Source organism: Lithobates pipiens, unplaced genomic scaffold (genome assembly GCF_037356315.1).
Source record: "Lithobates pipiens isolate NorthernLeopardFrog02 unplaced genomic scaffold, aLitPip1_a1.2 Scaffold_65, whole genome shotgun sequence".
Classification (NCBI taxonomy): Eukaryota; Metazoa; Chordata; class Amphibia; order Anura; family Ranidae; genus Lithobates; species Lithobates pipiens.
Window position 1 is genome coordinate 1,425,505 of NW_027507887.1, and position 64,264 is coordinate 1,489,768.

A 64,264-nucleotide genomic window follows, 5' to 3' on the forward strand; every position below is an offset into this window, starting at 1 on the left:
GACACTTCTATTTGAAAAGCTTGTGCGTTGCTCCTGGTTCAAGTTGAGGATCTAGAAATCCAACCGAACACGCAGGGTCCACGTTACACAGGGGCCCTGGTCACCTGATGCATGATACCTGAAGGGTCTGGTATGGATATTTAGGGGGAAACCCACGTAATTTTTTTTTTTTTAATTTGACACGGGGTTCCTCTTAATATCCATACCAGACCTGAAGGGCCTGGTAATTGAATTTGGGGGAACCCCACGCTTTTTTTTTATCAATGACTTTCAATGACTGTTCTCTGTATTACGGGAGCCGACAATTCATTATAGCTGCGAGTGATTTTAAATGACTTTTTTTCCTGCAGAAATTACACTTTGTGCAGGGACAGTTCTAAGCACGGGAAACATGCGCCCCTTTACAGGCATACTATACACACCCCCCAGGTACGAAATTTAAAGGAATATTACACTTTTATTGTTTCACTTTAAGCATTATTAAAATCAGTGCTCCCGAAAAAACGTCAGTTTTTAAAAAGTTTTTTTGCATTGATACATGTCCCCTGGGGCAGGACCCAGGTCCCCAAACACTTTTTAGGACAATAACTTGCATATTAGCCTTTAATATTAACACTTTAGTTTTTGAACATTCAAGTCCCATAGACTTTAATAGGGTTCACACGAAGTTTAGGTCTGTTCGCAGGTTCTGGTGCGAACCGAACCAGGGGGGTGTTCGGCTCATCCTTAGTGGCAACAGCTTCCCCTCTACCTCTGACCACGACTGGTTCCCTGGTCAGCAGAACCTTTATTTCTGGTTTGACTACAAGCCCGCAATCCCAGCCCTGCACTACTTCTGGATAAGCTCTCAGATTGCCTAGCAGCCAGATGTCCCGAAATAGGCCTTAGGTTTCTGGCCTAGCAGCCTGGGGCAATACAACACATGTCCACCCAGACAGCCGCCCAGGTGGCACAGAACCCCGATCACCTGACTCCTCCCAAATAAATAGGTTCTCCCAGCAGTCCAAGGGACCCAAGAAAATCCCTGCCCATTAGCTGAGACACTCCATTCATTCCTAATATGTCCTTGCAATGCCCTTGTCGTATCTAATGTCACCAGACACCTGGCCATCTAGCAACAGAAGAGAGAAGTGCAGCAATTCCAGAATTAGGGCAAAATCAACTGACCTCCTAACAATTGGTCAAGTCAAGTTTTACTTGGCAAATAAATGTAATAACAACTCTGCCTAAACATCAGAGTGCTACATCTGGTTGACAGTGTAGATAAAGGTTATGTTTTACAGTAATTAAATAACATATTTAACACATTTCAGGGCTTTCAAGGGGCCTTTATCAGGTCTATAAAGCAATAAATAAACACTTTCATAAAAACCTAAAAAAAAATCTTACATATCTAAACCTTTGAAGCTAGGTTCACACTATAACATGCAGTGGTTCACAGCAGGAGTCCAGTGTGGAGACACACTGTTTCAGGTCCGATTTCAGCCCGAATTTTTGGCTGAATTCACACCTGAAACAGACCAAAAGATGCACAGGACTCCTTTGCAAATTGCACTGGAGCCTCCGCGGAGATGTGTAAACCGGCTCCATATAGAGCCAGTCTCCTGCTTTACATAGGTGTGAACCCAGCCTAAAACCTTTTAGAACTCATAAAACAGCTTTTGATCTTCATAGTAGGCAAAAACATTTTGTCCAGAACTGACAGCAACCCAAATACAAACAACTATATAAAGGTCATGACAATACAGTTCTTGCACAGGAAGCAATATGCAATAGTGTATCTGATCATTTGAAACCCAAACCTGAGATCACCTTGCAAAGTGCTGAAGAAGCCACATGAAAGCAGAACTGTACAGGATAACTAATAAGTCTAACAGTATGGGACATGGAACTAATCAGCCTTGGCATGTTCTAGCACAGAGCAATTCAACCATCTGGATAGGGTATGTTTACACACATAGACAATTGCCTTGTCCCACATCTGAAAAAGAGTCCTGGACTTCCACCATTATGGCTGTCTTACCAACCAGACTCCAGCCTCAAAAATACTCCAACACCTTGACAGGTGAAGGATCTAACCCCCAGTCACTGTAGCCACCCAATAAACATAATATCTAACCCATCCAAATATCTCCATAAATGTCGTGACAAGATTTTGGAGCATATGGCCTTGACGGCCTTTTATTACCGCTTACCATAAAATTAAATAAATAACATTTTAAATAACTCTTAACCAACTTTTTATGTACTTTTTGGGGTCTTCAAAGGGAACACACACCACTGGTCACTGCGACAAACTTCTTTTAACTTTAGACCTCCAGTCACAAGCCCCCCCGGACTCAGAGATGGTACTCAACCTTTGCAGTGACCAACTTTTTACCCCTTCCTGGTAAACCCCTCATAACTGGAAGGTACCTGATAACCCCATACCACAGATGGGTACCAACCATGTTATATATACATATAACATCCATCTTCTTCTCCTCCAAAGACCCAACCACTGCACAGGCTGTCTTTAACGCCCCTATTATACTTAACCATAACTCGGGAGGGTGGGTGGGAATCTCTTCCTCCGCTGCTCTCTAGTGACATCACTCCCCCTTTCTTCCTCCTTGCCTGTTACCCGAGCGCCTCCTCTGCTCCGGCCACTCCCCCTTTTTTAAAGGGGACACATTTTTTTTCTACAGGCATGACTATGCGATCCACACCTGTCATGCTGTCCCTATGCTGATCCCCTTCTCTCCTCTGCTCCGGGACTCTCTATCTCAAGGATTCCTGCATGAAGAGAAGCCTTGCCGAACCTGCTGCAATTAATTTATGGAAATAAGAATACATTTCATATGTGTCATTGAAGGCAATTATTATGAGCAGGTATAGTTGTGTTGACTCACCGACTGCGGAATGTACACAGGACTTTTTTATTGTCAAAAATGTTTGAAAATTCTTTATTGTCAAAAATATTTGAAAAATGACATAATTATGTGACCTGGCACAGTATAGTACAACAAGTTGAAAACATACAAGTAGAAGAATACATAATAGACATTGACATGGATGACAGAATGGGGTTGATTTACTAAAGGCAAATAGATTGTGTACTTTGCAAAGTGCAGTTGCACTCTGCAAGAGCAGTTGTTCCAGAGCTTAGTAAATAAGTAGAAGCTCAGATGACTTCCATCATTCAATCATGTGCAAGCAAAAATGCTGTTTCTTTTTAAAATTTACCTTGCATGTGATTGGATATTCTTTATAAAGTGAAACTTTACCTAATTTACTAAGCTCTGGAGCAACTGCACTTTGGAAAGTGTACACTCTATTCAGGGGCGTATCCAGAATCTAATCTAGGGAGGGGCACTGCCAAAATGTATGCGTGCAATTTGTCGGGGCAATGGCTGATGTTGGCGCTTCAATCATCACCACACCATGGTTAATATGGTGTCAGGATGATTGAAGCGCATTATTTCTATTATTACATTGTAATATAAAATGAAATATTTCAACTCCCCATAATGCAGAATCAATAGGAGCCCTGAGCATGTCACTTGCCACCGGCGCATGCCACTAGATGCGGATTGTCACTTGCCAGTGGCCAGTGACAGTGTCCCTGTTGTCCCAGAGTGAAGGTGGGCAGTGAGAGGTGATGTCATGTCTCTGCTGCCTGTGCCTGCACAGTAATGTCTTTTTTAGATGCAGAAATGCGGCGATGCGGGGGAGGGGCGTTGAGAGACAGTGCCGTCTACAGCTTTCATATTTAGGGGGGCACATGGGGGGATAGGGACAAAAGTAGGGGGGCCAACTATAAAACACAATTGTATTATACACACACACACACACACACACGCACACACGTAAATACAGTGTCTTGAAAAAGTAACCATTATGCAAAAGGTGGGGAGGGGGGAATAATTCTCAGCCATGGTACCCCAAGGGAAAAACAGTGTTTGGTGGATACATTTAGATGTATATGAGGAGGTGAAATAGAAAGTGAGGGACTCTCAGACTAAGTTCACACATGTGTTGAATGTTAACACTGTTCCTAATGCACACTAATGCATCTATTGCGTTAATACAAAATCAAGTCGCATCAAGCAACGCTCCTCAAATGCCCCACTGTATATATATATATATATATATATATATATATATATATTTTTTTTTTTTCATCCTGAGCACTCCTAATGCTTTTCAACTACATATTAAACAACAGAAGTCTGAATTTGTCACTGATTTGCAAGCCACTATACATTTTTCAGGGACATACCTATCAACTTTTTACTGATCTATCTTAGCTCACCATCTCGAAGCGTCAGAGTTTGAAGCCACTTCTTCAAGTTCTACAGCGACATCAAATCACCTATCAATGCGGCTTTCCATTTTCAATTCGCTTCACCAACCAAGGATCTAAATATGTTTGCTGTTCTGTTGAAGAACTCCAATCTTCTTTACAAAACATCCAGCTTCTAGAATGCCCTCTCAACCAAAGCAATGCAAAAGTCGAATGTTTCTCCGTTGCCTGCAAAAATCAGCTGGTGCTGAAGGAAATAAAAGTCGCAAGGGGCAATCAAAACGTGGTTGTTTTTCTTCTTCTACGCCAACTCCTGAGGACTCTATGGACTGACTTTTTTCTTTTTGTTTGACTTGATGTCAGGTACTCTTATATCTTTAACTTCTAACTAACTAGATGTTTGGTAAACCCCACTTTTTTTATTTTTTATTACCAGTTTAGAACTCACTCAATGCAAATGTTTTTCTATTGTTAAAGTCCTTACTTTTATGCTGGTCTATATATATATATATATATATATATATATATATATATATATATATATATATATATATTTACTGACAGCAGCAAGTTGTTTGCTATATTTGTTTATTTCTTTCCGCCGACAGCTTCAAAACTGCTGCTCTGGGATGGCGGGTCTGCAACCCGCGATCTGGGCTTGCCAACCTGCCAGCTTAGAGCAGGAGGTCGAGGGCCACATTAGAGGGCTCCACGGGCCACATGTGGCCCCCGGGCCACTGGTTGAGCACCCCTGCATTACCCCATTCCTTCCATCTCTCTTCATATGCTTTCTCATAACACATGATGGGTATGCAACTTAAAGGGACAATGGTATCATTTCTATTTATGTATTACCTTTTATTGTTGGCAGCGTTCCCTTTGGTGGTGTTTATGCACAACCCATTTGCTACCCTCTGATTCCCATTATTATGTGGGCATCTGACGCTAGCTCTTTGGCCTCTGGTGGACCGATTTTCGCTCCTCCAGTACGCCATTCTGTTGAGCTATTAGCTTTCTTTATTATTTTACAAATCTTAGTAAAATCTGCTCGACGAGAGCCAATTACTTTCCTTTTCTTCCAGCCTATTCTTTTTCTTACCCCTATATTGAAATCTATGCGATCCTACTGACAGAACTTAACATTTTTATTATGCAACTCTTTAAATTACCAATATGGCCCCCTTAAACATGCACACTGGATGTTAAAATAACATTATAAAAACACCAGTAGCTTTGCAGTGAGTTTTTCAAAGTTTTTTAACATTTTTGTGATAGTAGTTTTTAGCGTTTATTAGCGCTTATCGGTTTCCACGTTAGCATTTTTAAAAAAAATTATTTTTTAATGGATTAAAAACTTTAAAAAACACTGGTAAACCGCGTTTTTGAGCGTTTATCTGCATTTATCAGCATTTTTTGACATTGGAGCATTTTTACAGCTGAAAAACTCCTCTCAGAACCCACTAGTTTTGGGCTTTTTTTTAAAGCCAAAAAAACGCCCAAGCCAACAACTACTAATAACAGCCTATGTGTGCATGGACACATAGGATAACATGATGGGGAGTTTATTGACTATAGAAAAAAAACGTCTGAAGCCAAAAACAGCTGCTGTAAAAATGTCAAAAACATCCAGTGTGCATGAGGCTTAAATGTCTTAGGTCTTAATCTACTACAAAAATGCACTAAAGCATTCTGTTCATTTGCCGCAGCTAAAATCCACATTCTTTGCCTGCAAGAGACCCATTTTACTGAACAATCTATTCCTACATTTTTCAGCTCCTCTTATCCACAGGTATATACAGCCTCGGCAGCTATGAAACAACGAAGGGTTCTTATAACTATTCACTGTAAAACCCCATTTGTACTTTCATCTGAAATTAAAGATCTTGGAGGTCGCTACCTCATTCTTATTGGGCACATTTCTGATGTTGCTGTAACATATTATGCTCCTAATAAACGTCCATTATCATTTAATTAACATCTTTTTCATGTAATTGATTCACACAAGTTAGGTACAGTGATATGTGGAGACTCGAACCAAGTCCTTTTTCCCTTCTTGGATAAATCTCCCACCTCCTGTTCCCCCTAAGCTTTTGTTTCAGGAATTTATCTCTAAGCATAACATGTTAGACTCTTGGCGTGAGCTCAATCCAGCTCATAAATGCTTTAATTCGAGGTACACTTATCCGGCAAGCATAATTTCTCAAACACGGGTCTAAGCTCCTTCACCAAAAATTTGAAAATTACTTCAATCTGTGTCATGATGCATTCCAAAATTCTCCCTCTCCTTCTACTAATGCTAAGCTTAATAGAACCTGTTTAGAATTCGACCTGTTTCTAACTGACTCTGCAGATAAATGAATATGTAAATCACAACACCTTTATTACCTCAAAGCTCGAACCTTACGGTCACTGCAAAAACTTATGACATCTGTGCGGCTCAAATTAAACCGTGATTCATACACATGTAAAAATTTTACATACATTCCACTCAAATCTTGCTAAACTATATTCGCTCAACCATAATTTTGACCATGCTGCTGCTGATTCCCTTTTTTCACAAATGACCCTTTCAACACTCACAAACTCACTGTGAACGACTCGAGTTTCCCATCTCTGCATCAGAAGTCATCGTGGCTATTATAGCTTTAAAACTTAATAAACGTCCTGGCCAAAATGGATTTTCTGCTTCCTACTACAAGAAATTTTATGATATATTATCTCCTATCCTAAATGAGGCCTGCAATACATTGTTGAGGGGACACTCTTTTCGTTCAGAATCCTAATGGCCATAATTTCCATGCTTCCAAAAACTAAATCCAATACAACCTCTTGGACAAATTGCTGTCCTATTTCGCTTCCTAATATTGACATTAAACTTTTAGCTAAAATTGTTGCAACCTGCTTCAATCAAGTATTAGACGAACTTGTTCATCAAGATCAAGTTGTGTTTATCTCCTCGCACCAAGCAAGTGATAATATTCGTAGAGCTTCTTGCCCCTGTCGCTAAATCCAGACGTCTATCTTCATGTTTTTTGTCGCTTGATATAAGAAAAGCATTTGACACTGTTTTATGGCCCGACTTAGAATATATTCTTCAAAAATTGGGGTTTGGACTGCATTTTTTTAAGTGGATTTCATCCTTATACGAAAAACTGAACACATTTATCAAATATATTGGTTTTAAATCTGACTCTTTCCTTATTGGGAGAGGCACCCGTCAAGGATGTCCTCTCCCCCCCCCCCCCTCCTATTTGCACTCCTCATTGTACCCTTGGCCCATTTAATTAGATCTGATCCAAACATAAAAAAGTATTGAACTAGCTGGATGTCATCATAAAGTATGTCTTTTTGCAGATGATATCTTACTCTTGATGTCATTACCCCATATCACAGCACCTAATCTCCTCTCTGTCCTAAACCATTTTGCACACATTTCAGGCTTAACAGTTAACTATAAAAAACCATCTGCGCTCAACATTTCTTTGCCTCCTTCAGACCTACCTTCAGTTTGCTAAATATTCACTTGCCTTCTCTTGGACACCTCATAGACTTCCATACCTGGGAATACAACTCACTCCTAAAATAACTGACATATACTCAGCTAACTTCCCTCTATTACTAAAATAGGCTACTGAATTACTATCACAATGGACCTCTAGCTCTCTATCCTGGATAGGCAAAATTAATGTAATTAAGATAGCTATATTGCCCAAGTTTTTATATCTCTTTAGCCCACCCCCGTTCCATCTCATTTTTTACGGCTTATACAGCACAGAATTATCTCTTTTATCTGGGGTAAAAAAAGAACCTTGAACCTCTAAATCCACTCTCTGTTTCCCACAATGCTGCAGAGGTTTAGGTCTCCCAAAAATGTCTGCTTACTATCATGCTGCACACCTTGCATATTTACCAAAATACCATGAGATCAAAGAAATTCCTTTATGGGTAACAATTGAGTCTTTGACCCTATTTCAGTATCTAACATGTTATGGTTAAGATTAAGACCAACTGATCGTACATTTATTCGCAATCCTATGAAAAAAAATAAAAAATTTCCGCCTGAGACAGATTCAAAACTTCTCTTGACCTTCAATCTGCTCATTTACCGCTCCTTTCTTTTGTTAAAATCCCTCTTTTTACCCTGCCTGGATCACTCCTAATTCTTTCAAAGCATGGAATAACAGCTAATTTATCTGTTTATATAATTTGATATCTGCCTCCTCCATATGTTATTTTCCTACTTTGTGTGATACATTTGGACTTCCTCAATTGGAACTGTTCTGATATTTGCAAATCAAAATTTTTTTCCAACCTTATCTCAATTCCAAGTCACAACTATCCCAGATGTCACGTTTGGAATGCATATGTATTTGTGACCCTCATGCTAGAGGACTTGTTTCCTTTCTCTAAAAGCAAATTTTAGGTAGTACTAGCACTGCCCCCCCCCCCCCCCCCCCCCTCATATGTCTCCAAATGGGAACTAGATCTTAAGACCTCATTTTTTTTTTTTTTTTTGCAAATCTGTTTATTGGAATTTAGACAGTGAACAAGCAACCAAAAGCAAAACAAAACAGACAAAGACAAAAACAAAAACACATACATTGGTCACGATTAGTGTTACAGGCGTGACGTGTAAAGAGTTGCAATATAAGACAGTGCGTTACATACAAAACATGTCGGAGAATTCAAGGCATCTCACCGGCCTCCATGTGCAGTAGGACGACTCGGGACTAAACCACGCTACTCAGATATATAACATTTCCACTGGTGCATATTCCTATTTATTAACAAACGAAAATGCGTTAAGTAGGCTGTGGGTCTGAGGCCGTGGAGGCATCCGCCAGCCAGCTGGACCAGACCTTGTTATATTTTTGCGGGCAACCTCTATTAACATAGCAGTCCTTGTAGAGAGGCAGGCTCTTAAGCCCTCATTTAATGCTACTGTTTTGTCTAGTATATGGTCCACCACTAAGTCTGCTTCTTCTAATGTTGTTGCTGTGGAAACTAAGTTTAAGGTGCTAACCCATTGGTATTTGGTACCCGTTAGAATATCGAAATATGCTTCTGATTACCCTGGAGCTTGTTTTCATGGCTGTTCAGAGTCTTGCACTCAACTTCATATTTGGTGGCACTGCCCAATTGGCCAAAAATTCTGGAAGACAGTTTTTGACTTGGCCTCCAAAGTCTTTGATACACCTATACAGCCCAATTCTGCTACAGCCCTATTAAACCTGATTACACAGAATCAATTTTGCCTTCTTTTACAGCTCCTAACAGCCGCAAAATAAACCATTGCTAAGGCATGGAAAACGTAATATTTATTTCTAGCTGAAACCATACACAGAACTATTAAAGCTCTTATTCATGGTAAAATGGAAGCAATCGAAAGAGATCGAATTGGTTAATTTGAAAAACTATGGCTTCCTTGGGTTAAGCATTGTTTACCTCCAGACTTTGATGACACACTATTATTTCCTTGGTACTTTTCTTTTATTTGCCTAGACTATACTTTCTATTCAATTGGGAGCGCATCACCACTTGGAACCCCCCCCCCCCCATTCCCTTCCCCCCTTTTTTCTACCCTCTTCTCTCGAGCTACTCCTATTTTTTGTTTTCTACCTTTCTTTTAATATTGTGTGGTACTAATAAACTCATTGTCTCTTCTGTTTTTAATATACAGGCATACCCCACTTTTAAGTACACAATGGAGTTTATTTACTCAAGCTAGAAAGCGCAAAATCAGGCTCACTTCTGCATAGAAAACAATGAACTTCCAGGTTTTATTACCAAAGTTTAATTGAACAAGCTGGGGTCAGAAGCTTATTGGTTTCTATGCAGAAGTGAGCCTGATTTTGTACTTTCCAGCTTTAGTAAATAAACCACATTGTGTACTTAAAAGTGGGATATGCCTGTATACTGTACCTATTGGATTGATCTCTTTATTACTGCTCTTGCAAAATGAACCAATAGTCAGTAGCTTACTCGTGTAATACTTTTTTGGTTTATTTGTTGCACTACTTATTACATTTTTACATCGTTATGTACTCATCCGTTCATAGATATTTTTAGCTTTATTGCTATTTTAATATTGTACCACCATCCTTGTATGTACTCAATCTCTCAATCTTTGTTATATTTAAAAAATAATATACAAATTTGATGAGAAAAAAAATGAACGTGTGGACCCAGCTTAAAAGAGAATTCAATTTTTTTTCCCGCAGAATTATACTTACCTAGGTGGATGTAGCATGGGACCGATGCTGCATCTGTCCCTCTGTGCCTCTGCACTGAGAACCAAGTGATCAAACACCACCGGTCGCTTGTTTTTCAGAGCTCCGTGAGCAGAGAGCTGTAGACTGTCAACATTGAAATGCTCAGCTGTGGAGGGAGAATAGCAGCCGTCTCAGGCTCTCAGCATCTCGCTGAGATGCTAAGCCGGGTGTCAATCCAGACTCCATGGTCGGGATGTCTCAGGGATGTCTCAGTGCCTGGACTGGTATAGGTGATGTCAGCAGAGAGCAGACTTCAGTACACTCTCTGCTGAAACTGAGTCACAGGAAGTACAGCCAAACAAGCTTTGGCTATACTTCTCCTTTAAGTGTCACCTTTGTATCTAATAGAGGAGATCTAGATGACAGTGGCTCCTTCAATGGTAGCTAAAGTCATCTTCTGTTTAAAGAACCAAAGATTTTTTTTTCTATGTTACCCCACAGAGCTTTTAAAAGCTGAAATAAGCTGTTTATGATGTGGTTTACACAGTGTGGGAATCATAAAGGGGTCCATGTGCTGAGGAAATTGTTAGTATTGTTTCATTTGTGTTTTTTCATATCCAGTTTATTTATACGCATAGGTTTATGGATAGTATGTTAGGAAAATTGCGTAATATGCAGCAGGAAGCAAAGATGCCCAAGTTGAAGTTAGTGGTTAATTGGATAGTCGTTTGAAGCAGGGCAAGCATTTTAAGAAATGTTTGCAATGTCTTCTGAAAAATGTTTAGGTGTATTGCCAGTTAAACTGGTTTTGCCAGCATACATTTAGAGCAGACAATGGGGTATGAAGTGGCTGATACTAGCTTTGCAATGCCAATATTTTTTATATGTATAAGCAGGGCAGCCATCAGAAATTGTGGGGCTCCTTACACAGCTTTAGCCCCCCCCCAGGGCCTGGCCGCCAACATTTCCCTGGGCCCAACCGCTGGCTGTCCCATCTGCCCACTGGCCATTCCACGTCCTCCTCCTTCTCCATCCCATGTCCTCTTCGTCCTCCTGCAAGCCTATCTCCTCCATCCCATGTCCTCCTCCTTCAGTCAAATGTTCTCCATCCCATGTCCTCCTCCTCCAGTCCCATCTCCTCCTCCTCCTGCAGGGGGGGGGGGGCAGTGGGTTAGGAGGGGAAGTGGGACAGGAGGGGGGAGTGTCACAGGAGAAGAGTAACGTGACAGGAGGGGGCAGCCAGATGAAAGGGGTGCAGCGGAACTGGAGGGGGAGGTTTCATGGGAGGAGGTCAGAGGGACAGGAGGTTGGTAGCAGGACAGGAGGGGGAAGTGTCAGGGAATGGGGGCAGCATCCCAGATTAGAGGCAGTGTCTCAGGTGGGGGACAGTGGGGCAGGGGAGAGGCAGTGTCACAGGTTGGGGGCAGTGGGACAGGTGGGAAGGAGTGTCACAGATGGGGCAGGGGGGCAGGTGGGAGGGAGTGTCAAAGGGGGGCAGCCCGGAAAGGTGGGAGGGAGTGTCGCAGGTGGGACTGGTACCTCAGCGGAGCCTGCCTGACTGTGACAGCAGGCCCAGACCTGCATGCACAAAAAAGGGGGGCTCCTCCACCTGACCTCCTCCTCCATGGGGCCCTCCGACCTGCACAAACAAAGGAGCAGGTGGTGCTCCTCCCCCTGATGTTCTCCTCCCTTGGGACCTCTGACCTGGCACCTGACCTCACCCCATCCCGTACAGCGCATAAAAGCATGCCAAACCTGCACACACGTGGGATCGGCCCACCTCTCCACCTCTGATGGTAGCTGTTTCGTGATGAAAAAGGCCTGGGTTGTGACCCATGGTCCAGGCCCCTTCATGGGCCCCTTACATGTGTACTTGCTGTACCCCCCTGATGACAGCCCTGTGTATAAGATATGTTCAACTGCTTCCCAAATGGACAAAATTACATATTAAACACAGTTGTCACACAGTGAATTTGAAAAGAAAAAATGGGACCCGAAAGTATCTGGATTTTATACAATCAGTGGGGTACCTATGGGGGGGTCAAGGTGCCACACTTTGGGGGGGTGTCAGGCCAGGTATCAGGGATGGGACAAGGCAGGAGGGTGCTCTGTGGCTGTCGATGGCTCTCTATATTCATGCGTGTCAGCAGTGGCTGCTCCGATGTGTTATTCAGCTCACAGTCGGGCTCTTTACTGCCACCTCTGGCTGCTTCCCACATGTGCATCCCTCGTGTGTACTATATTTTGTATGGCAGCTCCTCTAATGTCTCACAGGGACATGTAGAAAAGGGACCTGGGACTAGGAAGTCCACCTTAGAAGTGGGGGCTGTGAGTACAAGTGAAGGTAGGAGACTGTTAGGTAGAGGTGAGAGACAGAGACAGCGGAATGTATACAGGTGTGTGTGTGGGGGGGGGGGGTGCGGAGATTAGTGTGTACAGTTGTGTGTGTCTGAGAGAGTGGGGAGCTGAGTGTGTACAGGTGTGTGTGGGGGGGTGGGGAGCTGAGTGTGTACAGGTGTGTGTGTGGTTGGGGGGGCAGCTGAGTGTGTACAGCTGTGTGTGTGGGGGGGAGCTGAGTGTGTACAGGTGTGTGGGGGGGGGCAGCTGAGTGTGTACAGGTTTGTGTGTGTGTGGGGGAGCTGAGTGTGTACAGGTTTGTGTGTGTGGGGGGAGCTGAGTGTGTACATGTGTGTGGGGGGCAGCTGAGTGTCTACGGGTGTGTTGGGGGGCTGAGTGCGTAGACGTGTGTTGGGGGCTGATTGTGAAGACGCGTGAGGGGGGCTGAATGTGCAGATGTGTGAGGGGGGCTGAGTGCATATACATGTGAGGGGACTGAGTGCGTGAAGTTGTGAGAGAGACTGAGTGCGTAGAAGTGTGAGGGGACTGAGTGCATAGAGATGTGGGAGGGCTGAGTGCGTAGATATGTTTTGGGGGGCTGAGTGTGTGGACATGAGGGAGCTGAGTGAGCAAACGTGTGAGGGGGGGCTGAGTGTGCAGATGTGTGAGGGGGGCTGAGTGAGTAGATGTGTGAGGGGGGCTGAGTGCGTAGATGTGTGAGGGGGCTGAGTGTGTAGAGGTGTGAGGGGGCTGAGTGCATAGAGGTGTGAGGGGGACTAAGCGTGTAGAGGTTTGAGGGGGACTAAGTGCGTAGAGGTGTGAGGGGGCTCAGTGTGTAAAGGTGTGAGGGGGCTGAGTGCATAGAGGTGTGAGGGGACTAAGTGCGTAGAGGTGTGAGGGGGACTGAGTGTGTAGAGGTGTGACGAAGGGGCTGAGTGCGTACAATTGTGAGGGGGGCTGAGTGCATTCAGGCATTATCAGTGAAGGGGGGGGGGGGGTGCCAGATATAGGATCCACCCCAGGTGCTAAATGCTCTAGGTACTGTACGCCCATGTATGCACTTTATATGTTTGTTTTTACTTTTATAACTTTTCATTTTATATGGGTTTACACTGTATGTATTATTGAAATATTAATTGGGTATTTTTATTTATTAGAAATATGATGACAGACTGATGTGGAAATGAGGTACTAGAGATAGCCATTTCAAGACCACTGTATTTTTTGGTTATATACACATTATCATAGACCTCTGTGTTATCCAAGCAGGCCAAAGTAGACCTCCTCTTAATCAGACATCATTGCTTATTGCTCACCTATTCATTTGCCTGCAGGCAATGGTTCTTTCTATGGCCCCCATTTCTCAGATGAACGTATCTCTAATGTCAATGCAGATATCTAGAGCATTGCTGTAAAGCATATTTTATCTTTTGCGTGAGCCTCTCCCTGCTACCGTGCATAGTTGTGGAATGACAAATTTATCTTAGTTCATGTCAAACAGGTTAAGCATGTTTCAGAAAAACAACACAGTATTTGAAGCAATGTTCATTAGGGTAGTTAAGGTCCATGATTTCCTAGAGGCAACTATTATCTGATTAGACATCTCATGCTTACCCACTTGTAGTTATTTTCTAAAGCAGTAGCTCTTAACTTTAGTAAACCCGTTTTGACTTTTGACATTCAACCTTTTGCAAGAGAGGTTACCACAATGGACTAGGGATTTTAAGTGAAGACAGGTTTACCTCCTAAACCAATAATAACATATCCAGATATGAGATATGAATGGGAACTATAATTACAGTACATCTAAGGGCTTCTGTGTGGCAGTCCAAATAGGTCTCAAATTAATTTACTGCAATGCAAGAACCTTAATAATAACAAATTAAAAAACTTATTTTACCACCCTTGAGTCAGCCAATCCGCTTTAATTTGGGTCTTACACACTCCTCCTCGATAGAGGAGGTTAGATAGAAGTTGAAGGGTTTTAGCAGAAAAGTCAGTTCTGACAAACCAGAAAGTAGCGGGCAGGACACCAGCTGCTGATTGACAAGCTGCAGGCTTATGAATTTGTAGTGATGATGCTGATATTTACTCCCCCTGCAATATATTTTCATCACACTGTAGTGCAGGCAGTCACAGCCTACATGAGGGACAAAACTAGCAGCATTGTCCCCATCATAGGAAATTACATGGGGTAGACTTTACTTATGGGATTTGGGAGTTTTTTTTAGGGGGAACTAAGGGAAACTGATAAATGCAGATGCACTTACAAGTACTTCAGCATATATTTGAAGTCTTTGGTTTACATTTAGAGCATATGCAGCAGATTTTGTGTTTGTCCCATAGAAAACAATAAAAAGCAACCCTCATAATATGCTTTTTCACTTCCCCAGAAAAACCTCAAAAGGCATGTGTGAGCATGGGTGTCCGCAGCAGGGGGCAAGGGGGGTCAAGTGCCCCCCCCTGGAATCCCCAAGGTGTTGCCGCCGCTGCCATGCTGCCTTTTTTTTTCTGAGTCCGCTGGCGGCTGCATCCTCCGCTCTCTCCTCTGGATCACAGCACTGCCTCTGTGTTCGGCGGCCGCTCTGTAACACAGTCCCGCCCCCCCAGACCAGCTCGTATGATAGTAGAGAGAATCACGTTCCGCCTATCACATGAGGCGGTCTGGAGGGGCGGGACTGTGTTAGAGCGGCCGCCGAACACAGCCATCCAGCGCTGTGATCCAGAGGAGTAGATGCCCATCTGTGCCACAGTGCCTGGATAGGAGGATCGAGGGGGGGGGGGGGGGGCTGCAGTGCTCTCCTTCACCACCGCACTCTCCTGCCCCCCCAGTGCTCTCTTCCACCACCGCACTCTCCTGCCCCCCCCAGTGCTCTCCTCCACCACCGCACTCTCCTGCCCCCCCCAGTGCTCTCTTCCACCACCGCACTCTCCTGCCCCCCCAGTGCTCTCCTCCACCACCACACTCTCTTGCCCCCCCCAGTGCTCTCTTCCACCACCGCACTCTCCTGCCCCTCAGTGCTCTCCTCCACCACCACACTCTCCTGCCCCCCCCCTCAGTGCTCTCCTCCACCACCGCACTCTCCTGCCCCCCCAGTGCTCTCTTCCACCACCGCACTCTCCTGCCCCCCCAGTGCTCTCTTCCACCACCGCACTCTCCTGCCCCCGCAGTGCTCTCCTCCACCACCACACTCTCCTGCCCCCCCCCCAGTGCTCTCCTCCACCACCACACTCTCCTGCCCCCCCCCCCCTGTGCTCTCTTCCACCACCGCACTCTCCTGCCCCCCCCAGTGCTCTCCTCCACCACCGCACTCTCCTCCCCCCAGTGCTCTCCTCCCCCACCGCGCTCTCCTCCACCACCGCACTCTCCTGCCACGCCCCCCAGTGGTCTCCTCCACCACCACACTCTCCTGCCACCCCCTCCAGTGCTCTCCTCCACCACCACACTCTCCTGCCCCCCCCAGTGCTCTCCTCCACCGCCACACTCTCCTGCTCCCCCCCAGTGGTCTCCTCCACCACCACACTCTCCTGCCACCCCCTCCAGTGCTCTCCTCCACCACCACACTCTCCTGCCCCACCCAGTGCTCTCCTCCACCGTCGCACTCTCCTGCCCCCCAGTGGTCTCCTCCACCACCACACTCTCCTGCCACCCCCTCCAGTGCTCTCCTCCACCACACTCTCCTGCCCCCCCCCACAGTGCTCTCCTCCACCACCACACTCTCCTGCCCCCCCCCCCAGTTTTCTCCTCCCCTGTTCTTGCTGCTCTCCAGCTCTCCCCATCCTTCTCTAGCCACCATCCCAGTGCTCCCCCCCCCAGTGCTCTCCCCCCTGTTCCCCCCAGTGCTCTCCACTCCGCCCAGTGCTTCCCCCCTGTTCTCCCCCCCACAGTGCTCTCCTCTCCCCCCAGTCCTCTCCCCTCCGTGCTCTCCCCCCGTTCTCCTCCCCAGTGCTCTCTCCCCTGTTTTCCCCCCAGTGCTCTCCCCCCTGTTCTTTCCCCCCCAGTGCTCTCCTCTCTCCCCCTGTTCTTCCCCCCAGTGCTCTCCCCCCAGTGCTCTCCCCCCAGTACTCTCCCCCCTGTTCTTTCTCCCCCCCAGTGCTCTTCAGCTCTTCCCATCACTCTCCAGCCCTCACCCCAGTGCTCTCCAGCCCCATATTCTCCCTACCCCTGTTCTTTTTGCCCCCCTGGTGCTCTTCAGTTCCCCCAGTGCTCTCTACCCTCCGTGCTCTCCACCCCTGTTCTTTTTGGTTCCCCCCCAGCACTCTCCACTCCCCACCCCTGTACTCTCCACTCCCCCTGCATTTTGCCCCCACCCATGTGCTCTCCACCCCCCATAGTGCTCTCCAGTCCCCCGTGCTTTCCACCCCTGTTCTTTCTGGGCCCCACTGGTGCTCTCAAGCTCCCCCCATTGCTCACCACTCCCCCCTGCTCTTTGTACCCCCAGTACTCTCCAGCCCCGTGCTCTCCACCCCTGTTTTTCTTCCCCCCCAGTGCTCTTCACCACCCCACACTCTTAGCCCCCCCAGTGCTCTCCACCACCCCACACTCTTAGCGCCCCCAGTGCTCTCAGCCTACCGTGCTCTCTACCCCTGTTCTTGTTGGCCCCCCCAGTACTCTCAAGTTCCCCCCCCAGCACTCTCCGCTCCCCAACCCTGTGATCTCCACTCCCTATCACTCTTTGCCCCCACCCATGTGTTCTCCAACTCCGCCAGTACTCTTTGCTCCCCCTTCTCTCCAACTCCCACTCAGTGCTCTCCACTTCCCCAGGACCAGAGGACAGGCTGACTGGGGCCGGAAAATGAGGACGACTGAAGGTGCAGGTGGCCAGGGACCACTCCATCTCACAGCAGACAGATCCTCTGGAAGGAGCACCGCCCCCATCCAAAACGAAAACAGACCCTGCCTGCTGCTGGCCGTCATGGATATCCTGCTGGCATGCAAGGTACTGTACTGAGCATCAACAACACACCTTCCCACAGACAGGGACTGCAGACTGGGATATGGGGCACAGGAGGGGCTGCAATGATGGGCACAGTGAGACTGCATTCACAGCACAGTAAAGCTGCATTTGATGGACACAGTGAGGCTGCATTTGATGGGCACAGTGAGGCTGCATTTGGTGGGCACAGTGAGGCTGCATTGGTGGGCACAGTGAGGCTGAATTTGATGGGCACTGGTGAGGCTGCATTGAGCTCTTGCATCAAGTCTGCAGTCTCTGTCCATCTCCTGTAGCATGTCTGCAGTCTCTGAGGGAGTCTGGAGAGGAGTCAAGAGTGGGAGCACCGCCAGGATGGGGGTCATGGGAGAAGTCAGACTGAAAGCACCGCCAGGCCAGAAGGTGCCCCCCCCCACGTTCTGAGTTTCTGGGGTCCCCCTTGATGATTGATCACTTACCACTATTAACTGGAATTTGAATATATATATATATATATATATATATATATATATATATATATATATATATATATATAAAGCCCTATGTGATTTCATATCTAATACTCTCTTCATCAAATGTGCTTTAAAATGTATGGTTTTTCCCTTTCATGAACAAGAAAATAATGACGTTATGCTGTTGGGCTGGTATAATAATGCTGTGAGGCTGGTATGAAATTTTTTCCAGGGCTGGTATTTGAAAGCATGGGCGTCCGCAAAGTTACTCAGGTGGCTGTGTACCATGCCCATATAGCCTAGAGAATGTACATCTTTTTACATTGCAATACATCTGTTGTTGCCATATTTTTATCTTGATGAAAACGGCCTATACAGTGACAATATGAGATAAAAATATGGCCACAACAGATGTATTGCAATGTAAAAAGATGTACATTCTCTAGGCTATATGGGCATGGAATGCAGTCGCCAGAGTAACTTCCAATACAAAGTAAAGATGAATTATCTGTTATATAACACATACGTATTACCAGTGGAAAGATTTTCATGAGATTGCCAAAAAGGGGAAGAGCATGAGTGGCCTTGAAATGATGCCCCCCCCCCCCCCCTTGGAAAAAGTTCTGTGGACGCCCATGTGTGTGAGTTCTTCAGTTCACCAAAGCACAACATTCCAATGTAATAATTTCAGCACCATTTTAGATACAGGGAAACTGGTGCATTGTGTTCTAGGGCTTAAGCCCTATAAATGGGTCAAATCTCAGTCAGTTCATATACAAACAAAAAATTGTGGCGCTAAAATCTTGTATGAATTAAAGTAAAAGCATATACATACCAAAACTCTCAAGTGTATAAAAAGCAATAATAAACATTGCAACAAAAACGAAATAAATATAATGAATGCATAAGAGGGGTAATTGCATCGGTGTGCAACTACTCCCAAGAGTGAATAAAGTGTCCCATAAAGTGCCAAATGTTCAATGGATGTCTATAGGAGTCTCTATGTAGTCAAACGCCGACACTCGAACAGACTTGCCAGAAGTAGACTTCACAGACGGTGTCACAGTAAGCAAATAATGAGGTACTCTTACCAAATCCGTTGGACACAGCCACCCTACAGTGGTGTGTCATACAGGCTTATAGCGCTCAACCTCCTGCGCTAAGGTAAGGCGGACTCCAGGACCGAAACCAGATGTAAAGGATGATGACAACTCCCATGCTGATCAACGGACATCAGGACTGGAGGCTCACAGTACCATCGGTAGAATTCAGTGTATGGGGAAAAGAGATGCAGAAAAAAAACTGAAAGATTCCGATAGTGCAGGTCAAACTTAAAAAATTGGATTTATTCACATCAACATGTGACAATAAAAGAGATCTCAATGCATAAAAAGGCAATGTGAAAATCACAAGACAAGCTAGCCCTGGGCTAGCTTTTCTTGTGCTTTTCAAAATTAAATAAATATGTCTAAAATTAATATACCTGGCTCCAGCTGGGCGCATCCATTTCTTCCAGGATGGAAGGCCCAGGTTGTTCATCATCAGCCTCTGCTGGGGTTGAGGGAAGGGTGGAGGGAAGGCTACAGGGAATGGTAGAAAGAGATTCCCTGCCTTCAGTCTGGTCATCCAGAAACTGGAGTTTGTTGAAGTACCACAGCCTGGGGACATACACTTGCACTGCTGATGCTCCTGATCGGAGTGGTTTCTGGATCTTATTATGCTCCTTCTTATACATGTTCCTCAAGATCCCAATTTTCTTTTCCAAGAACTGGATGGTTGCATCTGGGACCCCGAGTCTTCACAAATTCCAGAAGTTTCTCCAGCGTTGACTTCCTAGCTTGTTTATTATAATATAAACTGTGTTTCACCTCCCAAAAATTCTGCATCTCCCTGTACTTGTCAATGAAATGGGCCATAAATTCTGGGTCCTTAAAGTGATTCATATTTTCTGTAAAGACAATACACAAGATAAAAACACTAATGTCAGCCTAATGTCTTATGATCTTATCCCAATATAGGGCTCGTTCTTGAAGCAGTGTAGGCCAATGATGTACCAAAGTTAAGAATTTACCTTCGTTAGAACGTTTGTCCTCCTTCCTCAGCACAACGATCATCCTTCCCAGCTGCCAGCAGAGTCACCCAATGCACAGGGAAAGATAGGTAACGTCCCTGTCCATGCCTGCTGCACCATGAGTCAGAGGTAATATGTACCTTACCACTGACTGCCCTGTCCAGTGAGGCCAAGACATTGCCTTCCACATGCCAGTAGAGAGCCGTAATCGCCTTCCGTGAGAAAAAGTGGCATTTGGGAACCTGCCACAGAGGAACCGCACATTCCACAAACTCACGGGGGGAGACAGTTGAATTGCTAGCAATTTAGCCAAGCTAGCATTCAACTGCTGGGCATGTGGATGGCTGGGAGTGAACTTATTTCGGTGGTGCAGCAGCTGGGGCAGGGAAATTTGCCTGGTACAATCTGACGTCGGTGTACCGATAGCAGATTGCCCGCAAGTACTTGGCTGTGACACACCTAATTCTACACCTTCATTCCTCTCAGTGTAGGTTTCAGAGGACTGAAGGTATAGTGGGGTTGGAGATCCCAGTTGATGAGGAGCAAGGAGAGGTCCCCTTTGTTCTTTGGTGTGGGTCTTTTAGGTACGCTTGCCAACAAACTGCATGGCAGGTCAATATATGTCTGGTCTAGCATGTGGTAGCCCAAGCGGCTGATGTTTTGGCCACGGGAGATACTCTTGAGACATATGTTGCAAATAGCAGCTGTGCGATCTGATGCACTCGTCTCAAAAAAGGCCCACACCAAAGAAGACAGCAGTGCCCTGCACATGCGGAGCTCTGTGGTGTGCTGCCTTTAAGCTGGCCCCTGGAGGGCATCCTGCCTCATTGGAGATGTGCCTCCTCTTCCTCCTCTCTCCTATCAGGCACCCACATGGAGTCAGTGACCTCATCATCCCCTCCCTCCTCATCAGTGGAGCAAATCTGGCAGTATGCTGCAGCTGGGGGAACATGACTGCCAGATTGCTGTCCTTCTTGGGCACCTCCTCTCTCTGGGCTCACATTACTGCCTTCTTCTAGCTACGTATCATCATCAGAGCCTTCAAAACACTGGGCATCCTCCTGGAGCATGTACCCAACACTGTGGTCAAACAGTTCGACTCCTCAGGAGGACATGGTGGGGCTAGGGAAGGAGTGACTGATGTCATTGAGCCGAGGGAAGAGGCCGTATTGACAGCTGCTTTTCCAGACCCTGAGCCTGTGTGAGAGAGGATGAGGATGGCTTGGTCATCCACTCTACCAAGTCTTTGGCATGTTGTGGCTCAACACGGTCAGCTGCCGAAAAAAAGGACAAGCGTGTCCCGCGGCCACTTGCTGATGAGGATGCACCGTGTATTTGTATGTGAACACTGGCAATTGTATTCAGGTAAGCTTTAGGTGCACACTGTGCAAAGGACACTAAAACAAAATACTGCATCTCCCTGCCTGTATTTGTATGAGAACACTGGCAATTGTATTCAGGTAAGCTTTAGGTGCACACTGTGCACAGGGCACTAAAACAAAATACTGCATCTCCCTGCCTGTATTTGTATGAGAACACCGGCAATTGTATTCAGGTAAGCTTTAGGTGCACACTGTGCACAGGGCACTACAACAAAATACTGCAGCTCCCTGCCTGTATTTATATGAGAACACCGGCAATTGTATTCAGGTAAGCTTTAGGTGCACACTGTGCACAGGGCACTAAAACAAAATACTGCAGCTCCCTGCCTGTATTTGTATGGGAACACTAGCAATTGTATCTAGGTAAGCTTTAGGTGTACACTGTACAAAGGACACTAAATCAAAATACTGCAGCTCCCTGCCTTTATTTGTATGAGAACACCAGCAATTGTATTCAGGTAAGCTTTAGGTGCTTTAGGTATACAGACGATGTTCGAGTCGAACATGGGTTCGACTCAAACTCGAAGCTCATCCATAGTCAGGAGCTTTTTGATTACAGAGTCTGCCCAGAGCAACAGTGAGAGAAAAGGAAGATATAAACAAGCTTGAAATGAGAGATATACAATGATGAGCAATGTAAAAATACCAATAAATGTGAGTTCAACTTTTTTCATTTTAATATTTTTAATAAAAGCTATTGCTCAAGGAGAATTGGTGCACTGATAGCTTGCATATACAGTATACTGCTGCAGAGACTGGACAATCAGAGGTCAATGAAGAGGGATCTGAAAAGAGTTAAAGTGGAAGTAAACCCACTTTTTTAACTTTTACCTACAGGAAAGCCTATAATAAGGCTTACCTGTAGGTAAAAAAAATATCTCCTAAACCTGTACGGTTTAGGAGATATTCCCCTCGGTATGCGCCGCTGACTGCAGCGGCGCATGCGCACAAGGGGGTTCTCTCCGCGAAAATCCGGCAGCGCTCGTCCGGCCGGATTTAAATCTCCCGCACGCATGCGCGGGAGTGACGATATCGCGGCTCCGGCCACTCACAGCGCCGGAGCCGCGATACCCGGAAGAGACGCCGAGGGAGCATGTCGGCTTCCTCGGCGTGGATCGGGCGAGATGTCGGGGCCTCGTTCTAAGGTAAGTATTTCATAATGAGCTAGTATGCGGTGCATACTAGCTCATTATGCCTTTTGCTTTGCAGGTTTTAAAAAAATAAAATAAAAAATGCGGGTTTACTACCGCTTTAAGTGAAGCAAAATGTCTGTGAGAGAGAATGATGCAAAGGATGCCAAGTGGAGCCTAGGAGACTAATCTCCTGTGTTTGCTTTTATAAATGAGGGAGAAATGATCTGGTAAGTATTAACAAACTTTTTGCTTCCCAGATCAAGTTCTTCTCTATTGAAATTTGCATTTACAGGCATTTAGACATATGCAAAATATCAAATTTTTGCCCCTTTTTTCTCTGGTGCAGTTTCTTTTCTTTATGTAATCTGCCCCTAAGAAAACATTCTAAACACAGCTAAACAGAATGTTTCTAAGCATAGTGTGAATTCTGACATTTAAAATCATTTTATACATTTATATGCATTCATAAATGCCCCAACACACATATAAAATCATTTCCAGTGTGAATAAGGCCTTAAAGTGGAGGTCTGCCCGCCTCTGCAAAATTTAAAAGCCAGCAGCTGCACATACTGTATTATAGGCTTACCTGTAGCAAAAAGTGGTTTTAAAGGGTTTCTAACCACTTTAAAGAGGGATTCCGCCCAAAAAAAAAAAAATATTAAAAGCCAGCAGCTATAAATACTACAGCTGCTGACTTTTAATAAATGGACACTCACCTGTCCCGGGTTCCAGCGATGCTGGCAGCCGAGGCCGATCGACCGATCGGGCCTCGGCTGCTGCCGCCGCCATTCGAGGTGAGGGAATCAGGAAGTAAAGCGAATCGGCTTCACTTCCCGGTTCCCTACTGCGCATGCGCGAGCCGCGCAATAGGAGATCTCCGCGCTGTCACTGGGACCCGTGTGTGTCCCAGCAGACAGCGCGGCAGGGCAGGAAATGGCGTAGACTCCCGTGGGAGTCTTTGCCCGGAAGTGGGTGAAAATACCTGTCTTTGACAGGTATCTCCACCCCCCTCCCCCCTGAAAGGTGTCAATTGTGACACCGGAGGGGGGGGGTTCCGATCAGCGGAGGTTCCACTTTAGGGTGGAATCCCGCTTTAAAGTGGAATGTCACTCAGAAATTGAAGTCCTGCTGGTTCACTACCTCACCGCAGCCTGTACATGAGTTACATTTGTTTTTGTTTTTTTTGGGGGGGGGGGTAGTGAGTATTGATTTTTATTGGCACCCTTTACCCATCTACCCCCCCCCCCCCCCCCCGCAACCATCTGGGAAAAGTCACATATCCCAGGAGGCTGTGGGAGTATTAACATGCTGTGTGAACTCGCACATGTGCACTAGGAACCTACAGTAAGGGAAAAAGGTATTTGATCCTCTGCTGATTTTGTACATTTATCCACTGACAAAGAAATGATCAGTCTATAATTTTACTGGTAGGTTTATTTTAACAATTTAACAATGGGAGACATAATAACAACAAAAAGATCCAGAAAACGCCTTTCAAAAAATGATTTTTGTTGCCCATTCCAGTCTTGTATGGTCTTGTAGCCCATTCCAGTCTTGTTTAGATCTACAATCTTGTTCCTGACATCTGGACAGCTCTTTGGTTTTGACCATGGTCGAGAGATTGGAATCTCATTGATTGCTTCTGTGAACAGGTATCTTTTATATAGGTAACAAGCTGAGATTAGCAGCACTCCCTTTAAAAGAGTGCTCCTTATCTCAGCTCATTACCCGTATAGAAGACACATGGGAGCCAGAAATATTGCTGATTGATAGGGGATAAAATACTTATTTCACTCATTAAAATGCAAATCAATTTATAACTTTTTTGAAATGCATTTTTGCTGGATCTTTTTGTTGTTATTCTGTCTCTCACTGTTAAAATAAACCTACCATTAAATTATAGACTGATCATTTCTTTGTCAGTGGGCAAAAGTACAAAATCAGCAGGGTATAAAATACTTTCTTTCCCTCGCTGTAGCTGTGGTTCCTCAGGAAACCACAGCTGACTCCTGTATCCAAGATGGTGGCTCTGGTGATCCACAAGATGATGGCTCTGGTGATGGTAAAAAGAACCAGCTAGGGGAAAACAGTCATGGACCCCAGACACTGGTAGGTATCTAATTTTTTAAATGTCAGCAGCTAAAGTATTTGTTCAATTCAATTTAAGTATTTGTTCAAGCTGAAGTTCTTCTTATTCAAGGGCATAGTGTGGCACAGCATTGGGAAAATAGCAGTGTGCACTAACAAATAAAAGTTTTCCTAGCATACTTGCCAGCTAGCCTGCAAAAAAAAATAAAACATGGCATTGGCTAACAATTTACATTAGAAAACAGTGGTTTTCGTTGCAGACATTTGCAAACATACAGTATGTGGAAACCCCACTGCTTTATCAAGGCCCCTCTGTAAAGTGTGGTCCTAACTCTTCTAACAAAATGAATACTATTAATGGCCATAAAATAAAAAAGGCAATTAAAAGTGCTGCTTATCCAAACAATGTATATCATGCCAATTAAAAAATAAATTAAATTAACAGGTGTACTGTGGCAAAACATGGGAATAATTGTAGTGCGGTTTGATAGTGTCAGGCCTTTAGGGGATACAATTATAGTAAGGTGATCGTGTAAACAGAAGTGATCTGATAATATGTAGTCAAAAAAAAAAGTCAATCTTTAAAATATATAGTTTTTTTTTATACAATATGCAGGCAATAAACTTTTAACTGTTACAATACATAAGTAGGAAACAAATAACATATTATGAGTATCGCCTCTGATCTATATCATTATAATACCATATAAAGTACCATCATCTAGGAATTACAATTTTAAAAGGAGGGCTAGAATGGGGATGCCGGGTAGTCGCTCACACCAAACCCATAGGCAGTTCCATTCAGCCATATAGTGAATTGGACTAAAATATCACTTAAAAAGAATACAGTAATATGCACATCACAGCTCTAGCTGTGATGTGCATATTACTGTATTCTTTTTAAGTGATATTTTGTCTTGTGTCTTTATTAAAATTATATTAATTTTTAAATTTTCATTAGTTTTTGTTCATTACCAAGTACCGGTATAATCCAATTCACTATATGGCTGAATGGAACTGCCTATAGGTTTGGTGTGAGCGACTACCCGGCATCCCCATTCTAGCCCTCCTTTTAAAAATATAAGTAGGAAACAGATGGAGACAAAGTAAATAGTGACACATTGGCCACTTTCTCTCCATACTTATCCATGCCACTCCTAAGTGCCACACCTGCCGTGCATGGTGCCCTCACCCATCTCCTGTCACCATTGCCTGAAAAGCCCTGTGCCTGCACTCTTATGATACTTTGTAGCTGGCTTTGTACAGTTTTTAGGTTGCAAAGCCTCCTTTTTTTTAGCTAGTGTAAAATGAGTGTACTTTAAAATGTCTACACAAAAATAAAGTATTTTTCCCCTCCCCTAGCAACGTTCTTGGAACTGGTTTTGTCACATTTTAGTGGCAGGGAGGATAATAGGTTACACTTAGCCCCTTGTGGGTCTCCTTAAGACAATGCTTTGTATAGTAAAAAACAGGACTAACATGTTTTCTTAGGGATGAATTATAAGAAATGTGAAAAATGCAGTTATCTAAAGCATCTCATTAGTTATTGAGTGTTTCTTAGGGGGAAGCTTGTAATCACACTTTCCAAAGTCTTGTCATACTGATTCTGTTCCTCAACACGTCCAGTATTTTAGAGAGGACCACATCAAAATGATCATAAGCATCAAGTTATGGCTTCTTGTTTCTTTATCTTCTGTTGCAGCAGGTAAGTGAAGTTTACTAACTTGCTGTTGGATTTTTAGCAGTAACCATTTAGGACTTACGGACTTACGAAATTTGTTTTCAAAATGCAGTGCAATATGCAGAATTGTATCGCATGGGTGTGAACACCCATGCGATTTGATTCTAGTGCGGACAAAAAGAAAGGTCCTGCACGAGTTTGGTGCAAATGCGTTGCAATTTGAGCCATATAAATCCATGGCTCTAATTGCACCCCAGAGACGCTGCATGTAATTTGCACGGTTCCTGTGCGAATTACATGCGGTGTCCCGCAGCGCATCGATGTGGACCCTGCCTTACATAAAATCATTGTTAGAGACTGTCATGAACAGGGGCTTAACAACAACAGTCCAAAACGTTCTTTCTTGTTGGCTATTTCCTCTCTGGTAAAACACTGTCAACAGAACAGGAATGGGGGTGAATCTCTCCAGTGTAGCGTTGATAAACAGAGAGGGGTTCCAGATAGACATACACCTTTAACATAACATTTGCCTAAATCATAGTTAACCTAGTCAAGACTTCATGAGGCTCCATGCACACTGGGCTTAAAAAAACGCCAGTTCCCCTGGCAGAAAAAAATGTTTATATAGAGCATTTTTTGTAGACAGTTTAGGCGCGTTTAGGAGAGCTTTGCATTTTTTCTACCAGAAAACTCCAATCAGAAACCCAAACCAGAAGGGTTTTTTTTTTCCTGCCTCCAAATGTTGAACTTAAAATATGCCTGTAATCGTCCTAATGTGCATGGACACATAGGATAACATTGAGCTGGTTCTACAGGCAGAAAACAAAGCTACTCCTAGTAGCAGAGATTTTTAAACCAGTGTACATGGAACCAGTGTACATGCCTTGTACACATGGTCGGAAATTCTGACGGAAAAGGTCCGATCGGATTATATTGTTGGAAAATCCGATCGTGCGTGGGCTCTATCGGACTTTTTCCATCGGAAAAAATTTGAGAGCAGGATCTCAAATTTTTCAACAACAAAATCCGTTCGGACTTTTTCCGATCGTTTTTAGGGAATTGCGATCGGACAAAGTGCCACGCATTTCCCTGATCAAATTACGAGACCATAGCTATTGGCTACTAGCCTCAACGAAGTCCCATCGTAATGAACGAACGTCATCCGAACGATTGGATTTTCCAACAACTTTGTCCGACCGTGTGTATGCAACACCAGTTTAGGACAAAATCAGTTGGAAAAAATCTGACGGATTTTGTAGTCGGAATGTCCAACCATGTGTACAAGGCATTAGAGACCAGAGCTTTGGACAGAAGCTGTCAAATAAGAGCAGCAGTGCAGCAAAACAAGTTAAAATTTTGCTCAGTAGCTCACCAGTATTTTTCAACATCTACTTTTTTGGGGAGGGGGGGGGGGGGGTATAAACCCTTGCACCACTTAGCCATTCAACCATCCAAGTCACAAATAATTACCGGGTAGTGAGTAGGAGTTAAACAATTAATACTGAGCATTTTGTAGAAATCTGTAAATCAAAATCAGTAAATCAAATTTACTGTATTTGATCTTCCAGATTGCTGCAAAAATATGTGAAATTGCTGGTAAAAGTTCCTATCCTCATCTAAAATAACAGATCTTTCTATGTTTAAAAGGATATCAAGAGAAAACACAAGTTATCAAAAAAAATAAAATAAATGAATTTAAGGATAAAGGTTGGCAACAAGGTTTTTGGGACAATTTGCAGGACGAGCAAATACTGTATGAAATGTGTTATGGTATTAATGAAAGATGAGCAGTACTCGTTTATTACACTATGTACCATTTTACTTTCATATACAAAGAAAAGTATTTATATATATATATATATATATATATATATATATATATATATATATACACACACACATATATGTATATATATATATATATATGTATCTCTGTAAACATGTTCACATACTTTACATGAACAGTGTATGCAATACAACCAACACTCACTTGACGCCAGGGGCAGATCCAGAATCTAGTCTTGGGAGGGGCACTGCAGAAAATTTTGCGGGCAATTTGTCGGGGGAATGGCTGGTGTTGGCGCTTCAATCATCTTGGCGCCATGGTTGATATGGTGTCAGGATGATTTAAGCGCATTATTTCTATTATTACATTGTAATTTAAAATTAAATAGTTCAACTCACCATAACGCAGAATCAGTGGGAGCCCTGAGTGTGTCACTTGCCACGTCGCCTGCCACCAGATGCAGCATGTCACTTGCCACCGTCGCCTGCCACCAGTTGCAGCATGTCACTTGCCACCGTGGCTTGCCACCAAATGCAGATTGTCACTTGTCACTGTCTCCTGCCACCAGATGCAGATTGTCACTTGCCATGTCATTTGCCACATCCCCTGCCACCAGATGTGGATTGTCACTTGCCAATGTCGCCTGCCACAAGATGCAGATTGTCACCTGCCAGTGGCTGTGTCCCAGAGTGAGGGCGGGCAGTGAGAGATGATGTAATCTCTCTGCTGCCCGTGCCTGCACAGGATGGCAGTGTTCTGTCAGAAGCTGAGCTGCAGTGATGCAGGGCGGGCAGTGAAAGATGATGTCAGAAAGCTGCTGCCCATCAGAATATGCAACCAAAGTGACGTTGCAATGTGGCCATCTTGGTACACCCGCACTTGTCCACAGTAAGCTTAGAGTTAGAAGTCGACATCTTTATACACCTACCGGAGTCTTGCTTTTCACAGTTATTTTTAACAGTAAACTCAGCTTATATAGTGAAATATAAGTTGAGTTTACTGTTAAAAATAACTGTGAAAAGCAAGACTCTGGTGGGTGTATAAAGATGTCCGCTTACCGACTTCTAACTCTAGGCTTACTGGGGACGAGTGCGGGTGTACCAAGATGGCCACGACGCAACATCACTTCAGTTGCATATTCAGATAGGTAGCGGCTTCCTGACAGAACATGTGCCTGCTCGCTTAGTCACACGCCAGTCCACTCACCAGCCTGACTTCCCGCTGGCATGTTCACTCACTCACCGGCCTGCTCACCAGCCTGCCTGTCTGCTCGCTTGCCCGCCGGACTGCTCAGTCACCCACTGGCTCACCCACTCACTATTGTCTCGGGGGAGCAATTGCCCTGTTGCCCCCTCCTGGATCCGCCCCTGCTGCACTTGACTCAAGTGAGTGTTGGTTGCATTGAACGCACGCATGTGAACATTAGGAATGAGCTTCGAGTTCGAGTCAAACTCATGTTCGACTCGAACATTACCTGTTCCCCGAACAGCGAACAATTTGGGGTGTTTGCGGCAAATTTGAAAAGCCGCGGAACACCCTGTAAGAGAAATCTACAGTGCTAATTTTAAAGGCTTATATGCAAGTTATTGTCATAAAAAGTGTTTGGGGACCTGGGTCCTGCCTCGGGGGACATGTATCAATGCAAATTTGTTTTTAAAAAACTGCAGTTTTTTCGGGAGGAATGATTTTAATAATGCTTAAAGTGAAACAATAAAAGTGAAATATTCCTTTAAATTTCGTACCTAGGGGGTGTGTATAGTATGCTTGTAAAGTAGCGCTTGTTTCCCGTGCTTAGAACTGTCCCTGCACAAAATGTCATTTCTGAAGGTCATTTCTGAAGGTCATTTGAAAGCACTTGCGGCTACAGTCACTGAAAGTCATTGATTAAAAAAAAAATGTGTGGGGGTCCCCCCAAATTCAATTACTAGGCCCTTCAGGTCTGGTATGGATATTAAGGGGAACCCTGCGTCAATTTTTTTTTTTAAAAATGGCGTGGAGTTCCCATCAAAAATCCATACCAGACCCTTTATCCGAGCACGCAACCTGGCAGGCCGCAGGAAAAAGAGGGGGTGACGAGAGAGCCCCCCTCCTGAACCATACCAGGACACATGCCCTCGACATTGAGAGGGTGCTTTGGGGGTAGCCCCCCAAAGCATCTTGTCCCCATGCTGATGGGGACAAGGGCCTCATCCCCACAACCCTTGCCCGGTGGTTGTGGGGGTCTGCGGGCAGGGGGCTTATCGGAATCTGGAAGCCCCCTTTGACAAGGGGACCCCCAGATCCCGGCCCGCCCTGTTTGAAATGGTAATGAGTACATTGCACCCCTACCATTTCACAAAGAAAGTGTAAAAAAAACACACAGACACCATTGGGATAAGTCCTTTATTAAAAATAAAATACATTTAAAAAAAGATTCCAGCGGTGGTAATCCACACTCAGTATCCTGCGATGGGTGATCATCTCTCCGGGGTCCAGCGATGGATGATCTCTCCAGGTCCAGGGTCCAACGATGATGTCCAGTGCAGCACATCCTGTCTCCACCGGAGACACACCGTGGGAATCCCGGCAGCCTGACAGGTCTCTTAGCTGAGGACGGGGGGCCACCCGTCATGTGACCCCGCCCCCTCTGATGTAATGCAGCGCGGGGGTACCCGCACGTCACTGGGAAGCCCGGGTTTCCCCTTGCGTCAGGGGGGACAGGCAGGGTCACGTGACGGGTGGCCCCGTCCTCAGCTAAGAGACCTGTCAGGCTGCTGGGATTCCCGCGGTGTCTCCGGTGGAGACAGGATGCGCTGCGCTGGACATCATCATTGGACCCTGGACCTGGAGAGGAGAGATCATCCATCGCTGGACCCCAGAGAGATGATCACCCATCACAGGATACCGAGAGTGGATTACTATTGCTGGAATGTTTTTTTTGTTTTTTTTTAATAAAGGACATATCCCAACGGTGTCTGTGTGTTTTTTTAAATTTTTTTACACTTTCTTTGTGAGATGGTAGGGGTACAATGTACCTGTTACCATTTCAAAACAGGGGGGATCTGGGGTCCCCTTTTAAATGGGCTTCCAGATTTTGATAAGCCCCCTGCCCCCAGACCCCCACAACGACTAGGCAAGGGTTGTGGGGATGAGGCCCTTGTCCCCATCAACATGGGGACAAGGTGCTTTGGGGGGGCTACCCTCCCAATGTTGAGGGAATGTGGCCTGGTACGGTTTGGGGGGCACACACTTGCCCCCCCTCTTTTCCTGCGGCCTGCCAGGTTGCGTGCTCGGATAAAGGGTCTGGTATGGATTTTTGGGGGGAACTCCGCTCCATTTTTTTTTATTTGGCATGGAGTTGCCCTTAAAATCCATACTCGACCTGAAGGGTCTGGTATGGATATTTGGGGGAACTTTTTTAGAAAAATTTGATGCAGAGTACCCCTTAATATCCATACCAGACCTGAAGGGCCTGGTAATTGAATTTGGGGGGACCCCCACGCATTTTTAGTTTTAATCAATGACTTTCAATGACTGTTCTCTGTATTACTGGGAGCAGACAATTCATTATAGCCGCGAGTGCTTTTAAATTACTTCAGAAGTGACACTTTGTGCAGGGACAGTTCTAAGCACGGGAAACAAGCGCTATTTTACAGGCATACTATACACACCCCCTAGGTACGAAATTTATAGGAATATTCCACTTTGATTGTTTAAAATCACTTCTCCTGAAAAAACGTCTGTTTTTTTTTTAAATTGCATTGATACATGTCCCCTGGGGCAGGACCCAGGTCTCCAAACACTGTTTATGAAAATAACTTGCATAAAGGCCTTTAAAATTAGGACTTTAGATTTTTCATGTTCGAGTCCCATAGACGTTAACGGTGTTCGGATGTTCAAACTAGTTTATTGCATGTAATAATGCGCACCTAACTGGGGGGTGTTCGGCTCATTCCTAGTGAACATGGGATTTGTTGTATTATGCATTCTAACTAAGGTATGTTTTTCTGAATAGAAATATTCAAGCTCCTAAAGAAGCGTCATTCTAGGTTGCAAAACATGTAGAGCAGAACTGTTTTATATCAAGGAGGACAAGTGGAACCCACTCTGAGAGGAGTATATATATATATATATATATATATATATATATATATATATATATATATATATATATATATATATATGTGGGCATATCTCAATTATTGTCACACAGGAAGTATTATCTATTACACCCTCCAGGGGAACCACATTGAGTCCTACCTATTTTTTGTCACATTATTGTCTTATATGTATAATGTTATGAATTTTATGTAGATCAATAAAATATATTACTTTTATACATGCCTCTTAAAGTCCATCATTCTAATTCTTATTCATTTCAGACTATTTGGGATGTGGCACATTATTACTATGGGTGCCTTATTGCCACCTAAGGGCACTGCAATTTAATCTAGTATTACATTAAAGTGGTAGTAAACCCGCTATTTTTTTTTTTTTTTTAACTCCTGCAAAGGAAAAGGCATAATGAGCTAGTATGCACCGCATACTAGCTCATTATGAAATACTTACCTTAGAACGAGGCCCCGACATCTGGCCCGATCCACGCCGAGGGAGCTGACATGCTCCCTCTGCGTTTCTTCCGGGTATCGCGGCTCCGGCGCTGTGAGTGGCCGGAGCCGCGATATCGTCACTCCGGCGCATGCGCGCGGGAGATTTCATTCCGGCCGGTCGGCTACTGCCGGATTTTCAGGCCGGGAATCCCCTTGTGCGCATGCGCCGCTGCAGTCAGCGGCGCATACCGAGGGGAATATCTCCTAAACCGTACAGGTTTAGGAGATATTTTTTTTACCTACAGGTAAGACTTATTATAGGCTTTCCTGTAGGTAAAAGTTTTAAAAATGAGTTTACAACCACTTTAAGTCTGTAAATCTTTCATGTTTTTAAATTATAAACTGCCATGCCATCTGTAGTTAATGGTGTGCAATCATCATGCTTGTCATCTTGTTATTTCAATTAAATAACTTCAACTAATCTGTTGGGCATAGAAAAGTAAACAGTATAGTTGCATTTAAATGTGTTCTTGTGCCAGCCATTTTTTTTTATTTATTTACATTCTTAAAATGTACAGATTTGGGAGAGTTTTGCATACATATGTTTGTTCGCGGAACTTTTCTTTTTCTTTTTGAAAGTTATAACTTCATTGCTAAAAAATAAACAACAGTGAAACATTACAACACTTAAAACAAAGATAAAATAAAAATGCATTAGGGTCAAATAAAGGAAGTTTTATACAAAATTGTTCAGACATGAATCATTTCCACCATAAATTGGCAATATGTGTATGTCAGAATTGGCGTGCCCTTAAAGCTGGACAGTATGCTGGGAGTAAATTGAAAATGCCGCTGATTTACATATATACTGTACTGTTCACAAAAGATCATAATTTGTGTATGATTTTGATATGGAGGACTAATATTGTTATTCACCGTGAAATAAAAATGCTTTTTAATTTTAACCCAAGATAATGTAAAGGTTTTGTAGCCAAGTAGCGCCATCCCTCTATACATAGTATACTATTCATAATGTAGATAGCCATTCATTATATGCACACTTGTCATTGGAACATATAAGCATACCTCCCAACTTTTTGACATGGGAATGAGGGGCACCTATTAGCAAAAATATGTAGGCATAGGACACACACCCCTGCCACACCCCCTTAAACTAGAATTGTACCAAAAAAAGAAAAATGCAAAAAAAAAAAAATGCAAAAAAATGCAGCAATTTAGAAATTTGTTGAAAGGTTTAGCACTGGGAAACACTTTTTGAAAGATAAAAAGTGCATTTTATATCCAACTATACAGATCAGACCAAAATGAGGGAAAAATTAGAAGGAAAGAGGGACAGAGGGACTTTGTTCCAAATCAGGGACAGTCCCTCGAAATCATGGACAGTTGAGAGCTATGCCTATAAGATTAAAACCTTTGGCAATCACAGTAACACACCTCTGCTAGGATCCCCACTACTAAACAAAATCTTTTCATGTGTTACTGGTTATAACCTGATTCAGGATATTATCAACGATCTGACCCAGGGATAAAGATCTTTAGGTCCCTTTCACACTGGGGAGGTGCAGGCGTCGGCGGTAAAGCGGCGGTATTTTTAGCACCGCTTTACCGTCGTTTTAGCGGTGCTATTCGGCCGAAAAAGGGTTTAAAAAGCACTGCTGCAGCAGCACTTTGCTGGCGGTATAGCCGCACTGCCCCATTGATTTCAATAGGTAGGAGCGGTTTAGGAGCGGTGAATACACCACTCCTTCACCGCTCCAAAGATGCGGCTAGCAGGACTTTTTTTTACCTTCCTGCTAGCGCACCGCTCCAGTGTGAAAGCACTCCAAATTTCACACTGGAGTGAAAGGAGCTGCTTTTTTCAGGCGCTATACAGGCGCTATTTTTAGAGCTGGAGCGCCTGAAAAACGCCTCAGCGTGAAAGGGGTCTTAGTTTATATTTGTAGTTTACAAGTTTTATTTGACACAGCTGAAAACAATTGTAACTTTTTTTTAAGATAAAGATCTTTATCCTGGTGTGTTTGTTTTGTAAACTAAAGCTGTGTATACAGGTTGACTTTTTTTTTTTATTTAACCAGTGGGTTGAAGGAAAGAAAAAAAAACTCACAGATCCCTGCATGCACACAAGCAATGTGGAAGCAGGAATGTCCCCCCTTGCTCTATTGTATTCTGACAGTGAGGATTCCTGATCAGAATACACAGATCAGAGGTGCAGCCATTGGCTGCAAGTGCTGATCGAATTCTGGTTTTCCAGCATGATCGTTTAAACAGAAGCTGGTCGTTAGACTGGCTTCTGTTGAACAGACATCAGTAGACACATACTAAAAACCCATTTCAACCAGTTGCTATATGTATACCTAGGGTTGCCCCCTTATCCCTTTAAACCCGAACACATATTAATTACACAGGTTCTGAGACTTAGTGCAGATAAGGCACTAAGTGAGTTTAAAGTGGTTGTAAACCATTTACAACCACTTTAACCTGCAGGTAAGCCTAGATTAAGGCTTACCTTTGGTGCTTGAAAAATATCCCAGACCTGCAAGGTCTAGAAGATATTTGCAAATCGCTGTAAGGTGATTTCTTCTGCGCATTTGCTGAAGTTAGAAAGGGAACGCTGTGCCGTTTCTAGCTCGGGTCATGCCGTTAAAGGCGGCTCCGACACGCATGCGCGGGAGTGACGTCACACGACTCTGGCCAGTCACAGAGCCAGAGTTCGTGGCCCCGGAAAGGAAGAGGGGTGAAGAATGGATGCTCGCTACTAGCAAGGAAGACGGGGACATTTCGGGCTTCTAATGCAGGTAAGTGTCACATAATGGGCTACTGTGCTTTACCTCTGCAGGGAAACGAAGAGGAAGAAACACCCATCAGGGTTTACTTCCTCTTTAACAGTGAGTGACTTATCAAAACAAACAGGCCAAAAATTGTCAAGCAAATTAGCTTCAGGCACTACTCAGTGACATACAAGCATATCCCACTTTTAAGTACACAATGTGGTTTATTTACTAAAGCTAGAAAGTGCAAAATCAGGCTCACTTCTGCATAGAAACCAATGAGCTTCTAACCCCAGCTTGTTCAATTAAGCTTTGGTAATAAAACCTGGACGCTTATTGGTTTCTATGCAGAAGTGAGCCTGATTTTTCACTTTCTAGCTTTAGTAAATAAACCCCATTGTGTACTTAAAAGTGGGGTATGCCTGTATGGTGTGCAGATTCCTCCATCCCCTTTTTCCTTGTTGGGGTTAATTGGATATTTGAGACATAATTATTTGAAGGTGGATGTTTGTTCATTAAGTATTATTCTCAGAGGGTTCATTCCCCCTCCCATCTTGGCTGCTGGATCATGTCATATCTGTACACAAGAATATGGCTCTGTAATTTTATATTGGCTGGCCATTCTCTTAGATTCATACTAAGTCAACAGAGGTGGCTTCAGACAATTTTTTGGGGGGTTGCTGTGCTGGAAGTATGAGTGAAGAGCTAACCTACTGTGTAGCTGTGGGCTGGACCAAAACTCGTGTGTCCAGCACATGGGCATAACTAGCAAGTGGGTTTTTCTTCATAAAGTGCTTTACCAAGGACAAATAAAATAATAAAGCTCAAATTCCCCGAATTTACTAATGTTGCTGCTCACACTGTGCTGTGTTTATCAAATAGTGTGGAGCAACAGATTTACACTCAATGAATATACCCAACAACTTAATATTGTGTATAATCAACAAATCAATACTCAGATAAATGTTAAAATATTTACAAAAAGTTAATACATGAAAACAATCCCATATATTACTTTGCCACCTAGAAATTAATAAAAACAGTCCTATATATTGCTGTACTGTATGCACAAAAAGAAATGAGTAAAAGTTCTTCAGTGAATTAATGAGTTCCACCACCATTTTTAAGCTGCAATCATAATATGTGAAAAAGTTACAAAACAACTTGTTCAGATCTAATATGTCTTGCCCACACTCCTTGTTGTTAGCGTTATCCACTGAGTTATGGTTGTAAATAGGTCAAAATTTTAAGATGAGTGCAGATTGTGAATGGTGGGGGAATTCACTAGATAGCATTTACAACAAGGAGTGTGGGCAACACACTGTGCAGGGTTCCGGAGTACGCTATGCACAGGGTGCGGGGTACAGGTGTGTGCTGTGCATAGAGTAAAGGGCTGAGGATTGTGCAGTGTGCTACATACAGAGTGCAGAGTTCAGGAGTGCACTACTTTCAGAGTGCAGGGTTGAGGAGCGTGCTATATGCACAGTGCAGGGTTTATAAGTGTGCTACATTCAGAGTGCAGCATTCAGAAGTGAGCTACATACAAAGTGCAGTGCTCATAAGTGTGCTAAGTACGGAGTGAAGAATTCAGGAGTGCACCATGTACGGAGTTCAGGAGTACACTACGTACAGAGCACAGGGTTCAGGAGTGTGCTACGTACAGAGTGCAGAGTTCAGGAGTGCACTATGTACAGGGTGCAGGGCTCCTTTCAACAGTGGAGGAAACAGAGGAATTGCAGGGGCGCTGCCCCATGACCATCAAACTTTCTCCTAAAGAATTGAACATTGTTTATAAAACACATAGAGAAATCCTGGTTCTATCAAACATTGGGGTGGATTTATTAAAACTGTAGAATGCAAAATCTGGTGCAGCTCTGCATAGAAACCAGCCTCCAGGATTTATTGTCAAAGCTTAATTGAACTAGCAAGTTAAAAGCTGATTGGCTACCATGCACAGCTGCACCAGATTAAAAATTAAAATACCATAGATAGGTTACATTGTATGCTAAATTCGACCTGGAAAAAGGTTGTTGTTAACTTTGACCATTGTAAACCATTGAGTATTAGATAAAGGTTTCAACCTCAGTTTGCAATTTCAATTTTAATTACACTTCATGTCATGCAAAAAAAAATGTGTATTATTAGAAAATATTGTTTTATTTTGCACCAATTAAAAAATGTATCTGAAAAGTCCCATCAAAATGGTATATATACTGCTACTGCAAATATGAAGTATCATTTACACATAAAGTTCTCAACAATAGAGATCTAAAAAAAACAAAATGTCAAGTTAGCTATATTATCAAAATTTTTAAAACTGAACTCCAGGAAGCTATACAAATATGCAATATACAAATAAATGGGGCTCTGTAATAATAGATTTTATTAAATGTAAGCAAAATATATACCTGAATTTGACCTGGTGTCAGACTTTTGCATTCTACTGCACAGCAGAGCTTAGAGAGGGGATTGAAGAAGAAGCACTAGGAACCAATTAGGTGTGCTTCAGTACAAGGAGACTGCTAATAGTTGGAGATAACAAAGTAACAGAGAGATGAGCTCTTCAATGTGCTACTTCTGCTGCCACTGTCCAGATACAATGAGGGGGTGGGTAGGGGATTTGTAAGTGAAAGTGAAACTTCAGCAAAGAATATTCAGGTCTCCTTACCTGCAAGGACAGGTTTTGCTGTATGGTGGAACTGTGTAAATCTCAGGACTGAATGGTCAGAAAAACAAATCATTTGGTACGATTCAGCTCCTGTATATGTTTTTTGAAATTTTTTATTTAGCGGCTTACCCAGAGTTCAACTTTAAATACATCTAAATGTATAATATTTATCTGACTGTAAACACAATATTGCACAAAATTCTCTCTATTTTTCAGATTTAACATCTTATGTTCCACAACTGACTAACAGTCCCATTCCAGGGAGAGTGACAGCTTCTACATTTGCACTAGACCAACCCCAGTGTCTATTTGGGAGCAATTCATCTAACACTGTTTGGTTAGTTGTCGCTACTAGCACAGGTAGGGAAAACTGAAGAGATCTTAAAATTCCATTATGTAACATTAAAAATAAACCTCATTTAACTCTTTATTTGCTTTTTTCCCCTGAAGCTTCTGTGGACAATTTATTACTGCAGGTCATAAAATCCTACAGTGTTTTTAGTAGGACAGGATACTACCATACTTTTGAAAAGCCCGAGACATTCTATGGTTGCGATAGTACTCCTAAATATGTGAGAGTTGGCGATGATTCTGTCTGCAGTGTCACAGACACTTACTGTAATAAATATTTACCACAAGGAATTTACAAGTAAGTGACCATTTATGACTATTTCCAATCCTGTTTTCTTTTTAGTTTTAAAAACGTTATTGCTCCTATAGTAAATGTCTTGTTTAATAAAATAAAAACCTAATATTTTTTCTAAAGATTCTCTGAAAAAAATGGACTGAAAGCCAGATTATTTCAAAGTTTGGGAACCTTGGCTTTGTTATGCAATCTCAACCTTAGACTAGTTAACCGTCAGCTATCTGTAAACACCATCCTTATTGGTAGTTGATTCTGAGCCCCAAAGGGGAACCATCCCTCCCATCTCCTTCCTTCTCTCAACTTTCTCTTTTGCTTCCCACTCCTCTCCCTGTTTCCAGTTATCTCCTCAGGTTTCCCTTCCTGGAAGCCTTTTGCCTCTTCTTTAAGCACTTAAGCAGGCCATAGACGATTTGAATCTCGGCCGGTTCAGGAGTGGCCAGCCGAGATTTGAACCATGTATGGGCAGGGTTAATGTACCCAAGTTGATCAATAGATCAGCTTGGGTACATTCACATATTGTGTTCTCCTTCCCCACCTGGGGAACACAATAGCTCAACAGGCGGGATACCCCCATCAACACTTATTGTGATGATGAGGGAACCAAGTGATTTTTTTTCTGCCACCCATGGTGGCAGGAAAGAAAAACGCTCTGTCTATGGCCGGCTTTAGGAGCCAACATTCCCAGACATCTTCATACGTGGACATCCTTGGTGGACAATTGGACTACCCTGTGAAGATTTCTGTTGTACCTTGAACTGCCCTCCCAGTTTGATTCACATGCTCACACCTGGCATATAAAGTTATAGCCCTGTGTTGGCAACTGTTTCATTATTTCCCCTTTTGAAAACCAACACAATTGTAGCACCCCCCTTGGGAGTATAGCTTTGTGTTTCCCTGCCTACCAGGGAGGCTATTAGGTAAATTTAAGTGTTCTCTGCCTACCTGGGACCAGTGATTTTTTTTGTCCGCGGTGGTGAAAAACCTAGAACACAAAAACCTGTAAGTGAAGAAAAAATGTGCATGTGAGACACACACTAAAAAGTTACACTTAAGGGTGTGCTTTAGTCCACCACCCTGAAGGGGTAGGACCACTACCCTGACCCCTGGGGTGCAAGGCTCCTGACGGGGACATGGTCTGAATAACCAGAATGCCTGGCAAACCCTGTTCTTCTAAGACAGCCAAATACATCCTCGAATATTAGTTCAGGGCAGCTCTCCTGAAGAGAGACCCCCTAAAGGCAAGGGAGGAAGGAACCTGATCGCCACACATCCTCACCCAAGACATCAGGGTAAACCGAAGAATTGCAACCCTTATCTGTGAGAAAACACACAAAAGTGAAAAGTGACAAACAAGTGGGGGAAAAATAAAAGGTGAAATACATGAATTATATGTGTGCAATTTATCTGTCCCACTGCATAGCTAGTCCACTATTTTCTATTTTAGATTAACAGATTCATGATTGGAGAAAAGCCAATGTAGCACCAATCTTTAAAAAAGGACCAATATATATCCCTGGGAACTATAGACCAGTGAGCCTAACATTAATAGTATGCAATCTCTTTGAAGGGATGATAAGGGACTAGATACAAGATTTTAGTAATGAAAACGGTATTATTAGCAGTAATCAGCATGGATTCATGAAACATTGTTCTTGCCAAACAAATCTTCTGACCTTCTATGAGGAGGTGAGCTGCCATCTAGATAAAGGAAGGCATGTAGACATAGTGTATCTGGATTTTGCAAAGGCATTTGATACAGTTCCCCACAAAAGTTTACTATACAAGCTAAGGTCTGTTGGCATGGACCGAAGGGTGAGTACCTGGATTTAAAGCTGGCTACAAGAGTGAGTTCAGAAGGTAGTGATAAATGGGGAGTACTCAGAATGGTCCAGTGTGAAAAGTGGGGTCCCTCTGGGTTCTCGCCTGGGACCCATACTATTTAATTTATTCAAAAATGACCTGGAGGATAGCTCAATCTCAGTATTTGCAGATGATACTAAGTTAAGCACGGCAATATCTTCTCTGCAGGACATGGAAACCTTGCAAGAAGATCTGAACAAAATAATGGGATGGGCAACTACATGGCAAATTAGGTTTAATGTAGAAAAATTTAAAATAATGTATTTAGATGGCAAAAACATGACAGGGGCAGCAATGGCATGCAATGCCAAGCTGCTGCAAGCAAAGCATATATAATATTGGCATGTCTTAAAAAGGGAATTAATTTCAGAGATAAAACCCTAACCTACAAGACTCTGGTCCGGCCGTACATGGAGTATGCCATCCAGTTCTAGGCTGCAGTCCTCAGGAAGGTTGTGCTGGAAATGAAGAGAGTACAGAGAATGGCAACAAAGCTAGTAAAGGGACTGGAGGATATTAGTTATGAGGAAAGATTATAAGCGCTGAACTTATTCTCTCTGGAGAATAGACATGTGTGAGGGAATATGATTTCAATGTACAAATTCCATACTGGTGACCCCACAATAGGGATAAAACATTTCAATGAAAGGGCATTTAAAAATACTTTCGGGCATTCAGTAAAATTAGAGGAAAAATCGATTTAACCGGAGAGGGTTCTTTACAGTAAGAGCAGCAAGAATGTGAAATTCTCTTCCACAAGCTGTAGTTTCAGCAGGATAATAATTCAGCATAGATAATTTCAAAAAAACTATTAGATAGGCACCCAAACGACCACAACATACAACGATATACAATGTAATATTGACATAAAAGCACACACACCAGTTGGACTTGATGGACTTATGTCTTTTGTCTTTTTTCAACCTCACTTACTGTGTAACTATATGTGTCCAGTCTGCTCACTGGAAGGATGCATAGAATATTATACTTCTAATGTTTGTCATAGCATTTAGTAAGATTTTATTCATGCTTTACTATTGTTCTAAAATACACTCAATAAACAGTATTACATTTTTTTTTACTTACAGGGTGAAATTTGTGGTCTTCAATAATGCAAGTGCATTGATTGATCAAACAAGCTGGTCAGGTTTAATCACACTTAATGCTGGTAATATTACTAGAGAATTTTTTATTTACATTGCAAATGTAATCTATAATTAAAAATAATGAAAGGTAAAAATGTGTTCTTTTTGGAAAAATTTAATAAAGTGGTCACAATAAGAATTGCTCAGTCATGTAAACATGTGGAATTGCACTTTAGGTACTAACTAGACGATTGTTTTGAACAGAGTGAGAAAAGCATAGACCTCTGGTCATGTTTTTATTGTGTTCTGTGTTCCACTGGTGGGGAGATTTTCCTAACAGGGAGTGATAGGATATTGCTATAGACTTTTTTTTCCAGTAAAGTGGGCAAGGTTTAGAGGCTCTGTCAGGTAAATCCTCAAATTTTTTTGGCTGGCTGTCATAGGATGTCAGAGAGACAGGGAGTGAGGTGAATCCCCCAATAGGGTGATGAACACAGAAACACACATTTATTCAAAACTAAAAAAACATTTGATTGGAGCACACAAGAGACTGTTCAGTACTTTTTAAAAATGATGTTTTTTTTGTTTTTTGTGAGAGGCAGCAAGGAGTGCATTCTAGCTGTATCAGCAGTCCACAAACCACAAGGAAGGACTGGGTGTCTGGGTGAATAACTTGAACTGCTTTGAAGATTGGCTATACTCCCTCTATTTACAATGGTGATAGAAAAAAATCACTCTTCTTTAAAATAATCACATTTTGTTGCTTTGCAGCCTGAAATGAAGACAAACATAGTTTTTGTTTGACCCAGCTCTATATAAAATCCAAGTGAAAGATATAACACCAACATGGCAAACAAAAGTAATAGAAAATAAATAACAGAATCACTGAGTTGGAAAAAGGATCACCCCCTTGTGTCAGTACTTTGTTGAACCACCTTTTGTTTTAATTACAGCCTTTAGTCTGTTGGGATATATCTCTACTAACTTTGCACATCTAGACTTTGCAATATTTCCCCACTCTTCTTTGCAGAACTGCTCAAGTTCAGTTACATTTGATGGTGACCGTTTGTGGACTGCAGTCTTAAAATTATTTCACAGATTTTCAATGAGCCATTTGCAATGTGGTTATAGCACTTTATCCTTTGAGCACTTATGATTTATTTGATGCACCCCAGATGAAGCTCTATTTTTGAGCGAAACATGTAGGGTATTTTGCTTTCTTAGGATAGGCTTTTTGGTGCACAATCACTTTTACATGTGGTTATATTTTGGTGGGGAGGGGTTTTGATCAGCTTGTTTGAATTCCTATATCTCTTAGAGCAAGAGCAGGATTGATTAGTACTGTGCAGCGTAGGACAGTTTGTGGGGCCAGAAAGGATAGGAGTAATAGGAAAGTATTTTTAGGAGTCTTTGAATAAGGAGGGACACTTTGATGACTCCTTGATACACTCCTTTTACCTGCTGTAATGTCGATAGAGACATACAGCTGAAAGGAATCCTTTGATTGCACCCCTCCCTATAAGTGAAATATACACACTTAACAGATCAATTTAATAAAGTCCTAACATACTTTAGCCGTCGTCCCTAGATTTTATTGATGTGTGGGCATGCGCACCTTGTTTGAAATGTGTATTATTACCAATAAAAGATACAACTAGTTCAGATATAAGAGGCCATTGTTTAATTGAAAGCTCAGAATCCTCAAGATGATTTTTTTAAGCAAAGCTTGTGACTGTTGTGACTGCACGTGGCCTTTCTTGATGAATTACTTTTTTCTTGTCACCCTCCCATACAAGCCACATTTGTAGAAAATTTGTGATATTGTTGTCACGCACACAGTGAACACTCTTTGTTATAAATTCCTGCAACTACTTCAGAGTTGCTGTAGGCCTCTTGGTAGACTCTCTGACTAGTTTTATCCTGGCTCTTTCATCTAGCTTGGAGCAATGTCCCAATCCAGGGAGGGTCTGTGTTGTACCAAATGCCTTCCACTTCTTAATAATACACTTCACTGTGCTTCTAGGCATTGATAAATACATTGGATTCGTAGCATCACAGAGTGGTACTGTGGTTACGAGAAATAAGTAAACATATGCCACGACCCTATATATTACATTTGGAAAAAAAGGTTTTTGGATGATGGACTTTATAGGCACAGCACTAACTACATTGTTTTGTAAAAACATATATAAATGTATTTATTTACAGAAACATATGAAACATTTTTTTGAAAACATTGACTATCCACAATTGTGCCTTGAAGCATAAAACACACCACCTATGTATCATAGAAACTAGAGTACTTAGTAGTGAGAAACCCAAAGGTCCCTCGCCAAGGATTTGATGTAGTAACGTAATTTAGGAGAGGCGGTGTGTCGTGGTTCGGCTCAGCTCTATATGTTACGTGTGCTCAAAAACTCTTTTTCAGGAGCTTAAAGCGGGAGTCCGCCGGGAGTTCTGCCGTTTTTTTTTTAAAAGCCAGCAGCTACAAATACTGCAGCTGCTGACTTTTAAAATAAGGACACTTACCCGTCCAGCGCGCCCGCGATGTCGGCACCCGAAGCCGATCTCTCGATCGTCTCTCGGGTGCTGCCGCCGCCATCTTGGGTATGGGAATCAGGAAGTGGAGCCTTTCGGCTTCATTTCCCGGTTCCCTACTGCGCATGCGCGAGTCGCGCTGCGCAATAAGGATGGACCCGCTGCCTCTGGGATCTGTGTGTTTCCCAGCAGGCAGTGGGGGACTTTCGGAAAGGGGCGTAGATTCACGCCCCTTTCCGCAGAGAGCTATCCCGGAAGTGGGTGCAGATACCTGTACTGTACAGGTACCTGCACCCCCTCCCCCCTGAAAGGTGCCAATTGTGGCGCCGGAGGGGAGGAGGATTCCAATGAGCGGAAGGTCCACTTTAGGGTGGACCTCCGATTTAAGGCATATTCTATGAATAGAGAATCACAATTACGTTTCTAACATATAATTATAATACACAGTATTGTTCATAAAATTATACTTTAATGCTATAGATTTGCTGCTCAGCTTCCCAATTGCCACAGAAGGACTTTGGGACTATGTGAACAGGCGTAACATTAGAATAGTGTTATCTATAACAGGTGGTATGTGTATAATTTGACAACTTATATATGTATACATGAGAGAGATAACTTATTTTATTGTAGTCAAAAAGCAAACAAGGGACAAAGTCCATAGCACAGCCAGAGATATCTCATCAAATGAATTCCCAGCTAGTCTGTATCTGTAAAGAAGTTTTTTTAGGGATGAATATTAGGTGTTTAATAAAAATAGCAGTGTATGCACTATAATAGTCTTTAAAGGGGAGGGGGGGGGGGCAAATGCTAACTTACCTGTGAAATAACAATCAGACAGGAAACTTATGGTGATTGAGGATTAATTGCATAGCCAGCAAGGAAAATAAACCGTTCAGGATATTTGGAATCTGGAAATGTAGGGGATTCCCCACTATTCACACATCTCTATTATTCATCTGTTTTTTGTTTCCATATAGTATCTATTTGGAGAGGTATAGAACAAACATTGAGGCACTTGATTAGAAATATATTTCTAATCAGCAAACACACACAATCCCCCTACATAATCCCTTCTCAAGCTAGCACATACCATCAGCGCTGAACATCTCCTGCAGGGCTACACTCTACAGGGCTCCACAAAGTGTGGTGAAAAATGGCTGTATGAGAAGCAGGCAACAGGCATCTTTTTGTGCACTTGTCCCAGTTATGACATTAGAGTGGCGCAGCCACTAGTGACACACGACGACCCGACTCGTAAGCCACTGAGAATACACTTGACACCAGAGCTGCCTCGCCATAGCCATTAGATGGCAGCAGGGCAGCCTGATACCAACTACATGGCGCAGAGTACATAGCAGCCAGAGGGGGCAAAGATACCCCCTCCTCCAGATGCTAGAAATTTCAAAGACTGCCACTCAAAAATTAGTCAAACAGCGCTTTGCGGCTGTGTAGTCACAATAATATTGCCCAAACCCACGAGCAGGACCCATGCTGGCCAGAGGCAGTTAGGAAGCTCAGCAGCAAATGAAACCGGTACAACACATAATAATAATAATAATAATAATAAAGTAAGAATACCAATATATTCTTTATATAACCTATACAAAAACAACATAAATAGAATATATCGTGATGTCTTAGTAATTTTTTTCCTGGAACGAGAGGGGAAGAGGGGGAAAGTAAAGAAAAGTAAAAGAATTAAGAAGGTAATCGATCAATTTAGAGTCCACCTAGATCTAAATTGTATACATGGCCACTGAACCAAGAACGAGACTTATAGTTGTAACTTGTAAAATGTATAGTGGATTCTTGTTGTACGCTTCAAGGCACAATTGTGGATAGTAAATGTTTTTTAAAACTGTTTCATATGTTTCGGTAAATAAATACATTTATATACTTTTTTACAAAACGATGTAAGTAGTGTTGGGCCTATAAAGTCCATCATCCAAAAACCCCTTTTTTCCAAATAGGCATTGATAAAGCCTTTGACATTTTTGTATCCATCTCCTGACTTGTGCCTATCCACAACTTTAACCCGGAGATTTTTTGACAGTGCCTTGCCATCCATAGTTGATTGTTTGCTTCAGTTGCATTACCAGGGACTGAAATGCTCCAGGAAAGCTCTTTTCATGCTGGGCTAAGCTAAATAACCACAGCTGATCACAGCTGATAGTCAAATGGCTCTGTGTGCTATTGGGAAGGTGACTAGCTACACCTAAATGAGTTTACAAGTAATTTTTAAGAGGGGGTGATCCTTTTTCCAACTTAATGATCCTGTTTTTTAATTCTTTCATTTTTTTTTACTAACATGTTGGCGTACTATGGTGCTGGGAGAAGAGCAAAATCAAAAATTGAAAATAAATGAAAACATATATAGATTCTAGACTCCTATATAAATCCAAAAATAACATACCCCACTTACAGTGGTATTGTATGTATCCAAAAGCTTTTAAGATCACAAATGAGGAAAAAGCTGAATCTACACAATCAAAAAACACAATAAATTAGAAGGCACTACAATAATTATAGTACTAATAAATCCATCCCTTCCAAAAACATAAAAGAAAAAAAGAAAGCCCATTGATCTATAATAATTACCATGTGTGAGCAATAGCTCCAGTCAGTTAGTCATTTAAATATGGAGCCCCATGGAGACTGCCCTGTCCACCACCCTAGGAGACAAATGACTGCCAAGCTCCTGGTGTGGTGGGGATGTGTTGTCAGGTATTCGTAGCTTCCCCATCCAAGATGGTGGCAGCCGTACATGTAAAATGCCATCAGCTGCTGGTAGCATTTAGCATGTGTGTGGCCACATGCCTGCAATATATAAAAAGGTGGTTCTGAAGCAACCAAACAACATCATTTTGACAAATAATTGATTAGCAATGGACAAAACACAAATAACTGAAACTCAGGGCTTTTTTTCTCAGAGAATAGGTGCAGAAACTCCCCCTTTCTGAGTCCCCCCTTTTGTCCACCTCTACCCAACTGCGAGCACCCTCTACCTACCTGCCATTACTGCCCTTTTAGAGAATACAGAACCAAGTATATTTTTGTGGTGATAAGTAATTTGTATGGAATTTGTTAATGACAATAAGAAAAGCAATAAAATAGATCCCCTGTAGCTAGTAACAATAAAGTCTCCTCTAGCAACAATAGATCCCCCCATAAACAATGGGCCACCCAAAACAAAGTCCCCGGGCAGCAACAACAGATCTCCTCAAAGCCAGCATCAATAGACTCTCCAGCAGCCAGCAACAATAGTCCCCTCCCTCAACAGTAGATCTCTCCCAGCCATAACTGATCCCTCAGAGATATAAGATCCACCCCCAGCAACAATAGGTCCCCCACCAGTAAGAATAGACCCCCCTGCAAAAAACTGATTCCCTCCAGGTAGAATAGATCTCTCATCAGCCAGCATCAATACACCCTGCAGCACACCCCAGCACCCCTTACCATTACATACAGTCTGTGCTGGAGGTGCCGATACTGCGTTCCCCCGCGTTCCCGCTGAAAAAAAGCCCTGCTGAAACTGATAACTTTTCTATGGGTTAGTGAAAATGTGGCCCATATTGTTGACACCGTCATCTATATTTACAATATGTATTTGCTACGGTAAGAACTCTTGAAAACTTTTTAGGTAAAGCATACTGATGTGAATACCCATCTGTTAATTTTAGAAGACAAATGGGACAAATATTATTGGATAGCTGACCCTATTGAAGAAAGTAGAACTGCAACCAGGGCTGTTTAGTAAATCCTTTATTATTTATGTTAACAGGAATGGATCCAGCAAGAATTGATACTTGGCCAGGAGCACGTAGTGGGTGTATGATTGTTATTACTTCCATACTATCAATCCTGCTTGCTGTTGTCTTTGCTGCTCTGATTGGGACTTTCATCATTGGAAGGTAAAAAAAAATACTTTATTTACAGAAGTCATACTATTTAAACAATGCAACAGGATACAATTTGATTTAGCTGGTTTAATTTCCAAGTGTGCATATTTAGGTTGTAGCAACCACTGTAAGTGGTAAGTTTTCATACTTAAAGCATTTTTCCGGTTTTCAGTCAAATTTGATGCACCTCATTATATTTTAATTTGTGATGAGCTGAACTGTTTCAAGCAGGGTTTGATGAATGTCAAAGAAGTTGGGATGGCTAATAGGCAATGAGGTGTCAAAATAGCACTGGGGGTGGGGGATAAAGTGGGCACTGCCCTGGGGAACATGTACCATTGAAAAAAATGTTTTTAAACGCCTATTCAACCAGTAGCAGTAATCCAGGCTAGGGAGAGCTGCACCTTTGTGATGTTCAAAAACATAGGGAAAAACTGTTTAAAACTGCTGGCACACATACCCTCCAATGGCCTGCTATGTATTTTGGGGACCTTTGGAGGGCTGTTTGTGCTGTTTTTTTGTTTTTTTACAAGGAATGCAATTTGCTTGAAATTTAAACTGTAAAATGTTATTTTTTTGTAATTTTAATTTTTGCTGTAGTGCTTTCTTCACCAAGAATGAAACAAATTCCATAGAGACCCCCCAAAATATGTACTAGACCCTTTCAGCCTGATATGGATTTTAAGGGGTTACCTCATGCAAAAAAAAAAAGCAAACACAAATGTGTGAACTCCCCCTAAAAATCCATGGGGGCGTGGCCAAGATGTCGGCGTGAGCAGACGTGCTTCCCGGAGCTCTGCTAGAGACTGATCCAGATATATCCTTGTACCCATGCTACTAGCTGCTGGCTGCCTGTCTGGCCCTCCCTATGCCGTCCCGTTCCTCGGTGGGACACAAAGGAGGTAGGAGGATTCGGTTTCCCCCTGGGGAACCGGCACTAGACGCTCCGGAGACTCATGGAGTGGGAGGCCCACGCGGCCATTCCAACATGGCTACGCAGACCGCGCCGGCGGAGGCTGATGCATCCCCTCTCCCGGGCATTCCTGAGGTGATGGCTGCTATAGCGGCATGCCAGACGGCACTGACGGGGAAGATGGAGGCGGTGCAGACGGAGGTCGGCCTGATTAGACAGGACCTGGACAAGATCCGTGCAAGGCTGGGAGTGGCGGAGCAGCGGTAGGCCAGGCGGAGGATGTGCTGGCGGAACACTCGGTGGCGATCCGGACCTTGCAGAGCAAGGTGAGGACCTTGGAATTTCATGCGGAGGATGCCGAGAACCGCAGCAGGCAGAACAACCTGGGGATCGTTGGCCTGGTGGAGGGGGTGGAGGGCCAGAACCCCACTGTGTTTGTGGAAGACCTTCTTCGCTCCCTATTCCCGGGGGCGCAGCTGTCCCCATACTTCACTGTGGAAAGAGCTCACCGGGTCCCTCCGCAGAGGGGCCCGGCTGGGAGCCCCCCGCACACCTCGATCCTACGCTTGCTGAACTTTAGAGACCACGATGAGGTGCTCAGAGCGGCGAGGATGTTGAAGGAGGTCAAGTATCAGAATTCCAGGCTGCTGTTCTTTCCTGATTTACACCATGGAGACCCAGAAACAGCGACGGTCCTTCGACGCGGTCAAGGCATCCATGAGGGCTAAACGGATCAAGTACAGTATCCTCTTTCCAGCGAAACTGCGTGTGGTTGATGGTGAGACTGTCAGATTTTTTACTAATCCCAGAGATGCTGCCTCTTGGTTGGAGACACTACCTGGCTGACTATCTAGCTAACCTACTCCTGGCTGATGAGTCTGCTAAGGATAATCTGCCTTTGTTTTTTCCTTTTTGAGCCAGGGTAGCTGAGTACTGCTCTGGTGGGGGATCTTCTGGTATTATTCCCAGCCTGGTGACTATTCAGAAGGGGTGGTCTGGGTGAGGGGCCCTGGCCTTTTGTCTGACATGGTTATTTGAGGTTTTGGATTGGTTTTTCATTTTTCCCCTTTTTTGTTTTTTCTCCTTTTGGTGACTGTTTCGGTACCTTTCCCATAGATGGGCCCCGGTCATGGGGTATTGCTGGCATATCCTCCCCACCATCATTATCACCTTTGTCTGGCTGGGAACCAGTGAACTGATGGCTTGTGCCTGCCTAGCCCTGTACACCCTGCATAATTGGCCGTGAAATCTCTGAACAGGACTGTGCCATGTGCAGTAGTTGGGTACATCCAAGCTACAAGGACTGCTGTGCTCTAGCAACTCTTAAGGGGGGGCTAAATGCGCCTGTGGCAGGTTAGGATAGTGGTCTCCCCCTCTGTGTATATGAGGTGAGGGGGGGCTGCGTCCTCCTGACGGTCTGGTGCACGCCTACCTGAGTAAGTTGCTCACAAGGACTTAGGGGTTATTTTTGCTGTTTGGTTTGGGGATCTATGCAGGACTCCACTGTTGGGGGTCCGCGGGGTGGGGGAGATCGGCAATTGCTGATTAGTTATGGTTTTGGTTTTGTTTAGTTCTAGTTTTTGGGGGGGGGGGGGGGGTTTTCACGGTTTATTGACACAAGTACAATCCTATTTTGGGAGGTGGAGTATGGGCTCAAGGTTTAGCCTTCTGAATCAGGGGGGCCCCGTGGCCTATGGGTATGTACGAGATGGGGCACCCTCTGGGGTGGGTTGGTTGTTTTTTAGGGGAGGGGGCTGTGAGACTGAATCCGGGGACATATTTCCATCTGTTGTCAGGTATGGCTGAATTCTCTGTTCTCTCCTGGAACGTGAGGGGTCTGAACTCTGCGGTCAAGCGCTCGCTGGTGTTTAATTTTCTACAAAGATACTCTCCCCATGTCTGTATCCTTCAGGAGATGCATTTGGTGGGCTCCCAAGTGCTTGGCCTCAGAAGAGCGTGGATTGGCCATCACTATCATGCCACCTACTCGAGTTATTCTAGGGGGGTGAGTGTGCTTGTTCACAGATCCCTCGCGTTCCAGCTCCATGGTTGAAGACGGATCCAGGGGGTAGGTTTGTTGTTTTGCATGCTACTATCGCAAATGTGGACTATGTCCTGGTGGGTATCTACCTGCCTCCCCCTGCAGATACTGACCTTTTGTTTGTCATTATGAACTTAGTTATAAGGTATGGCGTAGAGAATGTTCTGTTGATAGGGGATTATAACATGGCCCCATCCCCAGAGCTGGATAGGCTCCACCGGCCCTCCCGTGAGACTCCGGGTCTGACACGTTGGGCCGATACTTTTGGGTTGGTAGATGTCTCACGCCACTTTCACCCCTCGGGCAGAGAGTTTACTTGCCATTCTTCCACGTTTCGCACCTTCTCCCGTATAGACCTGGGGTATGTTTCGCAGGCTATGCTGCAGCGAGTGGTGAACGTGCGGATTCTGCCCAGGGGGGTGTCTGATCACGCTCCCCTTCTCCTTGGGGTTTCCCTTGGGCTCCCTTTGCAGAGGGGACTGTGGAGGCTGTCGGGGTATTGGATAGCAGGCATTGGGGTTCAGGAGGATATGCTCCATGTCAATACTGGTTGGATAATGCGGACTCTGCTGAGCCCCTGGTGGTCTGGGATGCGTTCAAGGGCTGGCTGAGGGGTGAATACATTTCCCGAATTGTCAGGTTTTGCAAACGGTCTGTGCAGTTGCTGGAGGAATTAGAGGGGTTGTTGAGGGAAAGGAGAGTAGACACGTGGCGGACCCCACCCCCCCTACCACTGGCCAGTGTTATGAGTTATCGGTTGTTCACGAAGCGGCGGACAGTTTCCCAGCCCTCTCCTTAACAACCAGATATTGTTAAAGACACCGGTGGTCAACGCCTCTGAAAATTTGCCTCTGAACCATATGTGGAAACAGCTGCTTTGGAAATTCACAGTGAACAGGGATGGGGAATTCACATGTGTGAACCTAGCCTAAGTATGTGATGGATGATGCTCCTCTATGCCCCTGATGATGTCACATATTGTCACATATTGACAAAATGCATAGGGAGGAGCTAGATGTGCTGACATGATCACACACATCAGTCGTATGACTAGGACTTCCACGTTTGATATTCCATATGCAGATAAACGCTATCTGTTCTACACTGTAAGTGTTGAATTTATCAGGAGAAAAAAACAAAAGGAAAAAAACGTCTTAAAAAGTAAAAGCAATAAAAGCTGCCAGCACAACGGAAAATATATATAATGAAAACAATTGGAAATAATAATCAAGTGTGGCTTTAATTGTGAAATATATGTAAAGTACTACAATCAGTGATAACTGTATACAATAATAGGGTATATGTTTGAATGTGGTAAGTAGTGATCAAAAAATAAAACTCAATCTACAATAATGTATATTATACAAAAAGTCTCATGTGTCCACACAAAATCAAAGAAGGAGCTGAAAAGGTAGGTGATTAATCTGAAGAAATCCACCGTATCAACAGCAATATTGTGTGTTATACAAAAAGATTAGGTCCCATAAATCCGCAAAGAATACAAAAAGTGCTGTGAATACTTTGTCTGAATAAATCTGCCACCTTATGGAATGAGGCTTACCGGAAGCAATGGACCCAACTAGGCATATGCCCACTGAGTCACAAAGGCTTGATGGTGTAATCACACCTGGGTATGTAGTACCTCCAAACTTCCATATACATCAAACGTTTAAATTGGATTTCACTGTGAATCTCTCCAAGGTTACATATACCAGAAAAGGAGGAAATGGAGCCCCATAGTGTATTACCGTTATATAAAAAACATTTATAGAATCAAAAATGGGTACTCACATGTGAGAAGACATAAAATGCATGTACATTAGAAATCTGGCTATGCAGTGGCATCAGCAAACCTCTACCTATGCGTTTCACCTTAATAAGGCATCATCTGGATCATCCCCAGGTGATGCCTGAACTCGCACAATCAGCTGAACTCGCACAGTTTCATACCCACATGTCAGTTCAGACTTCGGGGGCAATTTCAGAGACATCTGTGTGGGTTCCTACACAGGTGTCTATTGAAATTGCACCCAAAGTCACCAAAAGTAGTACAGAAACTACTTTTGGGAATCAGTGCGGCGTCGCAAAGTGGGCGTTGCACCAATTTGGATGGTGCCATTGCCGGAAAAAGCTGTCGATTTGGCATGCAATTTGACATGTCAAATCGCATCAATGTGAACTTAGGCTTAATGTTGCAATCCATTACAACAGATCATGAAATTGCTCTGTCTTGAACTAAAGCAAACTTATAAAGATTAATATACATATATTAATCTCAATATCTTTATTTATATTTATATATCTCAATCATTAACTCCTTTCTTCCCATTTTCTATTTAGCCTTTTTTAGTAAATACCATTTTTTTTACCTTTTACATGCAATCATTAGGCCCCTTTCACATGGGATGGATTCCATCCCCTGCTGATTGGAGGAAAGTTGTCAGATAACACATCTGTATCTACTCAGTTTCTTCAGAATGGACATGGACAGAGCCTGCCCTGCTCTATGGGCGGCCAGAAATAAATCTGAATCTATTTACACCCAACTATCCTCTGATCCAATCCACCTAAATGGAAGAGGATGGATTCTCTTAAATTTTTTTAGTGGAGCTGGAGGTTGGCAGGTGTAAATGGACACAAGTCTATGCACAGACCTTCCGATCAGGTCCACCTGAAAAACTGACAGGCAGACCTGATCGGATGATCGACCTTGTGAAAGGGGTCTTATATATTTTGGAGATCACTACCACTAAAAATCCAGGTTTTTCTCCAAAAACAATATATCTATTGTAGGTGATGAAAAGGTTATTTGAAAATCAGTAACTAATCTTAATTTACTATCAGACGCACAGAGCGCAGCAGGAGAATAGGCATCTGACACACTGAAAGAGTTTTGGATGCTGAAAAACATTAAAATTATATTAAATTCAAACATTTATTTTTGCTAAATGAGCTCTAATAGTAGACCTTAAAGTGAAGTAAAGGTTTGCGTTTTTTTTTTTAAATAACAAACATGTCATACTTACTTGCACTGTGCAATTCTTTTTGCACAAAGTGACCCCTAACACCGACTTCTGGGGTCCCTCAGCGGCTCTTGCAGCTCCTTCTCTTTCAGATAACCCCCCTAGGAGAAGCGCTCTCCCAGGGGGGTTACCATACCATTTCACCTTAATGCATAGGATGCATTAAGGTGAAAAAACATGAGGGTTTACCCCTTTAAATGTTCCTGGTGTTGTTTTTATATTTTTTCTCCTCTGAGCCGAAGCATCCACTATGGGCAAGCTCCCATTTAGAATTACAGCCTTACATACAGCCATCCCCAAGAGGGACACAGAGCCACGCTGATTGGAGGCTGCTGTCAATCCCTGCTGTGGTAGAGGAGGAGAGGCATGGCTTTGGCTCTGTGTGGTTCTCTGTCTTCCTGTGTGTGAGATGCTGGGAATGGTTGCACATAAGGATGCAGCTCTAAACAGGAGAATGCATATAGTGGAGACTCCAGTGGGAGTGCCATAGGTCTCGGCAAGTAGGAGAAAACTCAAAGGGGAAAAAAATGATAAAAAATATCAAGTTCTGATATCAGCAGCTCATTAAGCAAAAAAACAAAACATAATTATATTAATAACTTAAATACTTTAATATCATTTTAAGTCAATAGACTCACAAATGCAAAGATGGCAAAATAAGAAGCGAGGCAGGGAAATATGAAGATTTCCTTTCCATACAGTGTTTCTTTTAGCCCTTGTACACACGGTCGGAGATTCCAACGGAATGTGTCCTATCGGACCGTTTTGTCGGAAAACCCAGACTGTGTGTGGTCTGCATCGGACTGTTTCCGTCGGAATATCCGACGGACCAAGTTTTCCAACTTGCCGGTAAAATTTTCCAACAAAATGCTCCTATCGGACATACTCCGATCATGTGTAGCCTACTCTGATGGACAAAGTGCCACGCATGCTCAGATCAAATAGGTAAAGTAAAAGTAAAGTAAAATTGTGTTAAAGACAATGTTTTATATATGTTTTTTATATGTTATTTCAAATATATACAGTATATATATATATATATATATATATATATATATATGTTAATTTTCTATTATTTTTTTCTCTTCTCTTAGCAAAAACCTTCCATGTTTTACACCGAAGACACCAAATAAACCGATCCCCATCCCTCAAGAAATTGATATGAAGAATTATAAAACACACCATGTACCGGTACCTGATACTGTATTTTATGACCAGCCAACACATTAGCTTTTAGCTTCACATACTATGACCCATTAAATTACCCGACGATGTGCTAATTGTTTAATAGCAATAAAGTTCATAGTAACATCACAGTCCCCAAGAGGTCCTTTTAAAAAGAAGTAATATGGTTGTACCACAGCCATACTTGTTTTTTTTTGTTTTGTTTTTTTAAGTTTTGATTATCAGTGTGCTGTATAAATGTCAATTGCTTGCCCTGGCTTTGGGAGTCCAGAGCTTTTGGAAGGCATTATATATGAATTTACATTTTACATAAAAAAAAAAAAAAAAAGCCACCTAATACAAAGTAAAAGCTTGGTGTGACGGAGGAGTGGGCTGAACAGAACACCCATGGTGGTTTTAGGACAGCTGTTCAAATGGGTTCTTTATTTGGAAGGGGAAGCTAAAAAAAGCAGGGAGTCATATAAGGGCAATAATCCAAACACACTGAGGGACAGGAAAAATATATCAGGGTGGCAATAGAGCAAATCAGGGGATAAGTTCAGAAGCACAAAGCAGCAATCTGGTACATCAGGGACTTAGTCAAAGGTCACAGGGCAACAATCCAGGCACAGTGAGCACCAGGCCACATTCTGGTGCAGCAGGGGTAAAGTCAAGGGTCATAGGACAACAATTCAGGCACAATGAGTACACGGCCACAATCTGGTACAGCAGGGGTTGAGTCCAGGGCCACAATGCAGGCACAACAGGGGCAGACAATAACCTGGTACAGCAAGGACCTAATCCAGGGTCATAGGGCAATAACCCAAGCATGATGAAGGACAGGCAGCAGTAGGCACAGCAAAGGTTCAAGGATTCACCAGCAAGTCCAGGCAGTGTAGCAGGGTAAAGAAGGTCCAGAGGCCAGAAGTCCTTCACAAACCAATTCCGGGTCCTCAGAGGGCTGTGTGTCCCGACCGCAACTTAAGGACCACACTGGTAGCAGTTGCAGGAAAAGCAGGAGGGAGAGTAGAGTTCCAGTGTCCAGAAAGCCACACAGACAATGTTTAACTAGAAGTCCCAGCAAAGCACATCCCATATGGAAACTGTATCTGTCTCAGCAGTTCCATGCATCTTCTAGCCCCATTCTAGTGAGACCTGCAGCCATGAGCTCCTCTGTCCATCAATGAAGTAAGCTATGAACAGTCAGACACTTTTTTGTTGTCTGATATGTTGAATTCAGCCAGAGATCTCAGCTCCAATTTGTCAGTGCTGAGGTGTCTGGCTCTATCCTAGAACAGGAAACAATAATTTATATGCTACCTGCTGCCTTGTCTCATACCCCCTGTGGGGACTTAGGAACTCACAAACCAAATTATGCAGATAAGTTGACTTTATTACACACTGTATCTTTCTTTCCTTCCACCCATGGTCGTTTGCCTTAGTGAGTGTCCATTTCAAAGAACAAAAAAAGGAAAAATTCAATATTTCTGACTTATGTTATACTTGGCGACATTGGATGTTTAAAAAACAGTCTCATATGTTTATGTTATTGTTATAGAGATGCTCTGTAATACATATTACTGTGCAAAAGTTTTAGGCAGGTGTATAAAAATGCTGTAAATTAAGAATGCTTTCAGAAACAGAAGTGCTAATAGTTTATTTTTAGCAATTAACAAATAAAAAGTAAATGAAAAGAAGAAAAATACAAGTCAGATTAATATCTGGTGTGACTACTCTGCGTTAAAACATCATCAATTCTTCCAGGTACACTTGCACACATTTTTTGAAGGAACTTGGCAGATATTTAATCCATCATGCCATACTATGAGGGAGGCATGTGATGGCCCTCAAATTTATCCTGCAGCAGGACAACAACCCCAAAAATACAGCCAATGCCATTAGGAACTATCTTCAGCATAAAGAAGAACAAGAAGTCCTGGAAGTGATGGTTTGGCCCCCCACAGAGTCCTAATTTCTACATCAACAAGTCTGTCTGGGATTACATGAAGAGACCAAAAGATTTAAAGCGGAGCTCCACCCTAAAGTGGAGCTTCCGCTCATTGGAACCCTCCCCCCCTCCGGCGCCACAATTGGTATCTTTCAGGGGGGAGGGGGGTGCAGGTACCTGTACAGTACAGGTATCTGCACCCACTTCCGGCATAGATATTTGCAGAAGCTACGCCCCTTTCCGCAGAATCTACGCCCCTTTCCGAAGGTCCCCCGCTGTCTGCTGGGAAACACACGGATCCCAGAGACAGCGGGGACCATCCTTACTGCGCAGCGCAACTCGCGCATGCGCAGTAGGGAACCAGGAAATGAAGCCGCAAGGCTCCACTTCCTCATTCCCATACCCAAGATGGCGGCGGCAGCACCCAAGAGACGATCGAGAGATCGGCTTCGGGTGCCGACATCGCGGGCGCGCTGGGCGGGTAAGTGTCATTATTTTAAAAGTCAGCAGCTGCAGTATTTGTAGCTGCTGGCTTTTAAAATAAAAACGGCAGACTACCACTTTAAGGCAACCTACATACACAGAAGGTCAATGGTTAGTTCTCCAAGATGTTTGGAACAACCTATCTTCTGAGTTCCTTCAAAAACTGTGTGCAAGTGTACGTAGAAGAGTTGATGATGGTTTGAATCCAAAGGGTAGTGACACCAAATATTGATTTGATTTAGATTTTTCTTCTGTTCACTCACTTTGCACTTGGCAAATTGATTAATAGAATACATTAAAATATATATTTTGAAAGTTATGTCTATTTAAAAAAAAAAGGAGTAAAATGGAGGTGTTGTCCAAGGCAGCAAATCAGATTTCAACTGCCATGTGCCAGATTAGAAGACGTATGTGGATTTCTAATTGGTAGCTATGTGTTACGCTTATACTATTTGATTTTAGACATGAGGCTATAAAATGGTAATAGTTTCCCTCAAACCTGCTGTGCCTCATTAAATGTAAGGTGAAAATAAAAAATAAATATAATTCGTTGATATTCTTCTACTTACCGTATTTACATTTTTTTAACAAGCTATTCTGATAAATCCACTTACTTAAAAAGGCTTCATGGTAAATACTGGTCTTGGGTAAATTATATGTAATTGTTCTTTTATATAGTTTATACGTTTTTCACTGCTGTTTTGTGTTTTTTTAAATATATGTATGCAGTCTTTATTTTACAAATAAACATTTATTACAAAGACGCCACAAACCTGATAGGAGACGGAAATGACTAGGGTGACCACTCTTGTATTTCTTACTCAAACACCACAGGATATGGGACAGAGAGTGCCAAGGGACTAGAAGTGCCAAAACATGTTAATTGCAGAAGCTTGAACTGGAGATCAGCAGAACCATGAGGGGAACCAGCAGAAGTTAAAGAGGAACTCTGGTTGGGCCACAGGTTCAGGATGGACAAGTCCACCAGGGATTCCAATGGCAGGTGGCAGGGATACGCATAGACGGCTCTAGCTGGCTGCACAGGAGTCCAGAGCTGGCAATAGGTGGGTGGAACATAATCAGAGACAGTAGCAGAGACAGAAAGCCGGGGTCAGCAACAAGTGGAAAATGCAATACAAAATCCCAAGCTGAATCAAGATCAGGCAGTAGTATAGAGCAGGACCTAAAATCAGATGAGTCGAGAGCCAGCTTAGTAACAGAAATCATAAGCAGGATAGAGCTCAGAACAAGAAGAATAAGCGGAATACCAGTCATCGCTGATACTGAGTTAGAGCATCCTTAAATAGGTCCCTACTGGAGCCAATACTGACTGTGGGCATACACATACATTCCTGCACATACTGCACGTGAACGAACATGCGCTCTTCTGCATGCAGGTATGCACCTAGTCACAACTCAATCTGAGGACCTGTGAGTAAAAATATGCATGTGAGTGTGTTTCTGAACCAGCTGGATAACAGGAATTCCCTGATAAAGGATTCCAAATTCATGAAGGGTTAGCTAAAGAGAACTTATAGAAGTAGATGCCTTCTTTTTGTCTGATTTAAACTATCAGAAAACTGCCATTCACAATCACTTGTATTTGTAAACTTCAGTTTGAGTCAAGCTGTTGTCACGTAGGAGGCACTAGGAGAGAAAAGTTTAAAAAGAGTGAAACACTCCACCTGCTTGTAGAAAAAAACAAAAAACCTTACCGAATGTTATTGTAGCGGATGACATTTTGGACAAAGTGTCAATCACGTGAAAATTTAGTTTTTGCCTCAAAACAGTAGGGGTTCTGAGGGTTAATTATGTAGGTTAACTTTGACATCAGTTTGGCTGGGCTATGTTAGAAGTTCTGCTTAGTCATGTGTACAATGAGGTGCACATGACAAGCCAGAACCAGGCCTGGTTGGACGTTTTGGGTATCAGCTTCCTTGGAACCAATCAGTGGGTGTGCTGGGTCCCCCGCTGAGGAGTCTGGGAAAGGATACTTAAGATGTTGAAGTCACGTGTTCAGTAGGAGTTCTTGAGGCCCTAGCGGTCTGTTCTTGTTTCCTGGACTGGGGTAGCCCCGCGAGGGGTCCCGGTCACGGGGTGTTCGACACCCAGCAACGTGCTTCTGTTGGATAGCCCCAATAGACCCGCCTGGTCTGGGGTAGGGATCCGTCTGTTCTTGAGTCTCGGACCCGGCTGGTCCAAGGCGCAGTAACTGAGGGAGGATTCAAGGTGTCCGGGTGTGCTCTCAGCTTAGAGGGGCACCGCAGCTTGTGAAAGTGACTGGGGAGGACTCTTCGGAGGAGGGCCGACAAGTGGCATCATGAGAAATGCCTGGTTACTTAGTTGGGAAGGACATTGACGAATCCTCGCTTTTTCCAGTACTATCAAGGAGACAGAGAACGTTCCAGGTACTGAGGATAAAGGTTCCTGTTCACTTTCACAGCTTGTTCAAGGTCAGAGATTTTACAAGTTCTGAATCACGTGCTGACTGCCCTGATCTCTGGCTAGAGATCTGTTCAGCCTTGAAGTGCCCAGCTGCGAGTGGCTAATCTCTGGGTGGTAATAGAGACTTTGTTATGTCTGCAGTTCAAGGTGCCTGAGTTCTTCACCCTTGCCCTCTGTTCCCATATGAGACTGTGTTGTTGGATGTTACCCCTGCAAAATAAAACCTTTCAAAAGGACTTTATTGGTGTCAGCGTCCAAAGTTGTTGGGTATAAACCCTGGGAACCCCTAGACGTGAAGGACAAGCCAAGCGGAGGTAACTGGTAAGCCCATAAAGTTAAGGTCGCCCTACAAAGGGTTATGGCCGCTACATTATCATGCAGTATTTCATATTTATATATTTTTTAACCTTTACTATGAATGGAAATATATACAAAACAACAATATATTACTTTAAACAACAGAAAGTCACTATGATAATTGAGGCACTACTTAGAAAGTGACAATGTTTTGTAGATTTCTCTGGCATGTCATTTCTTAAAAAGCAAAAGGAAACTCTATACAGAATCAACAAAGCTGTCCATCTGTAATCCAAACACCAAAGGAACAGCAAAATCAGGAAATTACCATTTTATATGCTGGGTACCTTTAACATTTTTAATAATATTCATAAATGCACTCATGACTATTATTTATAATTATAGTTAAAAAGAAAAATAAATAATAATGATAATTTTAGTTGTATTGTATCAGGAATAGGAAAATGATATCCCCTGTATATGACACCATGTCCACCTACTTTTTGCTGAGATAGAGAAAATTCCCAGGAAAAATGTAAATACTATTTTTGACGGGTATATCTCTGTGTTGCACAGTTCCTTGCACAGTTTGATGAACTTCTGCCTGAATAAATTCAGTAATTTGATTGCAGTATCAATTTATTGTATGTCTGCATTAAATACCAAATACCATGAAATTCCAAAATTTTCCAACAGGCAAAACTGCTATTTATAGCTTTCCATCAAAGTTCCTTTATTTTTATTTTTTCACAATATATGTTTATTGAAAAGGAAGGGTTGAATACATGCATGGTATAGTATGCAATAATCAAAAGAAAATAAAGTAAAAAGAAATATAATATAAATGTAACCAGTTTCTAACTATTATCTATATGGGCAGAACAACTTGTGCCTAAAACAGTTACCTTGTGATCAGAAGGTTTAAATTAAAAAAAAGTAAAAACAGTTGCTGAAATTCTTCAAGCTTCCTTGGGAGTGTTATAGTTTTTCCCAACCCCCTATAACTGTTACTTTAAGGCCCCTTTCTCACCTTTCTCTTAAAGGCCGCTTATGCAGAGCAGACACAGCTCACCCTCCTCTATGGTTGGTTGGATGTAAACGCACAATCCATCTTTTTTTAGTGGATCTGATTGGATGTAGACAGGTATAAACAGGCATGTGTTTGATTGGGTCCATCTGAACAACTAACCAATCAAACCTCTAGTGTGAAAGGGAGCCTAAGAAAAAAAGTTATAAAATAAAGGAATTCATTAATGGAGTACTATCACTGTATGTGTTCATTGCAAACAGCTATCAGAATACAATGTTTTTCTCCAATAGTGTTTTTTTAATTGTAAGTGTAGGTCAAGATTTTATTGTTATTTAGGTTACGTGTTAAGCTTCAGCATTCATGGGCCATTTAGGTGTTTTGTGTTAACTTAAGTAGGTAGGTCTAATGTTGGGGTTGTAGGGAAATATGGAGGTAAATGTGAGCATTAGAGCCGGTTCACACAGGGGCAACTCAGGATCCGACTTCAGATCGCCCCCAGTCGCCTCAAGTTGCGCTACTTGTAAAAAACAATGTAAGTGAATGAGAGCCGTAAAGGAGAAGTCCAGTCATCCCGACTTCCAAGTCTGAATCCACCAGCTGTCTCAGCGTCTCAGACAGTGTCTGGAAGACATATGCTCATCTATGGACAGCCTCATTGAACAAACTGCTGAGCTAAAAGCATGAACAGCCTAATAGACTTATACCCAGAAAGTAATGATTTAATCACTGTATCTACAAGCAAGAAGGAAACAGTGTGCATATACACTATATTGTCAAAACTATTGGGACACCTGCCTTTAAACACACATGAAATTTAATGGCATCCCAATCTTAGTCTGTGGGGCTCAATATTGAGTTGGCCCACCCTACCCTTTTCAGCTATAATAGCTTCAACTCTTCTGGGAAGGCTGCCCACAAGGTTTAGGCGTGTTTCTATAGGAATGTTTGACCATTCTTCCAGAAGTACATTTGTGCTGTGAGGCCCTGATGTTGGAGAAGGCCTGGCTCACAGTCTCCGCTCTTATTCATCCCAAAAGTGTTCTATTGGATTGAGGTCAGGACTCTGTTCAGGCCTGTCAAGTTCTTCCACCCCAAACTTGCTCATCCATGTCTTTATGGACCTTGCTTTGTGCACTGGTCCAAATCATTTGGTTTGGTGTGGTGTTGTTTTTCAGAGGTTGGGCTTGGCCCCTTAGTTCCAGTGAAGGAAATTCTTAAGGCGACAGCATACCGAGACATTTTGGACAATTTTATGCTCCCAACTTTATGGGAACAGTTTGGGGATGGCCCCTTCCTGTTCCATAATGACTTTGCACCAGTGCACAAAGCAAGGTCCATAAAGACATGGATGAGTGAGTTTGCGGTGGAGGAACTTGACTGGCCTGTACAGAGTCCTGAACTCAACCTGATAGAACACCTTTGGATAAATTAGAGAGGAGACTGCGAGGCAGGCCTTCACATTCCAATATCAGTTACCTGACCTCACAAATGCATTTCTGGAAGAATGGTCAAACACTCCTAAACCTTGTGGACAGCCTTCGCAGAAGAGTTGAAGCTGGGAGACTGGGATGCCATCAAAGTTCATGTGCGTGTAAAGGCAGGAGTCCCAATACTTTTGACAGTACAGTATATATCCAGCAAATATTAATACCCATAATATCAGATACTGATACATACATAACAAAAAAGCTATGAATGGCAATTTTTTATCACATTAACACGTGCTTAAATTAAGCTGGTCTCATATGGTATATACATACAGTATACTGGACATTTGAAATAGAAAGAAAGATATTGAAAACGCAAATATTATTATTGTTTTAAACAAAAAACAGCATAATTGACATTGATTAAAAAATAAATAAAAGCGGTCCTGTAAGTTGTTGTGCTACTTTCAAAGGACTTCTAGGAAAATGAAGGTAAACTGTTTTTATTATCCAATCAAGTGAACTCTGATGTCATGTGTCCTGGATGAATGGATTCTGTGATATACACCTCCATGTTTCAGCACACTATTTTATTGCATCATGCAAATATAATTGCCTCATAAAAATTCAAAGTGTATCGCAGTAAAATAAATTACTATATTTAAGAGTAATTGTGGTTATATTTTACAACCTTGAGAGAGCTTGAAGCAAAACCAATAAATATTTGATGATTAATTGCCATAAATGAGGACATGCTTAAGTTCTCTGGGAGTATCGGCAAATTCTAAGGATCCATTGCTGTCACGTGTAACGAGGAGACACCTGAAGACAGATACTAATAAAACACAAAGATTATAATCAATGCACAAATACAAATATGTTGTTTTTAGCATAAGAAGACTACAGCAATCCATTCTTCAAGAATACACACAGTAAATGCAAGTAACAGGATTATACCTTTGCCAACTGCATTATAATAAATAATAATACCAGGTTAAAGAGCTGGCAGAACATGTTGCTGTGTGGTCAATGAAACACAAAATTGGGAGATCTACAAAAGCCAAAAGCAGCTTTAAGCTGCCTTGAAAGAAATATATTTCATTGTCAAACTTTCC

At 43.0% G+C, this 64,264-nt stretch overlaps 1 protein-coding gene across 1 annotated transcript; it reads left to right on the forward strand.

Annotated features, from left to right (window-relative positions):
• Nucleotides 1-26,441: 26,441 nt before the first annotated feature.
• LOC143958929 (uroplakin-3b-like) lies at nucleotides 26,442-58,514 on the forward strand. The gene is made up of 6 exons (XM_077467916.1): nucleotides 26,442-26,599; nucleotides 38,564-38,707; nucleotides 38,798-38,996; nucleotides 41,942-42,021; nucleotides 48,261-48,390; nucleotides 55,450-58,514. The coding sequence occupies exons 1-6, from the start codon at nucleotides 26,545-26,547 to the stop codon at nucleotides 55,583-55,585; spliced, it is 744 nt and encodes a 247-aa protein (XP_077324042.1). The 5' UTR covers nucleotides 26,442-26,544; the 3' UTR covers nucleotides 55,586-58,514.
• Nucleotides 58,515-64,264: the final 5,750 nt, after the last annotated feature.

Bases quoted from the DNA above. Each gene is read 5' to 3' on its own strand.
- LOC143958929 (XM_077467916.1), top strand. From the start codon at position 26,545: ATGATCATAAGCATCAAGTTATGGCTTCTTGTTTCTTTATCTTCTGTT. The intron at 42,022-48,260 runs GTAATATTACTA...TTATGTTAACAG, and splicing joins TTTAATCACACTTAATGCTG to GAATGGATCCAGCAAGAATT. The intron at 48,391-55,449 runs GTAAAAAAAAAT...CTCTTCTCTTAG, and splicing joins GGGACTTTCATCATTGGAAG to CAAAAACCTTCCATGTTTTA.